We start from the raw sequence: 71267 nt of genomic DNA, 5'->3' as shown, positions 1-71267 counted from the left end.
TATTTCATCATTACATGGGTACTTCCTTCTTTGTCAAATTTATTAAATAGGAAAATGACCTGTTCCATTTTCTCAAGCAAAATGCTCTGACACTTTTGATCAGCGATCGTTATTTGGTAATACCATTGGGTTGTACAGCTTTTGGAAACTCCTTGCCTACACTTGCCATAGTTGATCTTTCTGGCTTTGTTGTTCACACAAGCAAATGCTCGTGGAGTAGTAGCATAAGTTGGATCCGTTATGAGATTTTGTCTCCATTACAAGCACGTGTGTCATATATCTAAACTGAATCAAAACATGGATGAGTAGTAGCAGCACTGAGTACTGATTTCATGTATGCTTTTATGAGAAATAAAATTTTTAGTTTATTATTTTTGACCAGTTAGTTTTTAACCAATCTAATGAGCTTTTTGTTGGCTCTACCATGCAAATTTCAGAAGATGGACTCTAGTCTGGGCTGAGTCTAGCTGTCTACCCGTGCATATGCACTATTTTTCAAACAAGGCCACTTTGCTTTTCAAGCTTTTGGTAACTGTTCAACTTTAATTCTTGCAGGTTATAATCCTTGCAGTTTGCACTTGGCTTGCCTGGTTTTTAGCTGGAAAATTTAATGGCTATCCAAAGTCTTGGATACCTTCCTCAATGGATAGCTTTCAGCTTGCTCTTCAATTTGGCATCTCTGTCATGGTCATAGCCTGCCCTTGCGCTCTAGGTCTGGCAACTCCCACAGCAGTAATGGTTGGTACTGGTGTTGGTGCTTCTCAAGGTGTATTGATCAAAGGAGGCCAAGCATTGGAGAGTGCACATAAGGTCAGTGTGAAATATTTGACATCAATTTCTTTCTATTTTTCTCCATCTTAGAGATTTTTGAATAGGTAGAGAGTTCATATTTTCAAGCTTTCCTTCAGCATCCCTCTTCCAATGGATTTGAAGATCAACTTATATGTATACAAAGCAACAACTATTTATCAATTGCAATTTCAAACACTAATTGAAGCTATAAAAATCACTGAAATTGTTTTCTTCTTTTGGAAGCATTTCTCCATTAGGTGCCGGACATTCAGCAATTTGACCCCACCCCATTGCCCTTCCTGTGCTCTTTTGTGTACTCAGATTTTTCTTTTTCCCCCCTTTTTGAGTTTAGTCTTTTCAACTATTTAATAGCATAACTTCAAGTGTTATCTTTCTAGGTGAACTGCATTGTGTTTGACAAGACGGGAACCCTCACCATTGGAAAGCCAGTGGTGGTAAGGACAAGGCTCTTGAAGAACATGGTCCTTCGTGAATTCTATGATATAATTGCTGCAACTGAAGTAAGCCTTTCTTCCTCCACTGTCATATGTTATTAATACTTTCTTTCACAAGCATTCAGCTATATCTCTAGTGTTTCAAGTGACAAGAATCAAACTTCAGACTCTTCTTGGGTCTTGCTTGCTTTGATTTCAGCATTTTGCCTCTCTTCCAAGCTAACCAACTAGATGTCTTTTGATGTTATGGCATGTTGTAAATATCCTTTTAGGTTAACAGTGAACATCCACTAGCCAAGGCTGTAGTTGAGTACGCCAAGAAGTTCAGAGAAGACGGAGAGAACCATGTCTGGCCAGAAGCACGGGATTTTGTCTCCATTGCGGGCCATGGGGTTAAAGCGAATGTTCAAAACAAGGAAATAGTTGTCGGAAACAAAAGCCTGATGTTGGAATGTGGGATATCTGTTCCAGCTGATGCCGAAGAACTCCTAGTAGAAACTGAAGAGATGGCACAAACTGGGATTCTTGTATCTATTGATGGGGAGGTGGTAGGGTTGATAGCCATATCGGACCCATTGAAGCCTGCAGCGCGGGATGTCATATCCATTCTCAAGTCTATGAATGTTAGAAGTATTATGGTGACAGGTGACAATTGGGGAACTGCAAATGCCATTGCAAAGGAGGTTGGAATTGAAACTGTTATCGCGGAAGCCAAACCTGAACAGAAAGCAGAGAAAGTGAAGGAGTTACAGGTAAAACACTTGTTGGGTTATACAAAATTTTCCACCTCTTTTCTTTGTTTCTAGTCACAACTTCTATATGTATGCTTTAAAATTTTTTCTTCATTATCCAGGCAACGGGACTGACGGTGGCAATGGTTGGGGATGGTATCAATGACTCGCCAGCACTAGTGGCTGCTGATGTGGGAATGGCAATTGGTGCTGGAACAGACATCGCCATTGAAGCAGCTGACATTGTTCTGATGAAGAGCAACTTGGAAGATGTGATAACTGCCATTGACCTCTCCAGGAAAACCTTCTCTCGAATCCGAATGAACTACTTCTGGGCACTGGGTTACAACCTTCTTGGCATCCCAATCGCTGCTGGGGTCCTTTTCCCATCCACTAAATTCCGTCTACCACCATGGGTTGCTGGAGCTGCAATGGCAGCTTCATCAGTTAGTGTTGTTTGCTGGTCTCTCTTGTTGAAGTATTACAAAAGACCCAAGAAGTTGGAAACCCTTCAGATTAGTGGAATCATGGTTGAGTAATCAGTCTTTATAAAGCAGATTCTAGCTTTGTACATATGTCCATACAAGCGTGAACTTTGGTAAAATGTTATGTAGCTATTTTCGCTCAATGGACCTTTTGAATAATAAGGATGGTTTTCCCTGTATAAACTGACATGCAATGTTGAAATCTATTGTTCATAAAGTGTGGATTAGAATATATGTTGTTGGCTGAAACATGTGGTTTATTTTCCTGAAAATGGCAATGAGAAATTCTAATCAGCAGAGCCTAATCCTGATTTCTGCCGATTCCTGCAACCCTCTTTTGAATCATTTGTTGTTCATAATTGATCTTTATTTATTTTTTTGGCTTTTGTTTCCTCTGATTCGGGGTTGATTTCAACGAATTCCGGTCCAGTTTGATGGAGGCCAATCACAATGTCTAATTCTGAGTTCTTAAACCATGCTTGATTAACCAAAGGATAGTCCAATTTAGGTTAAATTTTAGAAGGATTATTCATGGGTAGATTGCTTTGTTTCATTCTTTGAGTGGATAAGGTGTAATCGACTTGGTTTCATTTTTTAATCGATAAACCGTTTGTTCCGAACCAGTTAGAACCGTTAAATTAGATATGAATTCATATGAAATTGACTAAAATGAATACAACAATCAAATAATGAAACTGTTAAACCGGAAAAAAAACCAATTGCAAACCAAATAAATTCTGTATAACCAAATAAAATAAATAACTAAAACGATTAAACCGATTACAAACCATAGAATAAAAAAAAAATCAACAATAATAAACTGAAATTAAGTCGGTTTATCGATTAATAATCAGTTTTGACTTTCACGTTGAAAACTTGAAATCGAATCCTAATCGGTTCGATTTTGGTTTCTATCAAATACAACATGAACTTTCTCACCAAATAAAAAGTACAACGTGAATTGATATGTTTAAGTCGAATTGACCGATTAACACCCTTAGTTGAGGAAAAGACTAAGGTTGAAAATTGGGGCAATTAATCACTACCCTACACTTAGCCTATATTTATTAAAACTATCCAATCTTAAACTTCTTTTCTATACTACCCTGCTTTTAAACTTTTACATCTCCTTCCACCCTCATGTTTTTAAATACCCAAATTGCCATTCTTTTTCACCTAGTAACCTACTAATCTATTTATCTTACCATTCATCTTCTACTTTTTATAATTTTTTGTCATTAAAATAGTAAAAAATGAAAGCACACACCCGCTTCTTTTCTCTCCTGTTTTTAACTCTATCCATTTTTTTTTTCCTTTCAGTTTTTCTATTTAATCAATTTTTTATTCAACATTACATCCTCATCGTTCTTCTTCAAATAGATCATGGTTCTAAGTATCGGGATTGTATCACCCGATGTCGTTTTTGCTAGTCACCGATACCATATCGGTAGCACGGTACAGACAATGGGTAAAATAGTCAGATACGATATCGATATAGTAAAAAGTAAATTGAATAAAAGAGGAAGAGAGAGAATAAGTGGGGTGCTTTGAAGAGGGTCGATCTGTTCCATGGTTTTAGTGCACAGTCTTGGAACGGGTATCGGTAACCTGTAAAACCGATACGATACAGCTATGGTATCGGTCTGGATCGATTGTATTGGGAAAAGTACCCCTGAATCTTCTTAAAAATGAGTTTTTATGATCATTTTACCCCTTGTCCGTACCGTGCTTTCGATATGGTATCGACACGGTATCGGTATCGGTGACTTGCAAAACTAGTAGGTATCGCCCGATACTTAGAACCATGATCTGTTCGAAGAAGAATGATGATGATGAAATGTTGAATAAAAGATTAATTAAATAAAAAAAATTGAAGAAAAAAAAAAACTGAATAGAGTAAAACCGGGAGAGAGAAGAAACGGGTGTGTGCTTTTCATTTTTTATGATTTTAATGACAAAAATGGTAAAAAATAGAAGATGAATGGTAGGTTAAATAGATTAGCAGGTTACTAGGTGAAAAGGAAGGGCAGTCTGGGTATTTAAAAATATGAGGGTAGAAGGAGATGTAAAAGTTTAAAAGCAGGGTAGTATTAGAAAAAAAGTTTAAGGTAGGGTAGTTTTAATAAATGTAGGCTAAGTGTAGGATAGTGATGGTAATTGCCCCTTGAAAATTTAGAGGGCCCAAAAGTAGAAAGTGAATTAAGACTATGTTTAGTTGCCAAGAAAAAAGAAAAAAAAATTTATTATTTTTATTATTATTTACTTTAGAAGAGAGAGAAAAATAAACAAATCAATCATTGTGTCATAATAATTTTCGTTTTATTATGTTTTTTTTTCCTTATTTATTTCTTGACAACCAAACGCTTTCGTTAATACCCACCCCAAAAAAAAAAACCGGTAAATAAGTGGTCAGGTTCAGGATTGATAAGCCATGCTCTCTGTCTCCAGTTCAGCTTGTGACTTCAAGTAAGTAAAGTCCAAAAATCCCCAAAACTTCACCAGCAGAAATTGAAAAGTTTGAAACAAAAATTGTGGAAAAATGAAGCTGAAGGTCTATGGCGATCGCATGTCCCAACCAACCCGTGCTGTTATCCTCTTCTGCAAGTAATTCGCCTATCCTCCATTTCTTATCCTCTTTCCTTCCCGACCCCCACCCCCTTTTTTCGTTTGGGAGGGAAGATTGTTGGTTTTTGGTCTTCTAGTTTCTGTTATATCTACGATAAACATTCTAGTTAGTTTTGATTCTTTCTCTTTCCTTTTTTTTTTTCTTTCATTTGGAGATATTAAAGAGAGAATCCACGGTTTAATTTTGTTTGTATTCCGAATCCTTAATTTTTTGATTCTTTCTTTTGATATTAATTGGCGATATGTCTACTGATACTGTGTTTACTTGGAATCTCAAATTATTTTAATTATTAATTGGTGTAATAGGATGAATGGGATCGACTTTGAGGAGATTAGAATCGACATATCAAAACGTCAACATCTATCTCCAGAATTTACAGGTCCGCTCCTGCAAATTCTGTGTCTCTGTCTGTATCTGTTTCTTCGAATTTAGCTTCTATCTATTTTTTCTATGTTTGATTCATTACAATTTTGTTTCGAAATGATATTCGTGTTACAACCTTTATCTTTAGACCTTTACCTATCCCGGCTCAGAAACTCAGATTGCAATTGAACTCCAGTTTTCTTGTTGGAGCTCCCAGTGGTATCTGTGGAGTTAGAGAACCCAGTCAAGCTGACCCACATGAGTTCCTAAATGCTGTTGATGTTTTCATAACCCTTTGGCTTGGTTATGTTGGTTTAAAGCGCACCATCTCAATATGAAGCTTTGTTAATTGCGGTTTATACTTAGAATGTTTATTGATCTTAAACTTCATAACTGATCCGGAAGACAATGAAATCGAATCAGACTTCCCTGACCATATTTAAAAAAAATAAAAAATAGTGGCCAGAAAGAGCCATAATATAATTTGTTAAACATCAATGCATAATATCACATGCTGCATCAAACTCCATCAAGTAAAAGGTCAAGAAGCATAATTTCTCAAAAATGAATTCATGTCAAGCACAGTTGAGACTTGGTGTACCAAATTTGGAATCTGAAGGTCAGACAAAACAAAGAGCTGACTTTAATCCTAGCACTTGCTTGCAAGTGAAGCATTGTAGATGACTAAGCCAAGCTTGTTTATTATGAAACACTTGTTAAAGAATTAAAACAGGATTGAATATTAATCTGAATAGGATCTTCATTGTTTCAGCTAGGGGTCTCAAGCCCAAAATCAACTCAAAGTTTGCTAATTCTAATTACTACGTTCCGTACAGCACATATGGCCCAGCATTCTGCTCCTGCACTGGTTTTAGTCACAGCTCCATATGTAATGACATCATGCAAGCTCTGTTGTGCTTCTTCTAGAACAACGTTACACCAAATATTGATTTTCTCAAATGGAATTAAAAAACAGTTCTCTGTGCATGAATGTGAAGCATTTCAGGAATTCTGCCATTTTGCATAACCATGGTTTTGAATTTCACAAATTGTAAGTCCGAGCTTTCTTCTCATCCAAATACACTTGCTCAAGTACTTCTCATGCAAATACACTTGCTCATGCTGCACTGTGTGCGCTGGGTGCGTGGGTTTAGTCCCACATTTGGTGTGTGAGTGTGGTGTGTGTTGTGTATATCCGTCATTCCACAATCCTAAAAGTCGGTTAACCTTTTGGGATTGGTGTGTGATTTGTGTGGTATCACTATCAAAAAAAAAAGTACTTCATCAATAGAATTTGTTTAGGATATGTGTTCTTTCATCAGTGCACATGTTACAGAATCCCTTTTTCATTGTAAACAAACTTATGTGAGAATGTTGGAGTTGAACTAGTGAAAGAGTGTATTCATACTATGTCCACAAACCGCATTTGATGTAACACTCCCAATGTATCTATATCATATGAGGAGGTCCTTCTGGTTTCATGTCTAGCTTTCCACACACATGCACACTTTTAACTGTGTTAATGGTATCCATGATACATTTTCAGAAATCAATCCGATGAAACAAGTTCCAGCAATTGTTGATGGAAGATTTAAGCTGTTTGAGAGGTATTTCTGATTTCTCTTTGATCGTTTCTCATCCTTGAATCCTGGTTGACTGTTGGATGAAACAGGCGTATGTCGTATGATTTGAGTAGAGATTTTTATTTCCTTAGTGCTTAATTGGTAATTTTATGTGTAACTTCTTAATGCAATCTGAAAATCCAGATTATTAATCTTAGATGCAAGCAGGTCCAATAATCAAATCTGTGATTAGGTCTGAATTAAAAGAAACAACTGCGTTGTTAAGGGAAGAAATCAGATTGTTAGAAGGGGAGGAAAAAGAGATGAGATCGATCTTCTTAGGAGGAAGAAGAGGGAAAACGTGTGGAAGAAGAGAAAAGAAAAGAAGAAATCAGGTTTGGGATACCAATCCCGTATGCACTGTTCATTAGCACCAAACTCTTAAAATAAACTCATATTCTTTACTCAAATCATCTCTAAACGTTGACTCATCAAAGGACTCATAATCACACTCACACACTCAATAAAGTAAATAAACTCAAAACAAAACTCTATCTAACTATTAAGTATCCTAATCTAACTCATACTCAACTTAACTACTAATCCCGTGTATTACTTTATCCCCACTTTATGGGCTTATGAATTAGACCCTTTACAATGAAAAAATATATATATTTAAAGGCCCAACCTATATTATAAATATTCAAGGTCAATTTCAGCCCATTGGACTGCCACTAGCACCTTATAGGCCTGCCAAGCTTGCGCATAGGCCTCCATACGGGATTGATGCCTAATATAACTACATCTATTCCCTCGATGTTGAGAAAAACTTACCCCCGAGTTTTGTAGAAGGCCAGAAATGAAAGCACTCTAAGGGGGGCTTGTTGTTCCTTGTCTGCAACTTGAAGAAAATCCAAAATATGAAGTTTCGATGTTGCATCTATGTCTTGAAATATGTGGGAAATAACAAACTCAATATGAACATCCGTTGTTATAGTAGAGTCTGTTGTTGCCTCACCCACAATAACCGTCTTGTCTCCCTTGACCGTTACTTGTTGTCCCCCCATCAGAGCGGTCTTCCTCTTGCATGGACCCTTTCAGCTCTTCCTGTGGTTGCATTGTTGGTGCCACTTCGACCAGCTTTAAAGAATTACCACGTTGCAACCCTTTCTAAACATAACATACATACATTTGTTTTAGGATCAAGAACACCTTGTCGAGCTTTCAACCAATGTCGAGCAACTTTGATGATGTGTTTTGAAGAATCAAACACCTCGCAATAAGCACCATCAAAATACGGAGAAATGAAAATTCAACAAATATATCATCTTCAAATTCATTGATGGTCTCGTTGGTCTTTAATAACATCTCCAGTTCTTCATCACAGACTGCGAGACGAAATTGACATGTTACCCTCGGTAGACCTGTATGAAAATGATTGTACCCTTGATAGGCCTGTTTGTATTAAACAATTTTATTTTTAAATCTCTTCATTGAAAGAAAACCTTTATTTGCAAAAAATCCAGCTTTATTAACAATTGAACATCATGTGACAGTCCTCAGTGTCATATAGCTTCCATCAGCACCGAAAAAAAGATCTTCATAAAAATATAAGTGGATTTAATACCCTGGCCCAAAGTGAGGAAACGAAAATTATATACCCACCACAAACTTTTTGGGTTGTCACTTTATTTTGCAGTGCATTACCTTCTCACTACTCACTCAATGCATATGGCCATATGCGCTTCTTTCCTTATGTACACTTTTGCCGTGAAAAAATCCATTACCTTTCATTAGAATTCTCCACAAAAGCATTGGAATAAGTTATCATATTCATTTTTAGCTCAAGTGCTACTTCTTTGTTTGTAACATGAGCCTTTTGCTTGGGTAGACGCTAATCCTTTCTAGTGTGGTTATTTGTTTATACCAGTGAGAGAGCAATGCCAACCTTGGACGGTTAAAATTAATTCATTATGAAATAGCTGACCCATGTAGCCAAAAGAGGGATTGATTAATAGCTCTTCACATTTGAAGATTTTTTTCTTAACTTCATTTTAGTTAACTATATATATTTCATCATTGGTATAATTTTCAGTTCTAATGATTTTTATGTTTTTTCATGCTTTTATTGCATTTGTTTTCTAATTAATTTATAGATTTTCAAGGTTCATACTCTGAAGTTTTCATCTGGCAACATTTCTTCATATCTCCTAGTCACTGTTGAATAACCTGCAGTCTTCGATGAAGCTTTGAATAGAGGGTTAATAGGCCTGTAGGTTTGTTTTAGTAGCTTCCTCAAATATCAACCAACATATATTTATTGGTTTCTGTCAAACCCATTTTGGTTTCTGTCTGTACCCATTTTGCTTTCTTTTAAGTTCTATGATGACCAACTTCAAAATTTGATCTTTACAGTCATGCAATTCTGTGTTACCTTGCTTCTGCATTCCCAGGAGTTGCACATTATTGGTAAGTGGAACTGACCTTTTTATGCAAACCTATATCCTGTTGCAATGTTTTTCAGTTATTTTGTTTGTATTAATCACAAACATGTGGTCTTTTATATTTCTATATATCAACAGTATTTATCAAGATGATCTCCATTTATACATTTTTATATACACATTTTTTAAGGTACCCAGCTGACCTTTTCACAAGAGCAAAAATTAACTCGGTCTTGGATTGGCATCATTCGAATTTACGCCATGGTGCAGGTTCAGTAAATTCAACACCTAAAGTATTCTCCCTATCTTAACTGATGGCTAAGAGTGTTGGTCAATGTCTCTTTACTTGTCTATCTACAAATTTATGAGAACAGTCTGAGTTTTGAAACGTTACATCTATTCACAGGAATCAACGTATAATATTCTGAAGACTTGTAACATTCCATGCCATAGATTAGCCACTCTTGTTTAGTAGATGAGCTGTGATTGAACTCATGAATCATTACGAGGCTTAAACAATTACTTCAAAGATATACCCTTCAATGAAATCTAAAGTTCCAATTTGGTATGCATTATCTTGTTAAGTTTGGTGGTTCGAATGACTAATTTCGAATGTCACTTTCCCAAGTAATAGCAGTGGGTCCTGTCCATGTATGCTATAAAATTTATATATCTTGCTACGTTTTATCCATAAATTTGCTTCGAAGTCCTCATGTGGATTGGCTTGCCTAGATATTTTTGCTCTAGACATAAACATTGACTTACTGGCAAATTTAGAGAGTTGAACCAGGGGCAGGGGGATGTATTTAATCTCCTATTTCCTCTTTGCTTTGGCATTCCCCATTTCTGTGCCTTCCTTTTTGTTTCTTTCCGCTGGGATTGCTAATGTTCTGTTTTCTTTGATTTTCTATCTTGTCCAATCTGAGGGACCTAGTTTTAATTGGTAGAATGAGTTTGACCACAGGGTAGCTCTACCCAGTCCTGGGGAAGAGTCTTCCTTTTCAATGGTTTGTCAAGAATAAGCATGAGGAATATGCTACCGACAAAACTGCACATAGTTTGTAGATATGTTTTGGTCCTGTGTGAAGCATCATCTTTGAAATCCGCAGCTACAACTTGAACTACCCCTCTACTTAGTAAGCCTTATCCATAAATGAGATAAGAATCCTGTTTCACCATTCAACTCTGTTCAGTGCCTTGTAATTTTAGGAAATACAAGGTGGCAAGAACCATGGATGGAATCATCAAGGTCAGAATTTTAAAGATTATATACTGTCAATTTGTTTTTTACTGTACTTATTATATAAAATTATCATGCCTCTTTCCTCTTACCATGCTTCATCTTTGATTTCTCTTACTATCTTTCATCTTTGATTTGTCTATTTATTTCCCATCTTTCTCTCATCTCTTTCCGGCTTTTTTTTAAAGGTTAAAACTATGTTTCCCATACTTTGTTTTGTTTGGATCCATGTAGCCGACCCCATTAAGTTGGGATAAGGCTGAGTTTGTTGTTGTTGTATTATATAAATTATCAGTGTTCATCTATTGTTTAGTCTTTCTTTTTGTATGGTCATGCACATTTTTGCTATCATCGAACTTTCATCTTTTGACATTTTTTTCCCAATGGCTGATTAAGTTTCACATAGATATAGTTTTCTTAGTCAGTGCTACTTATCTCCTTGCAGCAACTCTTGTTTTCAGTACTGCTCTAGCACCTGCATTAGGTCTTCCATTGAACCCACAAGCAGCTGCCGAAGCTGAGAAAACTTTGACCTCATCCCTATCAAAAATTGAATCGATTTGGCTTAAAAAGAATGGGAAGTTCTTACTGGGAAGCTCTCAACCATCTATTGCAGATCTCAGCCTCGTTTGTGAAATCATGCAATTGGAGGTAATGCCCTTACACACCCCCTCCTACACACTCACAAAAATAAATAAATAAATAAAAATATTTTAAAAGAAGAAATAATCCAACTTCGTATGTACTGCTTTCTGGAAAATTTTCAATTTCAATGATATAGAGGTTTTCACGGGTTGAGCATGGGATGTTCTGAGAATGGCATTTTCTCCAGCTTTTCCAATGGGTGTGCATGCTGTTTTAAGGCCAACCCAAACCAACCAATGTGTCCAACCAAACCAATCAAGTCTGATATACTTAAATTGACCAATTTTCGTTTGATTAGATTGGCTGGGTTGATCAAACTTGGTCATGATAGTCTTGAATAAAATTCCATAAGCTGAATGTACTTCAACATGCAATTTTCTTTCTATCAATGTAGACCAATAGATTTACAATGCACATGTTATAATTTATTCTACTTGTTTCAAAGATTCAGCTGGAGAAAAACAAAAACTTGTGCCGGGTAGGGACAATCAGGCCAAGCTCAGCCTCAAGTTAAAATTGGCGGGCAGACTAGTCGTTTAGGTCAGGCTTGTTCATTGCGTTCAATTTAGGCCGAGACCTAGTTGCACCTGTGATGCTGGCTGATTATGGTTTGTAAACCTTATATCATGACCTATGAGTTAACATACTGATCAGTCCTTTTGATCATATGATCAGAGCCATCCAAATAGTTGTTCTCTTCTAACAGATTAAAAAAAAAAAAGGTTTTTGTCCAAAGGTTCAGGCACTAGTCAATTTTTATCAATTGCAGGATTAGCATGGTTCTTTCGGTATGTTGTCATTAACTCCAGCTGAAGGGTACCAACCGATTGTCCAGATTAGAGTGCTAGAGTTAAAAGGAGATCATAGTGACAAATTAACTGTGTCACACTGTCCATTGTAGATTGATGTTTTTCTATCCATGCAATGAAGCATAGTACGAAATCACAGTCATTTGGATTTCAACGTTGCTAAAGTATAGAGAGCACCTCTACAATGTAGATGGACAATGAGCCTGGGACAGATCTTCATGTCTTGATAATCTTTTGTTTCAGGTATTGGAAGAGAAGGATGTCAACAGATTATTAGGCCCCCACAAGAAAATTTTGCAATGGATCGAGGATACAAGAAATGCAACAAGTCCTCATTTTGATGAAGTGCACAAAATCTTATTCAAAGCTAAAGCCAGGTTACACAAGAAGTCAAGTGGAGAAAACTATGAGACTGAATCAAGTATGAAGGCGATGTTACCATCAAAGATGTGAGAGAGAGAGAGAGAGAGAGAGCATGCTGTAATAAATTTATTTCTGAGATCTGCAGATTGAATTTGTACTCTGTTAAATAATGTTTGAATATTGGATCATGGATATTACCCAAATCACTGGAGGTAGCTGCTTAAGTAGCTGTTTATGACTCAAGACAATGTTGCGTAAATTATGAGGACAACTTGTTCCAGCTACGGTTTGTAGAGCTTTCCCAGTTTACTCTTCATGAAAATAAGGCATTGGCAGTATATTATGGTGACATGAGCGTCTAAAGCCTTAGCCATGAGAGAAGTCAAGCAGAAGGGGAACGAACTCGTGGAGGCAAGCCACCATGTTTTGTTTAAAAAATGCATTATTGACGATAAACCCAAGACTTTATAGTCCCAGCAGTCAGAGTTTGAGAGAGGAAGTGGTGTCATGAAGCAAAGACAGTATCATTTCTCTGCTCTACCAAAGAGAAGGAAAAAGCCAAAGCGGTTCAACCCGAAGGCCTCGTCGTCTGGGTGAAACACTCCCATCATATCATGAGTGTCATGAATAGCTCTATCCATGTCAAGACCATGATCGAGCAAAGTCATCAGTGAAGTAGATACAGTTGGGCTTTTATTTTTATATTGTGAGTTTAGTAAACAGATTTGGCAGCAGAACCATTAGGTCTACGTACGTACTGAGTTCTTGTTCCTTCAAGCATTTTCTTTGCTTTATTTATTCTTGAATTTTGTTAATACCATACACCCAGCTTTCAAAATCTGTTGCTATCACCTGCTATTTTATTTGGTCTACTTGTAATCCACGCCTTTTCAAACACTGGAAAGCAAAACCTGTCCAACTTCTTCAGGTATAATCTTGAAGGTCTTTGACTCTGATGTATTATACCACCCAGCTTTCAAAAACTGTTTACTTTTAATTTTATTTTTCAAGGGGAAGGTATTTGTACACGTTCCACATGTGTATGGGATCTTTATCACCTCCAGTTTGCAGACCGGCCCAGTTCCCCAGTTCCTCTAACAAAGGGGGGCTGAAATGACCTCTCTACCCATGCCCAAACACCTTACCCGGGTGGGGTCCACCATCCCCCTATTAGAGGAACTGGGGAACTGGGCCGGTCAGCAAACTGGAGGTGATAATTTTCCATGTGTATTAGCATCCTTCACGCCAACTCAAGGGCTCATGGGACAGAGCGCAACACAATAAAACAATTTGTACATAGGGGTAGAGCCGTAGAGGGAGCAGAGAGAGTGCTAGAGAATATTAGGGAAGAGAGAGAATGTGTACTGCTAGCAGTGATAGAGATGCTCCCTCTCATGGTTTTAGGTAAGGAGATCGGATTGGCCAAATTGGTCATGGTCGATACCTATACCATATAGATATTCCTAAGGGTAAAACAGTTAGATCTGGGCAGGCATGATACGGGGATCCGATATAAGTGAAGGGAACAGCTCCAGCCATCCGATGCACCCTGCAATCAGCGTTGGAGAGGATTCGGACTCGAATGATTTCTAAAAACATTACCAAACGCAGCCTAAAACCCTGCTCTCACTGTTTCACCTTAAATTTTCCCACGTGTCCGCCATAAAGGAAAGAAACTCTATCAGACGTTGTCTTTATCAATCCAAAGAACGAAGGGTACCAATCAGACGACTTTGACGTAAGGGGAACGAGGAGAAACCACCATCATCAAGGTTCCAAGTTTCGAACTGAAAAGATTCTCTCTGCTGCGAAACATCTGATATAATATTGTGCTTGGGAGTATCCAAAGGGTCTCGCTTCTTGTTTGTTTGTTTGTTTTTTGATTTTTTTTTTTTTTTTACAAGAGAAATAGTCGATTTTAGGCCGATTAAATCCCCAGACTTACATGAACCCCGTGCCACACACGAATCGAAAGTTTCTAGACCCTAATGAGCGTCAGGCAGATGACCCCAAGAAATTATGCAGAGGGTCTCTCTTTCTTTCAAACGCTCAACCAAAACACGGCTCACGAAAGCCACGTGTTTTCATGAAAAATATGTAACAGACTAACAGCACCGTCCTCATGTGGGCCCATGTGTTGGTCCTCTGTGACGATTCATCTTTGACCGAACTATCCCAATAGGAACTCGCCACGTTTGTTTTATTAGTAATTCTTAGGGTGTCAGTTTCTCTGATCACGATTCACGAGGTTCCCATGATCCCATCCCTTCTCCTTGTGCTAAGCCTAAGCTCCGCTGCCTGGATTTACGGGTCAGAGCCCTGCGTTCTGTTTTCGGGAAAGGGAAAAGACTAATTTTAAAAAGATTATAAAGTCGCGTGGCACCTCCGCCTGCACGAGCCAATGGATGCTTACCTTTATTGCGGACTCACACAAGCATCTAATACGACTGGGGTCATTGGGCAGGCCGAGGGTGGTCATTTAATCTACATCCGTATTTAGGGGATTCTTCTCTAATTCCATAAGCTCTATAGTGCGACAGTGCTCGACTTGGATCCTGTCAATCTGGGCAGCGTGCAGCACTTGTGCAGTGCCTAGGATTGATAGGGCATTTTTACCGCCTTATCCCTGTTTGGACAGGGCATTGGGCAAGAAGTAAGGCGGTCAAAACTCCCAGTCAATCCCAGGTGCTGCACACTGTTGCATGTTACCCGGATTGATAGAATCTTTTTCCGACTGCGCTAGATGAAAAGGAAACGGGGTAGAAAATCTGACCAAAAAAAAATTCGGTTCAACCATTAGGTCGAGCGGCTGAGCCAATCACTAAGAAAACCTTTTTGTTTTTTGAGGAAACTGGAAACCACCACCTCACATCACATGTGCACCATAAATTCTCATTATCATTTTAAGGGAGAAATATGGGGATAGGTTCTGCAACTCCAACGCCAGACCCCATTAAAAAGTTACTTAAGCAAACGATAGGCCCACCTGACCGGTGACCTCATTAATCCACTCCACAAGGTGAACTGAGCCCCATGGCCCCCATCTGCACATCATAGTATCACCGGCATCTTTCAACCAAAAAAAATATCACCGGCATCTAGTCCTGTGCATGCTTTTATTTAAAGCATATTAAACCTAAAGAAGGGAAACCCCATGATTATTCCTTTTTACTTATTGAAGGTTTATAATTCTCTTCTTATTTATGACACAACTCCATTAATATCTATGGTGAAGGAATGCTTCTATCGTCGTGGATGAAGGAAAAGAGTTGGGATCAGCAATCCACATGGGGAGTAGTGGGGACAGATCCCAACCCTCCATGGGCTGTGGGACTCACTTCTCAGGTGTGGGACCCATGCCCCATGGAGGGTTCAGATTCCCATCGTCCCCAAGTGGGGAGCAGATCTGAACTCGAAGGAAAACGAGTTTGGATCAGCTACTCCTTTAAATTTGCATTCCTTGAATTTGTTATATATAGTGGTTGTGTTGTGTTATGTGTGTGTGATAATATCTCCATCATCGCGGATGAAGGAAAACTAACTCCTACGATTCCTGGGATTTGATATCGTATGGGTGTGTATGTGTTGTTTGTAGGGTTGTAAACGGATCGGATTCGGCTTGGATAGTGCTATATCCGCATCTGATTAGCTTTCGGATAGTGTTAAACGGATACGGACACGGATACGGATCGAATATTTTATCCGTTTACATGTAAATATAGCTTTTCGGATAACTATAGCCTATCCGTATCCGCATCCATTTAGCTTTCGGACGGATTCAGATAATGCTAAACGGATACGGACATGGATACGAAAACAGATTTCGACTATTCATTTACACCCCTCACTTGTTTGTCTATGCATACGTGTGCGTGTGATGCAAAGAAAAGAGAGATATCACATTTCACATCCTTTGACAAGAAGAATAAGATGAACGGTACTTGTCCATTATATAACGGAAAAAGATGAACGTACATGCATTGTCTTCCCCGGTTGGACCATATCCTGGAAGATATCATTTTCTTTGAAACCTTCAACTAACCCATAAAACCTATGGGAAGGAACACTCCCATCTGTCTCTTTCAATTATCCAAGCTTTGTTTGGTGTGAGTTACTCAATCTCATCCATCTCTTTCAATTATCCTATCTTTATTTGGTGTGAGTGACTCCCATCTATTGTTTTCAATTATGGAAAAAAGAACTCTGTGGATAGTGTGGCCTATATGAGCACTCCCATGAATTTATCTCTCTCCTCTTTCATATGAAAAGACACTTATGCCCCCTTGTTTTAATGAGGAGAGAGATAGACACATGGGAGTACTGGTGTAAGCCACACTCCCAGACAAAAATACTACTTCCCTTCAATTATATATCCTATCTTTACTCGGTGTGAGTAGTAGCGTTTTAGAAATTGGTATCGATACCACCGAAGGTAAAATGGTTAAATTTCATATTGGTATTGGTATCTTTGAGGGCAAAATGTAAAATACAACTGAAACAAACCAATATGTATCACTATTGGTTTTTGGAACTGGACAATACATGATCGAAATGGTGTTTCAATTCACAAAGAGTTTGAATATGATTGATGAAGTAAAAGTTGTATCTGGAATGTTGTGTGATCGATGTATTCTTTTAAAACTTAAAACAAAATTTGATAGGGCAATCATATAACCAGCTTTAATGTATAGTGCAAAATGTTAGGCAGTTAAGAAGCATCATATAGATAAACTTAATGTAACAGATATAAGGATGTGGAGATGGATGACTGGTGATAAAGTAATGAATGATCTTTTTTTTTTTTTTTTTTTTTGTAAAAATGAATGATCATATTAGAAATGGTTTGGGAGTAGCTCTGATACATGATAAGCTAAGAGAAATTCATTTGAGATGGCATAAACATATTTAACGGAGGCCTTTGGATGCTCCAGTACGAAAGAATGATTTGATTTAAATTGAAGGAATTAAAAGAGTCAGGGGTAGACTTAAAATGACCTTAGAAGAAGTGTGGAGGAAAAACATGCATAGCTTAAGTCTTGTATCAAGTATGGTTTCGAATAAAACTAATTGAAAGACAAAGATTCATGTAGTCGACCCCATTTAGTTGGGATAATGTTGAATTGTTGTATTTAAGGCAAAAGATTTTATGCGTGGTTATGTACATATATGGTCATGCCTTCAACCGTTGGATGGAGGAGAGAGGGGGATGTATCATTACACTTCTGCCCCACCCCATCCAATATTTATAAGACACAACTACGTACATACACGACCGTGCATAAAAAATGGATCCATCATTTATTCAAATTGTAGGCTTTCTTCTTGTAGGATGATTTATTAATTATTATACAATTTATACTTTTCAACATTATTAGTTTTGAGAGGACAGTTGCTAGTGCAGCTGGCTTGAGGCTTGTGGCGTCCTGGCCTCTTGTTCCTCATCTAGTTTAAGACCCTCCACCCAACCCCCAAAAAAAAAAAAAAAAAAAAACATTATTATTTTTGAGATTAATAGAGGGATGATAATATCAAAGTGATGCTAAATATGATTCTCTCTTAATTAATTCCAAGAAAACCCAATTTCCACCACTTACCAACCTTTGGTATTAACTAATTTGAAATCACTCAAAACTGAATAACTTTAACAAAATTGGAAAAAAGAAAACTGTGGAGGAGCGTGGTCCCTGTACCATACACATAGGGGGCAAAATGATCGCCCTACCCCATGAAATGCAATATCAAAGCCGCAGTTGATGCTTCCAAATGCATTCTCATTGGCCTCCGCATACGCTCAAAGACCACACTCCCCCACAAGAAACACTTCTCCAACAAAATTATTCAATTTTGTCATGCATAAGTCTCCAACAAGTCCTCAAGTGATATGTGAGAAACAATCACAAACGAATAATGCTACATAATCATATTGTAACAAAACAAATCCAATCATAAGCAACATAAGAAAGACCCTTAAGTGGAATAGAGATGGGTCATTAGTCATTGTTTGTATTTTTAGTCATACGTTTATTACAAAGAAGTGATATCTAATATGTCAAAAACATGAAATTTTATAATATAATTCCGCTTTCTAAAGGTCAAAAAGTATCTTAATCTACCTAATTAGAGGGGCATCTCTATTCTCTGGATTGTGTACGAAGTTGTGCCGAAAAGATGATGTGACTGTTAGAATTTTAGTTATAATAAAATTTCATATGAACATAATTAAATCCCTAAATCAGGTTGATTAGGGTTTTGGTCTAATAAAGTGAGGTCATTAAGTTATATTAGAAGTCTAATGTGGACTGGCTTAGTATGAGCCAAATAGATTCCTATTGGGACTGTGATGAGTCAGATCCTATAAGGATTACTATATAAGAAGAGCTAGGTCCCCCCTCTACCCATCACAACTAATTATTCTCAATCACTATTGAGGAGTGCATTCTGGAAAGAGAGGGAGATATTCGGTGTTCATCGTCCCTGCGTATACGGTATTCTCATCAAGCCAGTTACTTTGGGAATAGAGGGGAAGCACCCAAATCTTGGTTCTTTATTTTCCGCTGCAATCATCATCACTATGGATGCGAAACAAGGTTGGTGATTCTATCCCTGTTTTCTATTATTTATTTGATTATGTTCTTGAACGCCCTATGGAGATCCTGACTTTATGGGATTTTGTCCCTATTCGGATCGATTTATTATAACAGTGACAATTATAAGATATGGATAAAATGATACATATTGATCATGTTTTAAATAATAAAAAAAAAAAAGGCCTCCAATGCAGTACCAATTTAATCCTTCATTAAATAAAATGAATGTTATATTAAAAGGTAAAAACTAAAATTATAAATTATTTGACATTTTAAGGGTTATTAATAAGAAAATCTCTTATCTAATTCTAATTATCATAGACTTCTCAATGTCTCAAGAGGATCCCCCACCCCCATAAAAAAAGTTGATTAGGGTTTTTAAAAACAGAATCAAGCATCAAAACAAACCAGTTCAAAGCCATTTGAGTTAGAATCGAAATGGAAACAACCCTCGAATTGGCCAAAATAATAATAAAAATAAATTGAAATCAATCCAATCCTCAATTTTTATAAAGGATACAAATAGGAATCCAATGATCCGACTATGCTCCAATGACTACTTGTTCCAATTACTAGGAATCAGGATTCGTGTTCGCCGATTCTAATCCGATTTTTTATTTTTAAAACCATGGATTGAATGGAATTTGCTATAATCATTTTGATATCCGAATCCTCTCCAATGGGTGATTGGGGGTGCGTCAAAATGTGTGTCAAGCAGCCTAGTCGTTGGATGTCTCATTGAACACTCACTGGGCGATCTCCTTAGTGGAGAGGATTCCGATCCTCATATTTGAGCACTCGGCCATAAGGGGCCCTAGTTTTTCTGAGCCCAAATTGGTGCCAGGTTTTCTTTTAGGCTACCTCTGGGCTTGACCCATGCGAATCGTTATCCTCTCCTATTACAATACAGTGCTGTAACACATTGTGCGGCGCTGCAGAGGTCATGTGGCACAACAGACCCCACATGGTGCACATGGCCTCTGTAGCTGCCGCACGATGCGTTATAACACCGTGCTATAACAGGAGAGGATAAAAATTCGACCCATGCGAGGTGCCAAATGCCAATAAATTAAAACATTCAAAAGCGATAGAGTCTTTTTCCGAATAACTCACGGTCAAACCGGTTTGTCCATGAACCGGCCACTTCAACAGGTCTATCGCGGAATATTCAAAGGACGAAAAGAGGTATACGGTGGCATTTCTGTTATTTCAGGAAAAAACAAGGCGAAATTTAAAACGAAATTAAGAACTCTATTTAATTTTGTCCGGGACGTTACAATCGTTTTTTTCTTTTCAGGTAAACGACGTTACCTTCGTTTGGAGAAGTACGCGTTTGCCGCGTTTCCCAGTTTCTCACTTCAAAAAACAAAAAAAAAAAAAACGATTTCTCAGTCTCTAGACTCTCCACACGACTCTCTCTCTGTGTCAGTGCTGCGAACCATCCAAGAAGCATTTATAGGGTTCATTTTTTGTTTTCTTTATCTGTCTTCTTTCTCTATTATGGATCCATCTTCCCAGGCTCTGGGGCCATAAATCGATAACTCCTTTACTTTCCAATCCCATGAGCACCATTACAGTTTGCATGCATCGTTTCTTGAGCCTGAAATCACTACTTCAAGCTGAGATCTGAAGTGAGAGTCCAAAAAAATGGAGATCTACTCGGGAAAAAAGATGTTCTTTCTTGTAAATATTTACCTGCTATCTCTTCTGTTGCTGCTTAGCTCCTAAGCTCATGGAAGCAGAGGTTGAGAGAGGTATTGCTGAATGCCCAAATCTCCTTTGCAATTGTGTTGTTTTACGCATTTATTGAGTTTTGATGGTGTATGTAGTGCTTTTATTTTTCTTCGGTTCTTCTTCGGATGTCAAAATGAAGGATGGGATTTATTTTGTCCGTTTTGGCTTCAAGTCAAACCAGGTATGCAATGTCGTCTTATCTGGAGCTTTCCACGGGCGGAAGAAAATCACATCGTTGGTTTCCTGTGTGTCTTCGCGGAATAGGCTGAGAAACTCTTCCCCCCTCTATCCCTCTTGCAACTATTTAGTTTTTCCTCTGTTGTAAAACATCTGTATCTCGAAAAGCTGCGTTTGATGTGCTTGCTTTGGTTCAATACCTTCCATATAATCCGTGAATAATTTGATACTGGATAAGTTCCTGCTGTTCGTTCCTCTCGATTTCTGTTTCTGTCATCTTGGAGATATTTTCAGACGCTGCAGAAAGGTTGTAGATTTTACCGGTGATTAAAGGAAGCTTTTTTTTTTTTTAATGAAAAATATTCTTCAGCTGTTATCCTTTCGATCTTCTGTTAAGAATGTCACTAATTTGGATTCTAGTTCTTCTTTTAATAATTTTTAAAAATTGGAGGTAGGGGATGATGTTATAAGCGGTGAAGTGTGTTTTGTCTGCATTCTTTTGGTTCAATTAGAATAAGTTTGTTTTGGTGGATTTCACTTTACGGAATATCTTGTTATTTTGCTATGTTTAAATTATAATACCCCTTAAAAGTTGGGATCTATTTGCTGTCTGGATCTCGGCTGTAAAAGTCGTTAACTTTAATTCATTACCTGGTTTTCTAGTCTTGAAGTTGAAGATGTGGATTAACTTTTAAACTCTGCATGATTTCCACTCCCAAGCGACGAGAAATGAGAGTTGGAAAATGAAAACTCATTCTGAACTATTTCTGACATTTTCTCTGTTTTTAACTTAGAAACGAAGAGTTCTTAACGTTCATCTACCAACATCTGTTGCCATCTCTTTCTTGATCTGAGTTATGTATGATCATGTTTCTCTTTGAAACATTTTTTAGATTCTAATCGTTCGTAGCTTAAATTCCTCTGGAAAGTCCAAGGATGTGACCCTTTGTTCTGGATGTCTGCGTGGGAGTTACACCTATTTATTTGCTAAGGATTCACCTTGCCACTGTCTGTTAATGATTTTGATCACTCCCTATATCCTCTGAATCTACTGCTACTGGTTACATTAGGTCACAGACTTTTTCCCTTTCAGCTATGCATGTAAATATCGCTGCTGGTTGTCTTGTGTTCTCTTAAGGGTATTATGTTCATCTTGAAGGCTTATTAAAAATAGAAGTCCTTTCTTTTTCTTTTTTCTCTTTTAAATTCTTTCACCTGGGACCCAGATGAAACCTTTCCCTTCTTTGGTCATGTTTGAACAGTTCTTCATCAAAGATGAAAGTCTTTCTCTCTATTATTGTGTAACTACTCTGGCATATGAATTGTGATGAGACAAAATTTAATTTAATCAACTTTATGAATACCTGGGGTTGCCTTATCATACAGACACAAGCATATAAGCTTTTATTGGTCTATTATTTCTCCCTTTCAGCTATGCATGTGAATATCGCTGCTGGTTGTTTTGTGTTCTCTTAAAAGTAACATGTTCATCTTGAAGGCTTATATAAAAAATAGAAGTCCTTTCTTTTTCTTTTTTCTCTTTTAAATTCTTTCACTTGGTCCAAGATGAAACCTTTCCCTTCTTTGATCAAGTTTGAACAGTTCTTCATCAAAGATGAGTCTTACTCTCTATTATTGTGTAACTACTCTGGCATATGAATTATGATGAGATGAAATTCTTAGAATTTGTTGACTTTATCAATACCTGGGGTTACCTTATCACAGACTCACAAGCATATAAGATTTTGTCAGTCCATTATTTTCCTAGATGTTGTCAAGTAGGAAATCCTTGGGAAAAGGGTTCTGGTAACAATGGAAATCATAGAATTATATGTTTCAATTAGAAAACTGAAATGTTCACTAGAATATGTCTTCGTAACCTCTAATTTTTTCATGATGAAGTACTTCCTCATGTGATTATTTAGATGTCTAAATTATTTCTACAGGCTCAGAATCATTGTCCTCCTGCTATTGTCAGGTAAAACTACTCTCTTTTGTGGGTGCATCGAGGAATCCTTGAGCTTAGAAGGAAACATTATTTTTTTTTCATCCTTGGAGCTTGATAAAGGAAAAGCAGGTAATTAAGTATTCAACATCCTGTAAGTTTTTAGTAAAAATGTAGAGATGAATTATTTTTTCTTTTAATTTAATCTATTTTATGCTACTCTCAAGAGTTGCTGTAGATTTCTAAATTTACTACAAGTAACAGTGAGTTAAATCTATGGATGACCCTTTTCTCAAAAATGAGGATGCATTCTTTGGATTCTTCTTGAATTAGTGTATTTTTCCCAGTAGATCGAAAGTGGTTTATTTCTGACAGGCTTATTCACATTTTGGAAGCAGCATCATTAATTCTTTATTGAGCATTTCCCTCAATAGATAGCATTTTGAGGTTGCTCGCTGTTGGAAGAGTTATAAATAGTGTTTGGTTGTCTCAGTATAATAGTTTTGGATATTGTTTTCTGCCTCTTCTTAAACTATATTGTGAAAACTTGTTCTCATTAGGCTTTATGCATCAATGCCAAACGAGATTCTAGTGTAGATTTTGAAATAGTAAGGGTTCTACACTTGCGCCTATTATCACTGCTTATGTTGGTTACTATCATGATTCATGACATAATTTTGAGCATTTTTTAAGTTTGGAAACTTGTCATATCAGATTTATGAACATTTTGAAGGACTAGGGAAGTTTTTGGTGGTGCCTCACTACCTAATATTGAGGGATCAGAACCAAGGATCAGATCTCAGTCAGTATCAGTCTACAATGGAGCAGCCAAATTCTAAACAGATTCTGAGCAATCATTGGCAGTGCTGCTGAATAAAACTTGGATCAGCCAAACTTTAACAGCCTAAATTTGACACTTGTGATACTTTCTTTGAGCACCTCTAATTCCATGTTAAGTGGATTGTGGAAGTAGAAGTACCTGTTGTGCTGACTTTTATATTACTTTAACGCCTGAAGTATATCAAGTAATGGGGCATCAGGATTCATAAATTAGCAACAATTTTTTTTTGGGGACACCGAAGTTGATAAATTTACATATTGTAAAAGCTTCCTGTAGTTTTGCAAAATGTCAAGTATAGCGTCCAATTGTAAAAGGTGGGAAAGTTCTGCCAACTTTTTGAGCTATAAGATTATAAGTTACAGTTCGAACTTGTTAAAGCTCTGGGTATATTTACCATCTTTCTTAAATTTATTGTAATTTTATCATATTATTCATGTATGTATCCTGTCCTGAATCTTGGGTGTGAAATTGTATGAAAATGAAGACTACTCCCCATCTTCTTCCCTAGTGGAAGCACAAATGATGCAGAAACTAAGAGGAAAGAAGTCTCACAGCAATCACATCCATCACAACCATCACAGCCATGACAGTTGAATCTGATAGCCAGCATGACAGCAGATCTGACTGTCATGACAGCCTACACCTGGGGCTGGGGGTTTCCTGATTCTGCAGTCCAATTGGGGGTGGAAGTTTCCAGGTTCTGCTGTTCAAATTGCATCTGGAAGTTTTCAGATTATCCAGTCCATTTTTGCGGTTGGATTTCTAGATTTTCATTCTTTTTTATTGTAATAAAGTCTATCTAGTATGAGTTGGTTCTCCTTTACTTTTTGTTATAGGTTAGATTGGAGCTTTCCTATTGGCTGGATGATGTAAGAGCTCTAATCAGCCGATCACTGGTTTCTAGGAGAAGCTATAGATAAATGTGCTGGACATAGGCACTACCCACGATTTTGAGAATTAAGCATAACATTTTTATGAAATTTTGTGTTGTGGATTCAGTGCTGCTTTTGTGGATTATAGGGTGTTTACCTGGTGGATTCCTTACCTGTTTATCTTTTTACCTTCTTTATATCTCTCTATCAGAAATTGGAAGGTCAGATTTATTTAACTGAAGTTCCTGTGGCTATACCGATTTACTCTTTTCAGATATGTTTTGCTAACTGGTTTAAATTTCTGCTACTATTTCAACTGGCTTTAATAATCTCTGCTTTTTTGCCAAGTGCCAACTAAGTTTCTCTTGAATCCGTGAACGACCAATCGATTGCTTCAGTTCTGTTGCTCTCAAGTTTCCTATTTGCTGTAGGATTGTTCTAGATCTCAAAATCTAGTCGTCAGAATTTGGTGAAACTTTGCAGACTTGTTTTGCCAGTTAAACTAGCATATCGGATGAATTATTATGCTATTCTAATCTGACCTGCTGAAGCTGTTATCACTGTTTCTGTCTTTAGTTCCTAAATCCTAACTCTGCAATCCTATTTTTTGATCTCGTCTGTCAGAACTATGCTGCTAGGAGATTAGAAACCCTATTACTGCTTTCTATAGAATTTTTGTCTGAATCTTTTTTTTCCAAAATCAAAGTCTGCCACAATCCATCCTTATACTGTACGTCTGTACATTCACCAAACACCTAATTGTTACCCTGCTACATAACATGTCCCTGCTATTATATCTGGTAATTTTACCTTATTTTTCATAGTTTACTTGTCGAACTGAACTATGCTTCAGCTGTTTACTGATTATTTGAAGATATTCTTCAGCCAACTCAGTTGTTGGTAGTTTTTATATCTTTGATCCACTTATTAAGCACAACAAATCTATTGCGTCTCTACATGTGCTCAGTGCATGCTCAGAGTTTGACTCCTTTTATATATAACTGGTTTATTCATTAAGGGTTTCTATTAACTGTTTCTCAGTATTGTTTGTGTTCTTATACTAAATGAATGGTTCCAATATTTTTTATCTGGACCTCTTACTTTGAATCTTATTTTATTTTCTATTCTACATGCATTATGTTTGAAAAGTTATCCTTTCATAGCTCATTGTTATCTTCTTTCCAGGTACTGGTGGTCTCTTGTTAACTCTATTTGGTTCGTTAAAATTCTTTTTCTGACAGCCCTACCAACTGGGTAAAGGAAAATCCCAGCCATGATGAGCAACCTCAAGCTAGGGGTGGAGGTGGTGAGTGCTCACAACCTCATGCCTAAAGATGGTGAGGGGTCAGCCAGTTCTTTTGTGGAGCTCCAGTTTGACGGCCAGAAGTTCCGCACTACTGTGAAGGAAAAAGATCTGAACCCTGTTTGGAATGAAAGCTTTTATTTCAACATCACCGACCCAACCAATCTCCAGAGCCTTACACTTGATGTCTATGTCTACAACAACAACAAAGCCACCCACTCGAGGTCATTCCTGGGGAGGGTCCGTGTTACCGGCACATCATTTGTGCCCTACCCTGATGCTGTTGTCTTGCACTACCCTCTAGAAAAGCGTGGCATTTTCTCACATGTTAAAGGAGAGCTTGGCTTGAAAGTCTATGTCACCGATGACCCCTCCATAAAATCCTCAAATCCACTTCCTGCTGTTGAATCCTTTCCAAATGCTGACTCACGTTCGTCCCAACCTCAAGTGCAACAGCAAGCTCCAAATCCATTCTCTAATGAGAAAGCTGAGTCAAGACACACCTTCCATCATCTCCCTAAAGAGCATCACCACCACCAACATTCTTCAACGACGGAGTCCCAACAACCAATGAAATACTCTGCTGATGTGATGAAAGCAGAGCCACAACAGCCAAAAATTGTTCGCATGTACTCAGCTTCATCATCCCAACCAGTTGACTATGCACTGAAAGAGACTAGTCCAGTCCTTGGAGGGGGACAGATTGTTGGGGGCCGTGTTATACGTGCTGAAAAACCTGCCAGCACTTATGACCTAGTTGAACAGATGCAGTTCCTCTTTGTCCGAGTTGTCAAGGCCCACGACCTTCCTTCCATGGATATTTCAGGCAGTCTTGACCCATACGTGGAGGTTAGGGTTGGGAATTACAAGGGAGTCACAAAGCACTTTGAGAAAAAGCAAAACCCTGAATGGAATGAGGTGTTCGCCTTTGCAAGGGATCGAATGCAAACATCAGTACTTGAAGTTGTGGTCAAAGACAAGGATTTGGTCAAAGATGACTTTGTTGGCATCGTTAGATTTGACCTTAATGAGGTGCCGACACGGGTCCCACCAGATAGTCCACTGGCTCCACAGTGGTACCGGCTGGAGGACAAGAAAGGAGACAAGACAAAAGGTGAGTTGATGCTTGCTGTTTGGATGGGTACTCAAGCAGATGAGGCATTTCCAGACGCATGGCATTCTGATGCTGCAACAGCTGTTGATAGCTCTGCTGCTGCCTCTACAAACATACGGTCTAAGGTCTATCATGCACCAAGGTTGTGGTATGTACGCGTCAATGTCATTGAGGCACAGGATTTGGTCCCAACTGAGAAAAACCGTTTCCCTGAAGTGTATGTCAGGGTACAGATTGGTAACCAGGTCTTGAAAACAAAGCCTGTTCAGGCCCGGACAATGAGCCCGCTCTGGAATGAGGATCTATTGTTTGTTGCTGCAGAGCCCTTTGAGGACCATCTGATTCTTTCAGTTGAAGATCGTGTTGGACCCAGCAAAGATGAGATCATTGGGAGGGTTATCATACCTTTGAATTCTATTGAGAAACGCGCTGATGACCGGTTGATCCACACTCGTTGGTTCAACCTTGAAAGGCCAGTTGCGGTTGATGTGGATCAGTTAAAGAAGGAGAAGTTTTCCAGTAGACTCCACCTCCGTGTCTGTCTTGATGGTGGTTACCATGTTCTTGATGAGTCAACACACTACAGCAGTGACCTTCGGCCCACTGCAAAGCAACTGTGGAAACCTTCAATTGGTATTTTGGAACTTGGTATTTTGAATGCTGAGGGGATTCACCCAATGAAAACACGAGATGGCAAAGGTACATCAGATACATATTGTGTTGCGAAGTATGGTCACAAATGGGTGCGTTCACGAACCATCATCGACAGCCTAAGTCCGAAGTACAATGAGCAATACACTTGGGAGGTCTATGATCCAGCTACGGTTCTTACTGTAGGTGTATTTGATAATGGCCAGCTATGGGAGAAGGGAACAAATGGTAACAGGGACATGAAGATTGGGAAGGTACGGATACGTATCTCAACGCTTGAAACTGGTCGTGTTTATACACACTCTTACCCATTGCTAGTCCTACATCCTTCTGGTGTTAAGAAGATGGGAGAGCTGCATTTGGCTATACGGTTTTCATGCACATCATTGGTGAATATGCTATACATATACTCACGTCCATTGTTGCCCAAGATGCACTACGTACGGCCGTTAACAGTGATGCAGCTTGACATGTTGCGTCACCAGGCTGTGAGCATCGTGGCAGCAAGGCTAAGCAGGGCAGAGCCCCCTCTTCGGAAGGAGGTGGTTGAGTACATGTCTGATGTTGATTCACACCTCTGGAGCATGCGGCGCAGCAAGGCTAACTTCTTCCGGCTAATGTCAGTGTTTTCGGGTTTGTTTGCAGTTGGTAAATGGTTTGGGGACGTGTGCATGTGGAAGAACCCTGTAACCACGGTGCTTGTGCATGTTCTCTTTGTGATGCTTGTATGCTTCCCTGAATTGATACTTCCAACAGTGTTCCTGTACATGTTCTTGATAGGCATATGGAACTATCGGTACCGGCCACGGTATCCCCCTCACATGAATACAAGGATCTCTCATGCAGAGGCAGTGCACCCTGATGAGCTTGATGAGGAATTTGACTCTTTCCCAACATCCCGCAATCCAGAGCTTGTGCGAATGAGGTATGACAGGCTGAGAAGTGTGGCAGGGAGGATACAGACAGTGGTTGGGGATGTGGCAACCCAAGGGGAGCGGATCCAAGCACTGTTGAGCTGGCGAGATCCTCGTGCCACAGCAATCTTCGTGATGTTCTGTCTCATTGCGGCACTAGTCTTATATGTGACACCTTTCCAGGTGGTGGCTGTTATTGCAGGCTTTTACTTGATGAGGCACCCAAGGTTCCGTCATAGGTTGCCGGGAGTGCCAATCAACTTCTTCCGCCGGCTGCCTGCCAGGACGGATAGTATGTTGTAAATAGGCTATGAGTGCTTCCCTGGTGAGTGTTCCAGATTCTGGGTATGTGGATCTTTGCTTCTGCTTTCTTCTTCTTGTATGTCTTAGGTGGTAAAGATTTCACAGGTACAGTACTATGCAGGAATGAATAATAGTATCAGTACAAATTTATGTTTTTGTTCCTGAGCCATTGGGTAAAAAATTGTTGGGAGTCGACACGATTTTCATATATCAGAATGGAGTTTCTCTTCATAGTTCACCCACAGAGAAGAGATTCTCCGTCTTTATTGCAATTGGATGGGACTCAAAGGGCAGTGTCGAGCATTGTACAATAGGAGGTAGGTATATTATCAGAAGCTTTCAACACTCGTGATCTTGTGATTTGGTTGATATGCATGATGATTACCTCAAAGCCTATATTCCTTGGCGGAAGGGGGCCAATATTGGGCTAAAATATATTCCTCTCCTAATCTAAGCCGTTGCGGCAGATGATTGTGAGACATGCTCTAATCATGGTTCCCATTTTTCCTGGTCCTTGCCAAGTAGCTGACTATTATCCTTTTTTTTAGTGCTTGGGGGTTTTTTTTTTTTTTTTTTCTGATTCCCCCTGAAAAGTAAACTTTCACTCCCCTAGTAATTCAAAACCCCTAAACTACCCTTCCCAAAGCACCCCTTCTGGCTGACCCCCTCCCAGCACCCATCCGGCCGCCTCTGGAATACAGCCCCAAAGAAGTGAGACAAGGTCCAATAAGAGTGTTCATCAAACCATATTTTCTTTGTAGACTTTTGTTGTTTCCTTCATCACTTCCCCGTTTCCTCCTTTCTCTCCCTTGCCTCTTCTCTGGTTTTCTAACTTCTCTCTCCCCTAGTTCTTTATCCTATTCTAAAATAAGACCGACATACGCAATTTTAATTATTTCTCCATTAAATTTTCCTTTTTTGGCTTCTTACATCTGTTCTAAGTTTCGGATGTGCAAGTGTGCAAGCGCAATAGCTGGAATTAGCACTCCAGTTCCTGGCCTAGGTCCTCAGCTTTTTATCTTTCTCCGTTTAGACTCTCCTTCAACATCAACTTCCAAGGCCTAAGATCTGATCCCAATACCAGAATCCCAAGTTGGTTGTTTTTTTTCCCTCAGATATTCTTCTTTCTTTAATTTATTTATTTATTTTTTAATATTATCACATTTCTCTAACCACCACCACCCTCACCCACTCTTTTTCACCTATTATATTAGTTTCAGCTCTGTGATTGGATAATTGCGAAAGGGCACTTCTGTAGTTGATAGGGTAGCCGCCTCCATTTTCAGCTCCATAGTCAATGTTGCCCACATCTGCCACTTTTGGCGACAGGCAGTGGGGAGAGAGATGCATACAGCGTGCAGAAGGGGGGGAAGGGGTTCTGTTAGAAGAGTTGCTTGGGGGGCGATGCCATGGGAGGTGACCAATTGGGAGGATTGGGAGTAGTAGTTTAGGGATTTTGAATCAGGAAGAAATAGAGGTGGAAGTTTGTTTTTCTGGTTTTGGGAAGTCAGGAAAAATGGTTTCAAATAGGAAAAAATTGAGTAAATATAGACCGAGTATAAGGACGTAAAAGAAGATTTTTCGTATTCCAAGCCGCAATGAACCCCGATCAATTTGTAAGTACAACATAAAGTGAGAAAACCGAAAGCTCTAGAGATCAAGGCCAAACTGCAAAGGGGAGAGAGTTAAAACAATGTTTGGGATAATGATTTTTTTAATACGTCATGGATATGAACGCGAAATGAATACGAATTTTTGATTATCTATTGACATCTTGATCAGTTTTATTGATGATGGATAGAGTTGAGACTTGAGAGTTCAGCAACTATCCTTTTTTCGGTTCTTTTTAGTCTTTGATTTTGTTTTATGTTTTTTTACTTTTAATTTTATCTTTTATTTATTTAATTAATGCTTAAAACACTATATATATATATATATATATATATATATATATAAACCAACTATATATATAAATCAATAGAAAATCTAAAAAAAGAATCACATTATCTTAATTTATAAATTATAAAAAAAATTCATAGGATAATTTAGTCGGATAGATAAACGCATTAGACATTTTATTACTATCGAATTACTAAACAAATCAGATAATAATCAACTAAATAGAGGTATTATTATATTCTTATACGATTAGTTATTAAATATGAATTTTCAAATATCCGTTGATATCCTTGTTAACATCCTTATTCACCATGCATTTTATTGGATCAACATCCTTATTCACCATGCATTATTGGATCGGCCGATTAGATTGAAATCAAAGCTAGGGAATAGGTCAATTCTCATTGCATAGTCAAATCCGGATAACCTCCAAGGTCTGTCTACCACTCCCTTGGACAGTTTCGAGATAGATACGCGTTTGTCTTGAATTCGTAAAGGTGTCGTGTCAAGTTTCTCTCGACCTTAGCAAACAATGTAGTCCACGTTTCCATTCATCATCTGTCCACCTATACTCACTTTGACATGACACGTGGCCTCTCCTTCTTCACACACTTGTAGAGCTGTGGGAACAGATAAGAAGAGTAAGAATTAACATATAAAATAAATAAACGCTAAAAGACAAGCAACACTTGCCAAAGTTTTTTCATTTCCTTTATGCCAATTGTGAGTGATGCTCCGTCCTTGTAAGGCTCACGTTTTGATTCGTGGAGGAAGTCTAGGCGTCTCTGTAGCCTCTCCCTCCTCCTATAATTTAACAAAGCCATTATTCTCCTTCATTCCCAATCGCAAGCGATTATCCATCTTATCGTCTTTGAAGAATTCGTTTCTTCCTTTGCCTTCCGTTCAAACAGGATCTTCTTCTTGTTCTTCATTCTCTCCCGTATTTTCTCTTCCAAGACTTGTATTTCACACACTGAGATCAGCTTCTACCATGGCTAGCCAATCCACGAAGGACCACAAATCCATTCATGATTTCACCGTCAAGGTTAGTCACTTCTACCTGTATTTCGATTCTGTAGTGTTTCCAATCTGTGTCATACTCTTACACACTCAGATCTGCTTCTTCTGATTTTGTAGTGTTTATCAAAATGGGGGAAAAAGTGGGTTTATTACATACTGTTCTGTTATAGGCTTTGTGATCTTTCACTGCGTGTTTTAACCTAGTAGGAATCTTATTAGAACTGCTCAAATTGAATCCAGTGTCTTTCTCTGTAAGAATTTAGATTTTCTCCTTTTTCGGATGGCTTTGTGAAGAGTTTTCACCTTTGGCGGAAGCTGGGAAACTAGATTGATTCATATCTCTGTCTGTTGTGTTTGCTTTTGCTTGCAGGATGCTAGGGGAAACGATGTGGATCTTAGCATTTACAAGGGAAAGGTCCTATTGATTGTTAATGTTGCTTCCCAATGGTAGATTATAATTTTTAACTCCTGCTACTCAATTGTTAGTTTGTTACTGTACATCCTGTTTTTCTTATTTCTCTTTAATTGGTTGCTTCAGTGGTTTGACCAACTCGAACTATACCGAGCTGAGTCAGTTGTATGAGAATTACAAGGATAAAGGTTAGATTTTTTGTTCTTATTTCTTATTTCTTTTAATTGCTAAGAGCCAGAGTCTTTGGAGTTCTGTTGACCGTTCATTTTTCTAATTGTGATATAAACCTCAAGGGAATTACTTTATTTGCTCTGCAGGCCTAGAGATACTTGCATTCCCATGCAATCAGTTTGGAGGGCAAGAGCCAGGCAGTAATGAGCAGATCTTGGAATTTGCCTGCACTCGCTTCAAAGCTGAGTATCCAATCTTTGACAAGGTAAGAGGGAAAAAATAGTTGAAATTCAAATAGTGATGGATTGGCTATTCTGGAAAACCAAGTCAGTTTTTGTTCTATTTGTTGCTGTAGAACTTAAAAGAAATCTTAGGAGATTTCTGTTTTTTTTATCTTATTATACTCATGAGATCCCTGGTAGTTTGTGGAGGAAAAAAAAAACTCTCCTTGATCAAACGAGAGCGCACACCCATATGAAATCCTGGGGGACATCCTTAGAGCAAGGCATACCAAAAGATTTTTCCATAATTATGCGTTTGATCTATGAAACTCAGTAGGCTTATCCTGCTTGTTTACTCTGCACATAACCTCCAGAAGTAAAGCCAGATACGAATGAATCTAAGGCATGATACATCTGGTCATAGTATTCATAGAGTTGGTTGTACATTCTACTGACACCTGTAGATTAGTATGCTCTTTAGAAAATTTAAGTAAATTTTATCCAAAATATTCATTATCCAGGAGCTACAATATAATATACAAGCTTAAATAATAAAGATTTAATATTTTGATTGGAGGTTTAAGTCAGGGTTCATTAAATCATCACTTCCGGTGGATGGTTAAGTTAGAAATTGAAGGTTGACCACTAATATTTCTTTAGGTCTCTAGTCTCCAAAAGGAAACACCTCATCTCTAATTACCTTTACAAGTTACAGATCTTCCTATTTATATTACAAGCCAAAGAAGATATTGAGAAACCCATTGTTGTTTACTAATATTTATTTTGATATCAAAACAACTCCACAACACGCCAGTGTCTCCGTAAATTCATAGTTATTTAGATTTTGCCAGTGTATCCATGTTTAGTTGTGCACAAGGGGAAATTAGGGTCGGATGTTTGTTGTCTCCTTCCAGTATCGATAGGCAGTATTTACTGATGTTCCACTTTCATTTAGATCCCCTCACACTCCACTGCCTAGTCCTTGTATTCGGGCTTGGGTCGCCTGCACCCTCAGCCAGGGCCCCCACCTGGCTGATTTGCACTCCTGGCATCACTAAACTAACATACTCCTATCTTTTTACTCCTGATAATTTTTTCCCCCTTCTGAATGTAAACTTGTATTATGTTGTGTTGCTTAGATTTCTTAATCTTGTGATATGCCCCCGACTTTCATCCCTTAGAAATGGGGGAAAAACTGAAAGAACCCCTCCAATACAGGCCTTTGTTTCCTGTTTGTCAGTTTCAAAGTTAAGCAAAGAGTTCTGGATAGCTAGCTCTTTAGTGAGGGGATTTTCTGATACCTCCCAAGAGGAGAGGTATTGGGGTTGAGTTTTTATAGTGGCTTCAGTGTCTTAAAATGTAAGGCCTGAAGCTGATTATAGTAAATATATATGTCCTTACTTGTTTCACTTAAGCTTTAATTCCTTCTGATAATTAACAATAATTGTTAGAAGGGAAAATGTTCTCTGAGCCGCAAGGGAGAGGGTACTCTAGCACCTTCTCTCTCTACTTCTCTTCTCCTCACATGAAATGACCTTGCTGCCTTTTATGCCACTTGCTCAGAGAAACCTCTCCCTTATTAGAATTATAATTTTGTATACAACCAGTAACGACTCTCTTATCTATGTGAAGTTCATGCAGGGTTTAGGCACATGCATTCCATTTAAAATGTCCATAAGGACGGCCATATTATGGGAAGCATAACAATGTTGGAGGAACTAAGACACGGAATGGTTAAGGGTGTATGCTATTTTTTCCCTGCTCTCCAGTTAGTGAGACTTTCCAGCCATTTGAGTAGAGTTGTTTTTGCTGCCTTAGTCAATATTGGGTTCTCTCTGATTTGGAGTCGCACATCCCCCGTTGTTTTATTGTATAGCTAACTTCCTGGTTTTACAAGTCTGCTACTCTGCTTGATTCTTTCACTGATGTTGTTAGGGGTTATTCACATTTTAGATCCACCACTGAGACATTTGAGCATCCACTGGTTCTATGTTTTCATCATCTCTTCTCTAGCCTTTGTGTTCATTGTAGGAGAGCACCAAAAGTCTATACCTGAGCAAAAACCATTTGATGAAAAATAATCTGAATATTTATTACTTCACTTTCTTGATTTAGGTCGACGTCAATGGTGGCAATGCTGCTCCAATCTATAAGTTCTTGAAGTCGAGCAAAGGAAGTATATTTGGAGACAACATAAAATGGAACTTTTCAAAGTTCCTGGTTGACAAGGATGGCAACGTGGTTGACCGTTATGCACCTACAACTTCTCCTCTTAGCATTGAGGTAAATTACTAACCACTTGTTTCCTTGGATTTTGATTCAATGGTGTAAACAACCTGTTCTGCTGCTGTTTTATTGTATAGTTACTGTCTAGGACATCATTTAACAAATGTTGTATTAATTTTTCATTCTTGTGATTTGTTCTGCAGAAGGATGTAAAGAAGTTATTGGGTGTCTCCTAGGAGCTGAGATACTAAAGGATCTTATTCCATTTTCGTTTTGAGTAAATAAAGAACTGGGAATAACTGCGATTAATTGTAATGAATTATGCTTCTGAGACTGCAGTTATTTATAAAATTGCAAAAAAAAAAACTATGCTTTATTTCAATAAACGTACTTCATAATAGCTGGATCCAAAGATGAATGACTATGGTTGATATCTCCTGTGCTTAGGATCACATTTTGGGAAAAATAATTCCTTACTGGTATTGTGTGATTGAATGGTAACTGATACTCAGATTTAGATGGAGGCATCTTTGACCTAGTATGAATATTTGGGTCAGACATCGTTATGCTTCACCAGTTTTCTGTCCAGGAGTGTGGCATAATGAGTCCATCTCTATCCTCCTTAGAACAAGGGGCTGAGGTGTTTTTTCAAATGGAGAGGTGAGATTCATGGGAGTGTTTTGTAGGTCTGACTCCCAGACAGAGTTCTTATTTTTATATATTTTTTTTAACCTTTTTTATTTATTTTTTCTTTTGATAGAAACCATTTTGCTTCTCGTCACCTTAAAGAAAATCGGTGGAAAACTCAATAATACTACTCCTATTGTATTAAATGAATTTTCAAAAGAAAAATAAGTTTAAAAAATATTTCTTTTGTGTATCTTTATTTCCCACAAAGGTTTAAACCATTAAAAAGAATGAAAAATCTTTAGTCCCACATCGCATATGGAAGGTATAGTACATATGGTATCATGGGAACTACAACTGATACGTTTTTTGTCTCCAAAAGATTCAGGGTTCATTTTCCACACATGCCTGGAAGTATTTCCCGGTGCTGGATCGGCATCAACGATCCTTCATTGTGTACCGCCTAGAAGATTTTAGATAATGGAAACTACTAGGTTTTTTGTGTCATTTTCTCTTAAAGCCAGGTGTTTCCAAGGGACATCTCTCCTATATAAGTAGAGAATGCCCTGAATACCCTACACATTCATACTAAGTGTTCTGTGACCTCTTTCCTTCTCTTTTCTCTCTTTCACTCTCCAGTTTTGGTCTATTGCTTACTGTTTTGAGAGTTCTCTATTACTATTCCATTGTTTTGGTTGATTGAGTACGACTAAGATGCAGTTTCTTCTTGGAGGTTAATTCCCTAGACCCCGTATTGCAACATAGGAGGTGATTACAATCTTAGTGTTTCAAGCCCTCTTACTATACACAGTTGCGTCATCAAGGTTAAAATGGTTAAGATAAGTTCTATATTTTCAATTCATTTCCATCAAATCCTCATATAGAAGGCCAAACAATGGAAGATGGGATCATATGCCGGACAGATGGCTCATATGAACTTGCCAATTTGAGGGTAGTAACCGTCCACTTCGGCTACAAAAACAAAAGCCCTCGTGAGCCACATAATTATTGTTTTCTTTTTTACACATTCATAACCAATGATGATTAAATCTAAGTGAAATATCTAGACTACCAGACAGAAGAGAAGGGCAAAAATCCAAAGTAAAATCTTAAAACCGTAAAAAAGTACAAGTTGCTACTTCAAACAAAAAATCTTTTAACAAATTCACCTTTAGTAGGTAACCAAGAATACTACTACCTACAAAAAAGGAAAATCCAAAATAGTGTGTGGTCCAAAGTAATCTTTCAACAAATTGTTTCACTTTTTGAAGACTAATAAAAATATCATATACATTTACCCTTATTAATGAAAAATAAACTTGAACATAAAGACAACCAAACCAGACCAGCAACCACATTACTACCGTAGTTACCTAAACCAAAAGGGATGGGAAAAAGTTAAGTGGTTGAGAAACCAAAGAGCCTTCTAGAGGCTGTCACCCTCTAGGTAGAACACTTCATTTCCATTTTCATTTTCATTTTCATTTTCACACACACACACACACACAAAAAACTTGAGAGTACAAAAATAGAGAGAACCACAACTAAGATTTGTAAAACTCATTTGATTAGGACTTGTTGTCCATGTATGGTTCTCATATAGGCCCACAGATACATGCGAGCCAGAACCAAATCACATGGACAGAAACACTTTGTTAGTCAATGAGAAGAGTCTGAAACAAGATAGCCACCTAAGCTTACATTTCCACCTTTACATATACACATTCGCCACGTGCATGGCTAAAACTGTCATCCACGTGTCAAGTCAATATCAATGTGGGAATTCCTCATATCCATCGGGCGAGACCCCAAAACAGGCCACCCAGTCATTGAAGGAGTAGGGGTCAGAGTTTGAATGGGAGAGGCATTTGTTGGCGTGGTCGATTTATCACCTGTTGGCTTATCAGAATCTGCACCCGTTTCTGGACCAGCTTTGGTCTTGTTCTTCGACTTTGAACCACCATACACAAAACTACCCACTATCACCTACAAAGATAATCACATTATATAACTGATTCATACATTACACAAAATGAAACTATACACGTAAACAACAGAGTACTATATCGAAGAAATTCCGATTCGATCCCCAGACCAGACTACAACCAGCCATGGCCCTTACTTCCATACAATTTCAGGATCACAAGGCCAAGAAGTAAGTAATTCTTCAGAAGCAAATTTGGAATTTCAGCCTCATTTCAAACTAAATTGTGTTTCTCTTTATTATTACTGCAACTTTGATCTGTGATATTTTCAAGAACCCACAATTTAATTCCTGCCAATTGAACCCTAATTTTTTCTAATAAAGATGTACATTGGAACCACTTATTTTCTTCTTGGTGAAATCATATTCTTAATAATAATTTCACATTGCCTTGTCAAAAAGAATTGATATTTCACATTATTCACAGGCATAGGTTACCAACACAGTTGATAAAGCGAACTGTAACAGCAGAGACTAATTTGAGCCATGCAGAGGAATAATATGGCCAATCCGAACTGTTGGATTAGACAGAGTGCCCTTACTTAACATGTTATCTTTGAGGACCACCTCAATTGTATGTCAACCATGCATTGAGATTATACTTTTAAGTATCCCACTACTTGGATTTTTTACTTTCAAAATATTTCTTACTACTTTATTTTGCCATGTTTGAGAGTTTATTCAGGCAGATACTATAAAACATGATTATTGGAGGATAGAGCGAACCTGAACCCCAATTTTGGAGCCAAATAAGCTCCCACTACCAAAGAGAGCTGTCCAATCAGTTAAGCCTGACAATCAAGCTGCTTAAGTATATAAATGACCAAAACACTGAAAATATGTAATCTGTAATTTTTTTATTTTTTTTTTTTTGGGGGGGGGGGGGGGGGGGAGGGGCATTAAACTTTTCATAAATTTTGTATAAAGTATTTTCATATAATATAAGGAAAAATAAATTTAAGCCTTTCTGGAACAAATTCCCTATTCACATCATGAAAGAAACAAGATCGGACCTTGGCACAACAGTAAGGTTGCTCAATTGCGACCTAGTGGTCATGGGTTTGAGTCAGGAAACAGCCTATCCGCAGAGTGGGGGTAAGGCTGCGTACATTATGACCCTCCCCAGACTCCACAGTGGCAAGCATCATGCACTGGGAACACCCTTTTTTACATCATTAAAGAAACATTCAAGATTTTTCTAGAAGGATCATAAAATTCACAAGACACAAAGTTCACAAAATAACACATTTGAGACTTAAAAGGTCCATATTATAAAGGACCTTTCTGCCCATCTCATTGGTCAAGCTTCAACTCAAAATTGGCATGTTATACGTTATAAGTGTACTGAAAGATGTGAAAAATTACAAAGATGCCTCTGAACTTTATTCTTACATATTAGAGGTGGATGGCGCATCTTCTACACCAAGGACCTTTCCTTATCTACCATTGCTGCCACATGGCAACTTGTGAATATTACCACGTTAAAAAACTTTATTATGTTATAATTTCCCCTTTTTGGACATTTTCTTATTTTATTACTTTTTAAAATGCCTGGTTGTTTTACAGAATTAGTCCATGCTTATCAGCCAGAGACAAAATGCCCTGGTCCTCTATCAACAATATCGTATCCTTATCTGTATGGTTCACATTTCCAAAAAAATATATTTCATAAGTTTAAGCATTTAAGTTATAAAGTACATGGATAATCCATGAAAGCACACAAAATTGGACAAAAAATCTTCAAATTTTTGCTAAATGTTGGGAGTAAATTTTTATAACAGTGTGGGAGGCCCCATCCCCTTATTAGTTATTATCCAAAGTTTCAAAATTTCAGTTAATTTAAAACCAAACCTTACAAAATATTTACCCAAAAGTAGACCTGGATAATTATAGCTGGGTTACACAATAAATAAAGGTCTTTACCTGAACTGGGCTTGCTGCAACCAGCATTCCTCCAACTCCACCTCCAATGACACGACCATCAGGACTAGAAAGGGAGATGCTAAGACCACCAGTTCGGCTGCGGGAGCCACCATTGTCAGTGAGCATATAAGATCCCGATAAACATAATATCTCAAAACGACCCTGCAGAGATTAAAACAAATAAATCAGGTTTGCCTCGGTAACAAAAATAGCAGGACATAACAAAAGGAAGCTGCACCAACAAGTATTTAAAAATTATGAATTTTTTATATATATTGAAGAATAATAAAAAAACCGTCACAATTTTAGGATTTCTGCTACAGAGAGTAAGAAAATTTTAACAAAATCAACAAAGAGGGAAAGAAAAAAGAATAGTTTATTAAAAAAAATTCTTCTTCGCAGTTTAAGTTACCCCGAAATGGAAGGGTAGGAACTATTTAGTTCTGTCCTAAATTTAGGCATAGAACTACTAAAATTGTCTATTTTATTTCTTATTTCTATTTATTTTATATTAATTTAATTAATATAAATAAGAAATGAATATTCTATTCTATTTTTACTCTAAACTCTCTCAATTCTAAAGAAATATTCTATTTTTCTTCGATTTTCTAACCTATTTTACTCTAAATAAAAACAGGCATTGGAACAACAGCAACATTGCTAAAGGGAAGAAGTTTCATTGGTCAATAATCATCACTATTCATTGCAAAAGTTAAAAGCTATTTATATCATAGAATCTTCGCATCAATAATTTAGTGGGCATTCTTAATGATAAATATGATGAAAAAGCCAATATATTACAGGGTTAATTTTCTTTGAAGTAATTAGGAGGTATAATTTGATTGACATGGATGAGAAAGCCTAAGAATGGAATCACAGTCGTCAATAGTTATCCATCTTTTCACTGCGCCATCATTAATTAAAATTTATGTACACATGGGGAAGAATACAAGAAGATAGAGAGATGTTGAAGGTTCTGCTACTAGTCAAATTAAGGCAGCGTAGGATAAAAGCCTCCCTTTTGCTTATATTGAGGGAAAAATACCCTATGCAAGTACTACTGCAACCATTCCAAAGAAAAGGGAAAAAAATAACCAAAGCCAGAGTAGCATCTGCAACGACATCTGAGCCCCCCCCCCCCCCATGCGCATTCAAGATACATGAATTGCAAGTATGAAACTCTCCCCCAGCATTATACCAACAATTCAATATGCACACTCTTTCCAGCTTCAGATCAGATTTATTTTGTGATTTTGTAATTTCAATCAAATATTATGAAGTAATCCATATACATCATCAGCCACATGCACACAACGCACAGGCTGAGACATGCATGTGGGGAAGTGCACACACATTTACCATTTTCCTTGTTGCCATTGCTGCAGCAAGATTGTGCCCATATATCAACTGGGCATAAAAAAAAATGTAACTGCTAGCATACATCATAGCCAGGAAATGTATTTTCTTGATGGGCGTAGGTTCTCTGAACCTATGGCGTTTACTACGCCTCCTCAATTTGATATTTATTATTATTTTTATAAGAGAAAAAATATAATAAAAAACACTTGTGTGACGAGGCGTAGGAAACACCTTATTGTTGAGGCAAAGGATGCCACGAGTACAATCTATTTAATGGCTTTTATGTTTTGGTGATTATGTTCTACTTGTGTGTGAAAAAAAATTATTTTGCTCTTCCAAGTGCTTTAATGAGTATACAGGTTCCAAACATTGTGAAGTGTGTCCTTAAGCCCAAGCAAAAACTGGGAGATAGCAAGCTGCTCAAGAGACTTTGTCATGGAATGGTGAACCACAAACTTGAAGATCAAGTCTAGTCATCCACGAGGATTCAAGCAACTCGAGCCAAGATTGGAAGATTTATTTTGTTTGCCTTGAATGAATTCCTAAGTTTTGGATTTCATCTAGTATTTATTTAGATGATCCCATGTGCTTAGGCTCAGCTAATCACCTAAGCATATGTTTGGTTGAAGGTGTCGGACGAGTCAGATCCCGTCAAATCTGGATTCTTTTTTTTTTTTCCTGTTTGGTTTCTTGGAACACGGTTCTGTGTTCGAATCCGCAGATCCACGCGAGTCCACATTTAAAGCTATATTGAGAATCCACTAGAATTTAGCCCAAGGGGTGAATTCACCAACGAATCCACTTAAAACCACCTTGGTATTTAAAGGTGGATCTATTGAGACCGAAAAAATTCGAAAACCCGAGTTCGCAATTGAGCGAGGAAGACAAACTTCGAAGAAAATTTTTTTGGTAGGTCTCCTTCAACCTCCACTCATCTCCACTTGAGAGAGAGAGAGAGAGTGCTATCTATCTATCTATCTATCTCTCTCTCTTTCTATTTGATTGAAACCCTAGTATCTCATGTACAGAGTAGATGCTTGAAATTAGGGGAAACACATCACAGATTTGGGTTTGAAAAACAAGAAGAGCGGAGCGACTGTGAATATTTGTTTGTGTCCATTTTTACCGGCGACGAATTCTTCTCCGAATTCATTCTGGTATGCTTCTTCACTTCTTTTGTTTTCTTTCTTATTCTTGAGCTTCTCATCTATGGAAAGAGTTCATCGCATTTCTCATTCTCCCTTCTCAAGAGGCTAAAATCTGTATTTTCTAGAACTCAAGGTAACCAAACAGTTTTACATATAGATTCAAGATGATTCCAACTGACAGACTCAGGGTAACCAAACAGTTTTTTTTTTGTTTCTCAACTACGAGTCCACATGAACCAGATTCGTATGAAGCAGATCCAAAATCAGAATCTGACTCGTCCGACACCTTCAACCAAACACGCCCTAAAAGACTTATACTGGATACCTAAGTTAAGTGGTTCATAGTGTAGACTGACTAAGTCAAAATGGACCTAATGGGTGCTATTCATATTAATCTTGACTTAGCCCTCTGGTGACCTCTGTTGGACCTTATTTTTGTTCACTTGGCATGATATGAGCTTTAACTAGAAGATATGTCCAAGTGATTTGAGCTAAAAATGATATAAGGCCAAAATTGGTTCTTGTGGTCGATTGAGCGGCGACCGGATGCTAGGATGAGCGGTCAACCGTTATTGAGACCGATGATTACCGAGAACACCTTAGTACAGACGGTCGATATGGCGGCCAACCGGCTTTGTTCAAGCGATCAACCAATATTTGAAAAATTAGTCCGTTGAAAGGCATAACGGGTAATTTTTTTACAGTTGGAACTTTCTCTATAAATATGAGAACATTTGAGATTTTGGACAAATTGTGGGGAAACCCTAATGGAATAAAACTAGATAAAGATCTTTTGAGCTTCAATTGGAGATTCATACGAGCATATGAGCATGAGCATCAGAACAAAGGGATCAGATTATATGACCTTCAACCTGCTGATCTGCCTACATAAGAGGTAACTTGTATTCTGGCCTTTGAGCCATTGTTTATTACTTTTATAGTCACTAAATGGTGAAGGGTATTGAGGCCCTGATCCTTATGTGGATAGATCACGGGGTAATCATTGTTAAAGGTTGATAGATCCTGGAAAACTATCGTATGTTTGACCTCGGAGATATCATTGTGTGAAGGTGTTTATCTTACCTTGATAAGGAGATTGTGTTAATGAATTTTCAAGCCGGGGGCTTGGAGAGTGGATGTAGGACGGTATTGAGGCCGTGCAGAACCACTATAAAATTGGTATTTGTTTAACTAACTAATCATTGGAGTTTTGAGATAGCGTAAAAAGAAATTGAAATTGGGCTACAATTCTGCATTACCCAATTCACCCACCACCACCCTCCTCTTGGGTTGCCTATATGATCCTACAATTATGTTTAGATAGATTTTTTCCTTTTTTAATTTATATGAAAGGTTTTGTTGCAAAACATACTAATATCTTTCCCGTGAGTGAAGATTTTAAGTACGGAAGTCACAAGTAAATCTTGTGGGCCTTCTAACACCAAATATTTAGCAAACAATGTAATGCTCAAAACCAAAAATTTAGTTAACAATGTCATTTCCGATATCGGTCTCTGCCAATTCTGATACCACACAGATCGGCCGTATCGGGCTGGATCGAACAATTTTACCCCAAGATTGCAATACCTTTTTTTTTTACTATTGTGCCCTAAATATTTTTTGTAAACCAATCCGATACCAATTCCTAAATCCATGCCCAAAACCTGCAAAACAAATCCTAGTCAAGGTTTGAGACTTTGAGTTTGCATGTTTTAGCTGATTTTTTCGGTGGTCAAATGGCCATATTTTGGCTCGAAACTATGGAGAGACCCTAATTAAGAAATTCTAAACATATGAGAACCTTTAGATTGTAAAGAACACACCCAAAATGGAAATTTGGTTTCATACCCTAGGTTGATAGTAGCCAAATCTTGTTGTATACATATCTCAAAATCTCAACGAGATCTCGGAAAACTCGAGAAACTCGAGCTTCTCGAGACAAGTTATTATACGAAACAAAAAAATGTAAAAACTCGAAAAATTTGACCGAGATTTCAAATATTTCAAGAATCTTGGAGAAATCTCGGTGAAATCTCGAATATTTCGAGAATCTCGACCTCCTCAATACTCATAGAGTCATAGTATTGTATTGTTGGAACTTGGGAGTTAAGACGTAGAAGACTAGGGTAGTAAGGTGTCTATGACTTATGTATTATTCATTGTACTTAGGTTGGGTGTCTATGTAATATGCATTGTGAACACTTCATTGTATCCTGTGGTTTGTAGTAGAAACTTTAAGTCTTTAACTATTTCTTAAATAATTATTCAATATTATGTTCATAATTTACTTGTTTTACTTGCCAATGATGTCTCATATCATTCAAACAACGTATAGAATAGGCAATATTACATTAAGGGTTCGGCCTTTACTGCTAACCAAGGGTGCAAATCCAAAACACCAAATTGAGTGGTTTTTTTTCTTTTCAATTTGAACCTTTAAATATGTTTATAAGCCTAAAACAAGCATACCTTAAAGTTTTGGAGACAACTATGGCCATATGCCCACCAAAACATAATTCCGAAACATAAAAAAAAAAAAATACACTGTCTCACCGAGATCTCGAAAAACTCGACCTGGTCGAGACCGAGTTTTAGAACCTTGGTTGTATACTTTCACCAACATAGCCTATTCTACACATAATTTAGTATTAAGACACATAAAATTCAATGAAAATAACTACAATATGCCATAGGAATGAAGAAAAAACATTAATATTACACAATGTAAAAGTGTTACAGGTGTACAGTTACAAGTAGTCAAGTATAAGAACACAAGCAAGGTTAAAACACCCCCTAGGTAACCGTTCCTCCAACTCTATGTCAGTACCACATAGAGTTCTGGGAAGGCTCAAAACCTTTGGGGGGGGGAAATGGTTATACTTTTAAGTTTGAATTTTGGGAAGCAATTTTCTGTCCGGAGAGTGGTCTACGCCAGCACTCCCATGTCTCTCCCTCTCCTCCTTAAAACAAGGGAGCAGAGCTGTCTTTTCATATGGGGAGGAGAGAGAGACTCATGAGAGTGCTGGCGTAGGCCACACTCCCGGACAGAGTTCTTTTCCCTTGAATTTTATACAAAACTTGCACAAATATGGCAAATCGTCACTGCAGATGCATAATTTAGGAATGAAGAAAATAACTAAAATATGTCATAGGAATGAAATAAATGAAAAAAAAAAAAACATTAAATATTACACAATGTCAAAGTGTTATAAGTAGTCAAGTACAAGTACACAAGCAAGGTTAAAACACCCCCTACATAAATGTTCCACCAACTCTATGTCAATACAACAGAGTTTTGGGAAGGCTCAAAACCCTTGGGGAAAAGGATTATACCTTTAAGTTTGAATCTTACAAATCTTGCTTAAATGCGGCATATTGTCGTTGTAGATGCATGGTAGACTATAGTAGTACCCAAAACTTTGTTCCATAAAAAATGTAGGTGGTTTGGCCAAAGATGCCAACTCTAGGGTTTTTTTTATTTTCCCACCTCCAATAGGAGAATTCACTCAAAACTCACAAAAAATTTTACCCATTTTGATTGAAACAGTGCTTTTATATGCATGTTTGTACTGAAAGCAAATCAAAACCATAACTTCGGCACACATTCCAATTGAGTTGAACCCAGTTTCATTTTGATCTTTATTGAACCCAATTATTTTGCTAAATCTCGGTGGTTTCAACTGAGATTTCGAACTATGGTCCGAGTTTGGTAAATATGGTGCGACTCATAGACACACTTATTGTGTTTTCGATCTACTGTTTTCTGCATCTATGAAGTCAATAGGAGGCTGCAGACCAATATTTGCCCAACCAACCATGAAAAGTTCCCAAGACCCACCAAATCAAAAATAAGTGAAGCATCAACATCACATAGTATTCTCATGAAAAGGAAAACTGCTTGAACCTCATATGTGACAGTCCCTCCAGAAGTTGCAGGCTGACGGAGTGTCACTGTAGATACAGCACCATTGGCTGAAAGGATGCACACGGCCCTCGGCCCTTGTTGTGAAAATGACATTATTTTTGTAGCAATGTCCTGCATAAGATGGCACATTTATTCATCATAAGATTATTGAAGGCGTTCAACATAAACAATTCTGATAAATTATTGCAGTGACCATAGGAGTTGGGAAAGGTAAAATGAATCCAATCTTCATAAAAACATTATAACACAACAAATTTGTGGGAAAATGAAAGAACACACCAGAACCAAGTCAAGCAAAGCATAACGCATATTCTTTATCCTTCTGCTCTCTAACACATTATGTAGGTCAGTCTTATAAGTTTGACGTATCAGAACATTATGGACTAACTATCACTTATGGAGAGGACCCAAGGTCTTCTAAATAACTATGCCAAGCTTCCCCTCCTTGAGGAAAGCTAGTTGTTAATTATTTCATTATACACCTCAAGCATGAGGGAAACTATAAGAAAGAAAATAGAAGAATGAAATACCTCCCCTACTGCAACGGTGATGATATGTGGAGTAAAACCCATTCCAGCAGAACCAGAGAGCCATTCACCTAATAAGACAATTAACTATAAGTAAATGTCACTACAACACCCAAAATTACGTGTGAAGGAAAAAGTGAAAATTTGTGTCAAGATAAGACAGAAACAGAATAAAGATGTAGACTATAGCACATGATAGGCCTATTTTTCAGTAATAATCGGAAGTGCTTCTGATTATGTAAGTTAAGCAGCAAATAGGTTAGCAAAACACAAGATACACTGTATAATACAGCTTAAAATGTAAGATACCCAGTGATAGAAGGAAGAACATTGCCTGAGATAACTAACCAAGAGAAGCTAATTGTTGCTTCCTGCCAGTCCCGGGTGGCCGTCCTCTACCCCGCTTCTGGGTTGGTGAGATCGAAGAGGATGGAGGAGCAGAGGTGGACACGGGAGACAATGCCAGCGACACGGTGCCATCAGGGCCGTACTTCCGAGGCCTACCCCTTTTCCTTCGAACGGGCTCTCCTTGCGGCGCCCCAGTTGTACCTGGAACACTGACGTTACTGCTATGAGGTGAAATGGCCGACGAGGGCTCTACTTGTAGCGCGGATCCAGCGGAACTGCCACCAATATGTGATTGCATCGGCATGGTTGGGTTAGACAATGGACGAATACCAAGCGATCCATGCAACCCAGTCTGAGTTCCATGCCCCGATCCAGCTACCCCTCTCTGTTGCTGCTGCTGCTGCTGTATATAATACGATGCAGACCCAGGTAACGCCATCGCTTCTCTCCCATCCATGCATTTACTTATGAACTGATTACACACGCAATGGCGCTACTTGTTAATTGATATACCTCCTGAGCTTTAGATAATCCAACTAGTCTCTTCACAAGAGCTGATTGAGAAGAAATCCACAGGCTATGATCTGAACGAAACGCAATTCCATAACTGGGATTTCGGTAGAGATATTTTTATTGGGTAAGGTATGTGACCTTTCAATGTCACTCAGCAGGAATGAACCATCAAAATGGAAAGAACTAGAGAAAACAATCGCGTGCGGTGATAGTTGAAACTAGAAGAGCATTTGAAAACAGGACTAGATCGTGCCTTGATTCTGAACCAAAGCACAATCCCTTCATGTAAAGATACTAAAATTCCATGGAAAATGCTTCCACTAATCCAAACAAAAAATGCAGTTAAACGTTTTGAGTCAGAAGCCGCGAAATTCAAAGCTTTGCAACTGAAGATTCTGAAATCCTACGAGGTATGTCTTCTTCACTCAGAGGAAAAACACGACAGCTAATCTTTCCAGATTCAAGGTTCCAAGAGGAGACTTAGCTTCAAGAATGAAAGGTAGAAGATCGTAGATTCGAACTTCAACAGTAGTGGCGAAAATAAAATTAAAGATCAAATGCTTTTTTTTCTTTTTCTTCTTTGGACCGAAGGACAAAGGCAAAATTCTGAACTGAAACGTCCAAAGAGAAATGAGAAGCACAACGAGGCATCAAAAATTCAAAACACAGAAAAGTGTACGAATCTATAGATAACTTATGGGGGAAAAAAGCATAGAGGCACAAGCTCTCCCAATCAAACAAGGACGTTCCCCTAGATATTTAAGAGTTAAACTAGCACTAAGTAAACGAGCAAAAAGGATTTCAAATTTCAAGACTTCAGGCTCAAATTAAAGCAACAACTTTGAATTCTTTACAGCTTAGGAAGCCCTAGTTTTCAAAGCTCCATTGGGAAGAGAAGAACAGAGAAAGAGAGGGAGCGCGGAAGTAAAAGGCCAAAAGCTGAGAACAGGAAAAATCAAGGACAGAAAAGCAAAAGTTAAAGGCGGAACAGTTGCAATCTCACCAACCGATCACGAACCCTAAACCCAAAGCCTTTACTGAAGAAATGCATAACTTCATAAGCATGAAGCAGCACAAGTACGACTAAAACTAAATTAAAGAGTCTTCATCAATGTTAAAAGACGGTAGAAAGAAACCTCATTACTTCAGTCCACCGATGGCAGTTCAACCAGACCCGGATAACATAAAAAGCAATTCTACAAAAACAAAAGCAGAAAACCAACTAAAGGTTCAAATTTAGAAGCTCTTGCAGAGAAAATGCAATAAGCCGAGTTGGAAGGAAGAACAGAAGAAGCAACCAGAGAGAGCGGAACTGAAATGAAAATTTTGGGATATTTTTTTTGGGATTCCTTAAAGTTATAAGTTTTGAATTAAATGACAAACACTCTTTACCAGTCAAGGCCGTAGATTTCTGACTCTGAGAGGGAGAGAAGAAATTACAGAAGACGCCATTGGAGAAAAGGATCTGGCAATTTGGTCTTCGAGGAATCTGGGATGGGACAGTGTGACTGTGCCCTCTTAATCCATAAAAGGGCAGAAGACAGAGAGAGATCAACCAGAGGACCAAAGAGGTCACCCCTCTCGATTACAAGTCCTTATCGATCCGTCCCATGCAAACATTTTTAGGGCAGAGAGCGCTCTGACGACACTTTCTGCTTTGCTCTCAGAACAGAGGAGAGAAGCAATAACAGAGTAAAAACAGAAGAAGAGGAAATTTTTTCCTTTTTTGAATTTTATTAATTTAATCCTAATTTAATTATCAGATTTTTCTTTTATTCGGTTGTTTGTTTCATTGAAAAAGAAAGGAAATCGGGTAGCTTTATGTGGCATCGGTATTCGAGCAGAAATTATGAGGTTGAATTGTAAGGGTTTCTGCAGAAATACTTTTCTCCGTATCCAATCATCACGATATTTTCCTTCCATCTTCATCGTCATCTCACGACTCAGGAGCCATGATCTCATCTCATCTTTATCACGACCTTCGCAAAAATATCTCGTGATAAGATACAGCAACGCTCCTTCGTTTCTGTACATCCCTTGTTTCCATGCAGTCGGATTAGAATCTTTATAGATAATGGATCTAACATCATAGCAAGGGAACAAACCTATCCAAACGTATAGATACGGATCTCAAGTGTTCAAAATTAAAAATATATCAATCCAAGGGCCAAAATGTCGTCCACAGCATTAGTCCATTCTCTATTGAATCATATTCTCTAAAGTTTCTTAATAATGAATGTTCAAAATCCCTTCGTTAACAGAGAGTAACAGGTACAATGGGGATCTGGGCCAATTTGGGTCCGGAGACAGTCGTGGATTTAGGCCCACCAGTGTAACGGTATGGCTGTTTTCCCCAAGCACCCGTACCAGACCAGGATATTAGAGTTGCCATTGGATGTTTTATTAGTTAATTAATAGATTAGCGCTCTCTTCTCTTGCCCTAATTAATATAAGCTATGGCTTCCCATGATAGATTCAGGACTTGAGTTTGGGATGTGATTTCTTTACATAAAATAATCTAAAAGCTATGGACTAAAATAGAAACTATGCTACCGGGCCAAGGTTAAGGAAAGAGAAAAAAAATATATCTTACACAGGAAACTATGTGAGAAGATAATCAATTCCCATAATAATTATATATATTAACATGCTAATCCAGAAAGGAAAGGGGTACCCACACTTTTGTCTCCTTTAATATATAATTACCAAAAACAGAGAGTATATAATTAACACATATGGTGAAACCTTGAATGATGACTTCGACTCCATTTTCCTCAAAAATGGTAATTAATAAATGGGTGAAGGTTTCCCACAACATTAGTGTGGGGAAGTATCTACACACCACACTAATGATTGTCCTGAAAATTGTATAATTTACGTATATTCAGATATTCATAGTAGAGGAGAAGAAATAAAAGGAAAGTAGTTTTCTGTACGGGAGTGTGGCATACGTCAGCACTCTCATATGTCTATCTCTCTCCTCCTCAAAACATTGGGGCAAAGATGTCTTTTTATATGGGGAGGAGAGAGATAGACTCATCGGAGTGCTGGTGTAAACCACACTCCCTGACGAAGTTCTTTTTCCCAAAATAAACTTAAAAACCTATGTGAGGAGGAATTTGCATTCTAAATTTCTAATATCGTGGAGAAGTTTTTCCCTTGATAAATTCACATATTCTTCGCAGATGACTTGTGATTCTATTATGTTTTTTTTTAAGGGAAAATGATCCCCACATTGTCTGCTTAAGTAGTAACATCCCACAGGATTTTATTATTTATTTGCTCTCCCCTTTTTTATCATTATGGCCATATGGATGATAGCATTCCATGTTGCCATTAGTGTGACGTTGGAGATTCTTCGGGAACTTTCTCCTTTTTCTAAAATATAAAACTGTAAGTTGTGTTTTTTTTTTTTTTAAGGGAAAAAGAATGTTGGCGATTGCGCCCAGACATATGAAGTGAGGAATGATCGTACCACTCCTGTGAAATGAAAATCCCACTTCTATTGGATGCCCAAGCACTAATGTTGGGGCTACACAACTTTGCAACGTTTCCTCTCCCTTTTTTAAATTACAAAAAATTTTGATTATGTTATCTCTCATTATCTATAATTTAATTTCATATTAAGGAGTAATTCTGCCATATCAGTAAATAACAATGGCTCAAAAGTTTTCGATTCTATGAAAGAATTGAGGACCATTACTCTCTCAAACTGGATCTTAAATACAATAGTATATTTGCACCCCAAAAAATACAATAGTATTTCATACAAGGAGATAAGTTCTTTGTGGGGGAGTGTACTACGGTTATCGCCCATGCCCAGACACAATGGAGTGAAATGACAACCCCACCCTTGTGAAAGGCGAAAATCCCCCCAAGATGCCTCTATGCCCCTCTCATTGGACCCATGCGCACACAGGGGCCACGCTCCCTCCGCACAAAGAATGATCTTCCTTCATAAAATTTGTTGATTCTTTTGAGATATTCTATAATTCTAACTTGGGGCGTTGTTCTTTGTGCCGCAGCGTAGGCTATGCCCAGACACATGGGAGTGGGCGCAATGACCACCCTACCCCCCTGAATGGCAGACATATGTGCCTGGACGCAGCCTATGCTGCGGCACAAAGAACATTCTCCCTTCTAACTTATAGGTACCAAATTATTATGCTCAAAACATGTCCCAACAATTATTTCCTCCCTTCTCTAATTTTACCAATTCATGATTCAATAAAATCCATGCCTACCTTCCTGGCACACAAAAAAAATAAAAACAAACAAAGCCATTCATACCACAGTACAAATCCTATTTGAGTGGGGTGAACCTCTTTTTGAAGCCATTGTCTTGTATTATCTTCAAATGCAAGAGTCAAAACATTCAAACTGGCCTCATAAGTGTTTCACCATAGGTGAAGAGTATCCAACCATTAGGGTGTCATTATTCTTTTTACCCTTTATTGTACAAACTCCAAAATGCCACTTAACACTATTCTAAGATTTTCTTTCCCAACCATCCAAAACCCATGAATTAATATATTATCTCCTCGCCTTAATGAATATATTTAAATGTTTTAGAATACCCTTTCTATGCACAGGACAAAGTTTTCCTTCACCGCAAAGGTTCAACCACCATCTTATTTAAGATTTTAGTATGTTTCCAAATTTATCCGCAACTCGCAAACGAATGGATTCACATTCATCATTGCTGAAGGAAAACTCAATCCCTCTACATATCTTCTTCTTTGGGTACCCAAAATTCCATCCTCCCCTTTATTTTGGGTTGTTTTATTTTATTTTATTATATTTAACAATCAGAAATTTGAATTGATTCAACCTTCATCACATTGGAAAAGGGAAGACAAAAGAACTGCTTACAATCCATGTCAGGAAGGTTTGTGGAATAAAGAGTAGACAAATTCATTTTAAGGCAATGATGAATTGATATCACTAGATTTCTAGAGGGGGGTGGGTACAAGAAGACAAGGCATGGAAGGCAAAACATCTCAAGCTTATGAAGCCCAATACAAAGAAACATGAAAATAGGTTTGGTTGTTGAAGGCTTTAGAAAACTTTCATTATGAAGCTGAAAGGTGATCATCCTTGCAGAAAATGAGGCAGAAACCTACCACTACCTTCTCCTTTCATGACTTTTCCATTTTGGGGTTGTTTATTAGTTAAAGACCTTTTTCTAATTTGGAATTGTGATTGGTGAAAGACAAAATTTATTCATGGAGTGGGTCAACCAACTCGGGATCTGAATTGGGTCCAGTTGATTCTGATTCTGATTCTGATTATAATTCAATTTTGTTTTGAATCAATCGGAATCAACCAACTTCCATCTGAGCCCTAGACCCCCATTAAATCGTCCGTTTCAAAAAGGACCAAATCAAGAGATCGAAAATTGGTCATACGATTTATTCAAAACCATAAATTTGACATTTGACAATACACAAATTTCTCTTTCATTTCAACAATTTACATTTTTTAATTATCATGCCAAATAACAAATTTGGGCTTACAACTCTGGTGGATTTATGTCCATTAATTCTTCTTAGAAATAATTATAATTGAAATTTTGTTTTTAACAACTCTGGGATTCCTACATCTTGCGGTGTTTTGCAATTCAGGCCTAAGAGCTCAACATGTGAAAGATACTTCCGATGTGGAAGGAACAAGGTGACATAGAAGAGTAGTTTCAGAGTTCGAGATGTCTGAGCTTGGAGGTTCCATTTCTCTATTGTAATTATATGTAATTTTAATTTGAGAGCAATTTGAAAACACCATTGCACTTGCAACATTAGGAGGGCCACAGGCCCATTTCACTCCACAAGACAGGCCACCTGCTCACCTCCATGGGGAAAGGTGGAACCTGGAAGCTTGGGCCAGTGACGTGGACGGCCCACTAAATTGATCTCGCCAGTTCACGTTAAGGGCTAGGATTTGTCTTTGTCTGTCATTTTTTCTTGAATTTTTTTATTACTGGCTTTGCTTTTCTATATACTTCCTTTAACCTCGTTCCCTATTCTCCTTGAATGTCCAACTGTTGCAAGTAAAATGAAGGAAATGAAAGTGAAATAATTTTAAAAGGAAAAAATTATATCTATGACTATGTAATTTAATTAAAACTCATATAATTCTTGGTAATTAATCTATTTTTCAGAGATAACTTCTTCTTTTTTTTCAAATCAAACGATTTTTGTTGCAAAATAAAGTAAAATCTAATAATAAAATTTGAAATATTTTGAGATTAATTACATAATCATGTCAGGTAATGATCACAAAAGTTTCTATTTTAATATTAGGGCAAAAGAAGCACACGACGTCAGTGCATAAATTCTAATGCATGCCCCTCTCACGTTCCACCCATGGGTCTCACACCCTCTCTCTCCTTCATAAATGTTTGCATGTGTTGGACGATTCATTACCCTTCTTACTATTGATGTAAAACTACACTCAGGTCGTATGACATACTTTCCATTAGTATTTGTTTGATTTTACTTATTTTCCCTTTATTTTCCTTGTAATTGGATGGAGTATCTATGTTGCAACTTGAACCTCTGCTGCGACTCCGTTCAATTATGATTATGACAATGGCAACACACCATTGTTGATGGCGTCCATGATAATAATGACGGTAAAACTCTTGCTTCTTTGAATGACTATTGAAACTTTGGCGGCTATTAGTAGTTGGTTTTCACGTTTAGGGTTCAACAATCCACAAGAAGAAAATTTTCCTAAATTACATCCATCTAAGTGTCATTAATGTGTGTCCCCTTATATAGTATGAAGTCAATACTACCTGTTTACTATTTCTCAATATCCTCTCAACACCATCCAACACCAAGAAAAAATTCTCCCTTGGTTTCAATGTATGCTTTTAATTTGAAGTACAACCATTCGTAAAATTTTCAGGTATTTCATTCTTTAAGATTTCAAATTTAAAGTTTTATGGTGTTCTTTGGCGATTTATCTGACAAGGAGTTCACTAGTGGAGAATGAGATGATGTTAAGCAAGTTTTGTATAATGAACGGTTCAGATGAAGAAGCCTTAAAATGAATGAATCAGATCAAACAGTTGTGGTTTGGTGACCCCAAAAACAAATCAACAAAAGTTCGTGCTTGCAACAATGGATCCGGCTTCTCTCCCGAGAGCATTACCCAGGAGCACATCCAACGGCTGGGATTGTGCGCTCAAAACCAGGGCATGCTCAGTCAGCGATCAAAATATATGTGACACAACCCAACCGCATGATGCCCTCATTGGACACTCCCTGGGTGCTGGACTCCTTGAAGAGGAGAGCAATGATGCAACGACTCACTTTTGAATGAGATGATCCAAAACATTGCAATGTGTGGAACATCTACTGAGGGCCCACTGATGTACTTTCCATTAATACAATATCACATCACATCATATCATAAATTCATTCATTCACGGGATTGACTGTAGATTTGATTTCAAAACCCATATTAGGTGGTCCTCGGCACGTGTTAAATAGTAAGCACCAGTAATTGATCTTTGAGATTGAGTTCTTATCTATAATTTAAGGGAGAAAGAACGCTCACCGGTGGCACGGCGTGTATCTGCGCTCAGATACAATGCCGTGCAAAATGATCAACATACCTCTGAAAAGGCAGAAAAGATCAGCGATGCACAGTCATTCTGTGCACAACTGTGTGTATGGGATGGGGTATTGATCACCTATAAAATTGATATGATACTGATATGTTATCGAAATAGATGGATTGCATCAAACAGATTTACCCAAAATATCTTCTAAAATAATTTTTTTTTTTTTAATCATTTTATCCTTTTTCTGTACCGTATGACTGATATGGTATCAGCACAATATCGAGGTCGGTTATTTGCAAAACTGTTCTCAGGGGAATAAACATACCGTGGTGAAATGCGACTTATTTCACTTTTTTAACTTTTTTCACGTGCTCTTTTTCAGCTTCTGCCAAGGAAAGAACTTAGAGTCGAAGATTACTGTTAGGACTTGGGAGACATTCACGAAGTGCGAACCCCTGTAACCAATCATCGTAATTAGGTCAGGATAAAAAAAACACCCATTGCTTGGTTGTCAAGAAATGAAAAAAAAAAAACAAAAAAAAACCAATAATAATATGATAAAAATCATGATAACACAATTTATGTGTATCACTCTCCTCAAAGTCAAAAAAAGAATTTCCCCCCCCCCCTTTTCTATCCAGTTTTTGTCAATCAAACATACCCTTAAAAATTAATATTTTTTTTGGGGGGGGGGGGGAAATTAGAACATTACCAGGCGCCTGTGAAATGAAAAATCTCGTTTCTATCAGATGGTGCTGGCCGACGAATCCTAGCAACAATTTTCCCTCCTCCCCATCACCTGTTTTTTGGAAGGGGGGGGGGGGGGAAGGAAGTGTTACTAAATACTAATAAAAGGAAAAAGTTCTTTGAGCTATCATGGGAGTGTCAATTGCTCTCCTATTTACAACAAAATTTCGTTGCACCTTATTTGTGTGCTCCTCTATGCCACTTGCTTGAAGAATCCCTTCCTTTATCAAATAACTGAGTTTTCCTTCACCGATGGTGAGGAGGAATACCATCAATCCCACTCAAAGTTTTAAGGGTTTTAGTAATCGAGATCAGTATTGGTCTCTATCGATATCGATCCGAATTAATCCATATTGGTCCAGATCATTCAGATTTCACCTTCTTTTCTTCAAAAAATTAGAATTTTTTTTTTTACATTTTTATCATTGATCATTATTATTCACCAATACAGGATTGGCCAGGAATCGATATCAATCTCCACCGCTCATACAATATGGGTTGGAAATTTATGATGACACATAAATTTAATCACAAGTCAAATCACCAATGGTGAAGGGAAGAGGACCAGGATCCTTTGCAATACCAACGGGCGGCTGGTACTTCAAAGAGGCACAGTAGAAGCCAGGTGGCACACATGGCACACATGGCCTCTGCTGTGCCGTCGGATGTGCACTGTCGCCCTGCTGGTACTGCAGAGGATTTTCATGCGATTCTTTCCAACTTGGCCTTAATCAAGCCATTGAACAAATAAGAAACCCTTGAATGAGGGACAATTATCACCTCAATTTGTCTGCCCGTCAATTTTTAAATGACATGTCAATTTTGTCCCCTCTCTCTCATCCTTACTTGTCCTAAAATATTTTCAAATTTTTTGTGGAGAAGGTTTTCTGAGTGAAGAGAGTGAGGAGCCAACCAATGGAGAACACTAATCAGGAATCAATATTGATACAAATCCACGGATCCAATACCGATTACTCAAACCATGGTCTCAAGAGTGTAGACAGTAGACCCGCCCAAGACAAGCTTGGTTGCATTAGCTAATAATAGCCACCCAGTGATTTGATAATTCACCATATATTTCAAAGGCACCTTCGTTAGGAGTAAGCTGTTGTGTGCAAATTATTGTGTGTGAATGTGTGGGGTTTCGGTCGGTAGGACAGCTTGATAGGGAACATTCACAACAAAGGAGGGTAGGTTTTGCGCGCTAAACAATGCTTTGTTGACCAGTAAAGCCCACTTGGAATTTATTTGATTGAAATTTGAAAATCCCAAACCTTCTCCTTGGACAATTCACTGTCTATTCCATCTTAAGTCTTAAATGTGTTCAACACATTAAGGCAGCATTTGGTATGCATTCTTGATGTATTCTAAATTGATTTTACATTCTCAGATGATAAAAATAACTATTTTTATCGTTTGAAAATACGAAATCGACTTAGAATGCATATCAAACACAACCTAAGATTCTTTAAAGCAAAACCTATGCCAATTACCCATGCTTTTTAGGGTTTTAAGAATCCGATAGATCGGAAGATCCCGATTCTCTTTGATCCTGCTCGGACCGCTCCAAATACCGAATCCGAGAAGCATCTGCAATGGATTTGATTTCTGAATTAGTAGAATGGGAGACTTCAGTTATTATTAAAGACAGACCAATTCGACGTGTCATGATGTTGGAGTTGGGTTGCCTCGTGGTTGGATTTTGCTGTCTTAAGATATAGATTTTACACCATCACAGCTTAGCTGATTCATGCTTTCCACCTTATTTATTTCAGCTTAATTTGTAAGCACAAGTCTTATTTCTTCATACCTAATTTACATGTGAAAGATTAGTCTCAAACCTTCTTTCTCATATGTACTCATCATGTATGCCGCTCTAAGCAAAGGGGATTTTGATCATCTTTGGCAGCTGTTCATCGGATCGGTACAGTATTGGATCGAGGCCAATACCATCCTTGGCCGATCTTGGGATGAGAATCGGCCATCGAATTCGGATTGAGTCGATCCGGCCTGATCCGGATCACAAGTATTTTGGTGGAAAAAAAGAACTGCTTTGTAACGTTATTGAGTTGCAGTGAGACCAAGCAGGAGAAACATGGGCCTACAGAACTGACCAATTAAACCTTCCTACGAGCCCAATCTCAAGTTTTTCAGCAGGGCCCAACCTTTTTGTGCAAATAAAACTGGGCCTTCAACGATACATGATGAGGCATAAAGCACCCCACCTAGTCAGAGAGGCACCACGTGGCGGCCGACCTGATCCGAGCAGTTGGACGACGAGGTGGGCCGACCCCATCTCGATAAGTCACACGACAAAGCTGGTTTGGGCGAGCTGGCAGTGGGTGAGGGGCCCGGGATCTGCAGGTCGGCCATAGACTCCTAGCCGAACTTCATGGCGAGACCTCCTCCCCGGGCCGGCCTCTATTGCCGACCCCACGGGCCGACCTCGTAGGCCGAGCCCTCCTCCATTGAGGCTCTCATAGCACCCCAAGGAGATCTCGAGCACGTCGGCACATCCAGGGTCGTGGGATGGGGGCCAGGAGCCACGATCCCAGCGCAACAGGAGATCCACACTCTACATGACTGTACACTTAATAAGAGTCGGCCAGAAAAATAACTCTCCACTCCGCTCCAGAGACCTTCGAAAGAAGGACTCCTACCATACTAGGACTCTTCCAGCCGTCTCATCTCCTCCTTACTCTATAAATACCAGGTATGGAGCACTATTCCTCGGTTGGCTTTTTACTACACGATTCTGGCCCCTGTCGCGTTGAAGACGACTTGAGCATCGGAGAGTCCTAGGCCGAGCCACCCGGCCCTCTTGCGCTCATTGCTTGGTTTTTGCAGGTTCATCCACGGGCGAACCAAGTACCGGAGGTTTTCACACGCAACAATACACACACTTGAAGTAACATTTTGATGATGGTGGATTTTTTTTTCCCTAATTTATAGATTATAGAAGGATCATTATCCTCTCAAGGAAGTTCCCTGCCCGGTACAGTTGTCTAGTTCCTCTCATAGGGGGTGGATATGACGACCTAACCCTACCCGGACACACTGCCCGGGTGTGATTAAGTTGTCATTTCCGCCCCCTATGAAAGGCACCGGACAACTGAACGGGGCAGGAAACCTGACAGGAAAAAAATTCGATGATAGAAATACATGAAAAAATGTTTCTTTCATAACTTGGCAAACGGTAGAAATCAATTATACATGTATATGTAATTAATCTAGCTACTTTGGAGCAATGGCTGTTAAGACCACGAATTTCATGGGTGGGCCATCGGATTGTGGAGCAGGTTTGACAAATCCAGAGCTTCGGATCTCTGACATTTTTCTACGTGCGTTTGCTCCTTGTGCTTCACATAACTGGGGAAGAAATACGCCTGCATTCACATCCATTTACACAAGTAGAGAGAACCGTGAGACCAAAATTAATACTCTTAACAAATACGGTAGTAGTCTTCAAAAGGGGAAAAAAAAAAAAAAAAAAGGTAGAGAGTAGGAGTGCAATCCGGATAGGTTGGGCCGGATTTTTCAAAACCCGTATCCGACCCTAGGTCACCTGAGGTCGGACGGTGATATCATACCCCAGGCCCAACCATGTCTTAATTGACTATGGTTGGGCCCGGTTGGTTCTAATTGACCTTGGTAACACCTACTTATAATATGGTTTTGTATAGTTATTATCTTGGCCAGGTTGCATGCAGTACATGACTGCATGAAATGATGGCCCCGTTCCCTGAAATGAAAAAATCCCACCCTTGTCAATGCTTCTACACACGCACTCATTGGTCCTCGTGCTTGTGTAGGAGTCATGCAACTTGGTAGCGATCTTCTGCCCATATATTTTTATGAGGAAATTATTCATGCCCAAAAGCATAGGATGCCCTAGCACCTCTCCCTCTCTATCTCTCTCCTCATGGCAAAGAAGTCATTTCGTATCTCAAGGAGAGAGAGATAGGGAGATGTTGGCACACCCTCTGCTCCTCTTTTTTTTAATATAATAAATTAGAGAAAAATATCTCTACTTGGTGGTGTTTCCTACACCCTCTCACAGGGCACCGTGAAATGATGCCTCTGCCCCCGGGGTAGATACCCAAACATGCTCTCTCATTGGCCCAGATGCTTGTGTAGAGACCATGCGACCACGTAGAGTAGTAGAGATCTCTTGCCCAATTAATTATATATACTGGGCAAAGCCATATCGATCTCAAACTGGCTCAACCCGAGGCCTGAAAATCTTATCCCTCACCTAGCCCGCGGGTCGAAGAGCCCAACCCAGGTCTTGTTGGTCTAAGGGCGGGCTCCATGGGGCCAAACTTGCACCCCTAGTAGAGATGGTACCCATGCTGGCCCATATGGTCCACTTGGAATTCAATCAATATCTACCATGTCGTAGATTGGGATTGACTTGGATGGGAAGGTGAGGGTTACCTTGTGTAGCGGCGAGATTGAAGTAGAGGTCTGGGATGGGTGGGTTACCTTCTCCGGCGGCGAGGTTGAAATATAGGTCAACAATGTTTGGGCAGTTATCGTAGCAGAGAGGAGAGCAGAGCTTTTGGGTGAAGAGAGAGTCGAGGAGGGAATCAGAGGATATCCCGAGCGAGATCCGGTCCAAACCACAGGCCTCAATGCACTGGTCGGTTTCCATCCAATCCTTTAGTTGGTCCGTTTCTTTTTCCGATGTCCGACACGTGTACACCTCCGCTCCACTCCTCCGCACGATCTTCTCAAGCACACACCTTTTCCCTGCTGATGATATCGCAAATGCGCACTTGTCCTTCTCTAGCTGCTCACAGGTGATTAATCCTCCTGCAACCCATTCACCGTATATAACAAAGTTCGTTAGTGTTGCACAGTCTTACCATTAATAGCTAAAGCCAAAATTGGCCCAACCGGCCAGAGGAAAACCCAAAATAGGGTTATTAGGGTTATCTAAGGAATTAGGTGAAGTACATGAAGGGACTAAAGATCTGAATAAGCAAATAAAGACCTGAATAAACAAATGTAAGATTATAACCCTCAATATCTCAATACTCTCTCTCATGTGTAGTTTCGGCATACTTGACAAAACACAGTGAACAAGATAAAAGATAACAAATGAACATGGATTTCGATACCATATTATTGGAGGGAGGGTCAAACCCAAAACCTTAAAAGGCAATAGATAGAAAGACTTCAAGTATATGAAAAACCTTAGTGTGCAGATATTGCAGGACCACATGAAACATACCTTGTGCGGATTGGACACAGAGAGAAAGTGCAAGAGCCAAGCATGCCATGGCCTTGAAGCAAAAGAAAGAAGCCATCTCCTCCTACAGGACAGTTTTAGCTTCCCTTAGAGGCACTTGATGGTGGGTTTGATTGGAGGAGACACTTGTGAGGTATTTGTTGCTTGGGGTGAGTTCCATGGGATGTGGAGTGGCTATTTAATTTTTATAATGGTTTCAAAGTGAACTAAAAACCCAATTGTGATTGGTGAAGTAGTGGGGAAACTCATGCTACACTTAAACTATTCTTCCTGCTTCTTAGGTCGGTCCACCACAGAGTCAAGAACTGAATTCCCACCATTATGGAACGTCGATAGCTTTTTCAATTAGAAAAGCGTGCACAATACATGGTTTTCATGCATGATATCATATGTTCCACCCACGCACGTTTTGTAACAATTAACAACTACATTAAAGTCTTCTCCTCTCCCATATAATCGAGTGTTTTAAGTCTTAATCTGCTCTGTTTCTTGGAAATTTCATCTTTTACTTACAACTAACAGGTCTGGTGGTTCCTTAAATGAAGACAAAATTGAAGCCCATAAATGTATGAAGTTAAAAGTTTTCATATATCGTCCTGTAAACCGTGTATGTGAGAGGGTGGAGAGTATCAAAGCATTAATTAATGGGTGAGGATTTATGACTTTTCCAACTCACCCTCTGACATACACACGGCTTACATACACAATCGTGTATGAAAACTTTTCTCTTCTTTATTTTGGAACTCAATTTTTGTAAAAAATTTTTAGGTACATACTTCAGTAATAGAATTCATAGCGCCTCATAGGAGGAAATCGAGGACTTCACTTGTTCTCTTTCCTTCTTAATTCCTGGTACTTGTACCCTATTTGACGACTTTGGAACTAGAAAGTAGAAACTACTACTACGGTCTACGGGCGATGATCAAAGCCTTTTACCGGACACGTGTTGAATATAAAGCACACCAAGATCCTACGTAACTAACTGACTAACTCGTACTTCCTCTTACTACAGCCGTCAAGTACGGATGAAATCCCGAGATTTGCGGTAGCCGCCCAAATTCGCAAGGTGGGTTTGGACTTTGGACTCTCTGGATTTTGAAGTTTAAACCATTGGAGGCCCAACCCATATGAAGTCTGAACTGAACGTGGCCTGGTTGAGTGGTTGATTAACCACCACCGATGTTATTAAATGGTTTTGGGCTTCGTATTTGGTAAATTACCAAATTGGGCAAATTAATAGGCTAATGTAACTCTAACTCTCTAAGCCCCACTCTGGGCATTGGTTCGATCCAAACATAAACCAAACTTCAACCTGAACCAACCCAACCCATCCCATTGTGCCCTTTTTCCTTCTTTTCTGTTTAAGGTTTACTACGAGAGGGAGAACCGGAGAGGAGGACAACCCAACGGCCCAACACAACCAAACATTTTTGTCTCCATCCTCCCTCCGTACGTTTGGGGTTGCGTATCTGACTTTGGCTTGCCATGAGGAGGACCCTTACTTACCACGTGTCTGATGAGTCACCTTCGGGGTACTTTCACTAGAACAAGTTTGACTTCACTTTTTGACAACAATGTTTGCACGAGAATCACAATAGAAAGGACTAGAGATCCACGGTACAAGAGAGAGAGACAATGCCACATGCACAGGAAATGGGACGAAAGGGGTCCATTTCTCCTCTTTGTAACAATTTGTCAAGTGCTGGAATCATATTAAGTGATCAAGGTGATGAAGTCTTTTTTGAAAATAATTTCATTACACTTTAGTCCTTACACTTCAATATCACATAACAAATGTACGAGTATAGAATTAATTGCTGTTTCTATCAAAGGCCATCAAAATATCTTATAAAAAGAATCTTGATCATTGATTGGACGATAAAAAAAAAAATTTCAAAACCCTTTAAAATATGATTATTAATAAATACTGATATTTCAAATTCCTTTATAAATTATTTATAAAGCATACTATCGAGCTCGGAATTTATGTCCAACCATAATTAGATATCTCCCTTAATGTTCTCTCTATAAGGAAAGTGGATTTCTTATTAAGCATCTATTTCATTTACAGAGAAACATCATGAAAATCCAGTGCACTAGTACATAGTCAAGGAGACGTCAATCGTATATACACTAAAACTCATAACATTCAACTGCATTGAGAAGGACCTCTAAGGTGTGGGGGACCAATAATAAACTATTATTGAGCATTTTTTTATAGACAACTAATAGATCCATACAAGACTCTCAACCGATCCAGCTTGATATACCCCAATATGTACACTTGCATTTGTGTTTGTAATCCATACAATTCTCTAGTACAAAGAGGTGTAGGCTCTCGCCTTCAAAAAAGGCAGGGACAGGAGGAGTACACTACTGTCTTACCTAAAGGCCCGTTCCATTTGTTTTTAGATAAAAGTTATATAAGAGAGAAGTTTTCAAGTAAAATCTTATTTTTGGACTTATATTTTAGGGGAAGGGATCTACACACTAGTGCTATGGGATGGAATCTCCCACGTTAAGCCAATGAGATCATGAGAGGAAGCACCACATGTCAAGGATGAGAGAGAGAGAGAGTGTAAGAAGGCGCATGATACCAGCATACATTTTATCCGAAGATTTTTCTTTAAAACAAAGGAAGAATCAGGTTTCAAAATGCATTCATGACCTAGAATCTATCTCGAGAATGCATACGAAACATAACCCAAGGCAAATCACCAACCAACCAAGCAAGAAGTTGTTTTTTTTTTTTTTTGGTACGAAAGCAAGAAGTTGTTTACATCTAAGAAAAAGGTATGTGAGATTGTGAGGGTATTTTAATCCTTGAAAGTGGGAATTTTGCCAAAGCACCCCTGGATATTAGAAATTGTAGCTGCAATAATTAAGGAAATATTTATTGGAAAGACTTTCAAAATGCCAAATGGTTGATCGACCAATTACACACTCACATTTAGAATAATATTATATTGTACAACTCCCCATCCTCTGGTTGAGTAGAGCTGGATTCGAGTGATTCCATTCTTTTGATTTTTGTTGGTTGTTGTATCGAGGTTAAACATGGACCTTTGCATGACATGCATCACACTGTGGTATGCAACCCTAGGGCCTCAAGCCTGAGTCTTCCCTTTTATCGCAACCAAGTTATGTGTGAAATTTGTTGATGTACCATGTTGGGAGTTATATTTCTGTGTTTGTAATGCTTCTCGAAATAGAAATCTGGGTCTAGAATGCATTCTGACTTGAGAAAATAGTAAATAATCGTGTTTCAAAATGTGTCTCAGACTCGTAATCTATTCCAGGAATGCTACCAAACACAGCCTTAATGATCTTATATCTGTGGGCTCTGAATGAGTTGTACAGTTAAACGGATTGATCCTGGACCGCTCTAGTGTCAATGGGCCTATAGTGTTAGACCCAAACAGAATATTTGGGCCTCAGCTCAGCTGGCTGCATACATCAGAGATTTTTTTTCCGTACTACTTTCCCATTCCATCTTTGATTCTCCATTTCTCCCTACCTCTCAAAGGAGTAAAGGTTTTTTTTTTCTTTTCTGGTTAAAGATATATGGGACAGGGTTCCCTCCGACTCCCATGTGCAGTTTTGGGCGTTGAAGAAGAGGGGGTAAATTACGGAAACCCATAAATAGGGTTGTTTTGGGGATTTCAAAGGGTATTGCTACAGTGAAATGAGTGAGTGCATGCAAAAGGGGTTGGGACACTGGCGTCGTGGAGATCTTTTCCATAAGCCAAGGAAAAGAGTGAGGCCCTCTCAAAGCTAGTGTTGCCTTTCTAGACTTTTAGTTGGTGGAGTGTAGGGTTTTTATGCACTCCATACGGCCCATACCACATAGTCCATGATTCCTTGTCCTCTCACAATGCTCTGTTTGGTTGCAAGGGAAATAAAGGGAAGGAAAGTGAAATCAAATTAGTACTAAAGTGGAATTTTTGTAACCATTATTTCACATGATGGTGTAACGTTCTCCAAACATAACAAATTTGATTATTAAATTTCACTTTACTTTGCAATTAAATTCATTTGATTTGAAAAGTAAAAATAGAATTTGTGAAGGGGTTTGCTGTCAGGCTGTGTGGCCATTGCATCAGTTCAGGAGCCAATGGGAGCACATACACGGGCATCCAAGGGGAGGGACGGAATGGTCATTTCACTATCCCATGTGTGAGGGCTTTTTCCTGTAAATTTTTACATTGAAAAATATATTTTCCAAATGTGGTAAAGAGTTTTAGGTAGATTACACAATCATGATTACAAGATGACATTGAAAGATCCTCGGATCCCTAATCGTTGGGCCTATCCCGAATGGGCTAATAAGGTGGGCCAAGTGGATCATGAAAGAGAAACTCTTCACAGGACAGAATTTGGAGAAATGATGAGAGGGACAGATCAATCAACCATGCTATTGTTTTCCTCTTTCCAATCCTGATTTAGCTGATGCCTTCGCTCACTGGAACTGGTTCACAATTCTAAGACCAATGGGTGAAATAGATGATCATCTTGATAGGACCTAAACTGCAATATTATCTCCAAAGCTCCATTAATCTCAAGTGTTCACTTTGTGAGCTGCCAATGGTTATGGTTCTTTATGATGGACAAGGTTGAATAGAAGAACCGTATTATTGGTGGGGTGGCGGTGCACATCCGGTGGCACAGCAAAGGCCATGTGTGCCATATGTGCAGATATTATGAGGGAAGAAGATTCTCTGAAGATGCTGCTGCAGAAGTTAGCTCTATAAGTATAGTTTTTCAATTGGTTTAAAGGTCACTGTTTACAGTTAGGTCCCATTGATTCCATTAATGGAAAGCAAACAAGTATGAGCATGTGCACTTACCACATATTTGGCAACAGATTGAGAGGCTAATGAAAAAACAGCTGAAATTTGTCCTTGTTTAGCATAAATTTACACAAGTGAAATTTGACACAGGTTTGATGAAATAAAGGGCATTTATGTATTTTCAAATATTCGCAAATTAATAACGATTATTCGATATGTGATACATTATATGTTAAGGATTAAGAACGTAGCAGAACAACAATTGGAAAAAGAAAAAAATAAAAAAATAAAAAAGAAAAAGAAGAAAATCACACACAGAGCACAAAGATTTACATAGTTCACCCAAGATGGCCTACGTCGACAGCAAAGCTATTTTGATTAAGAAACTCTCACACCTCCTTACGAGATCCACCCTTAATATAACATTTTGACGTATTACAATATAGAGAAACCCTAATCCCCAAAAATACAAAACTGCCTGAATTATTATATTGGCTTGAGTTACAATGAAACAAAGATGATTTTTTATTTATTTCAAATATGCTAATCCATATCCATTATTAAAGTTTGGGGTTGGGGGGGGGGATTTCATTTCCTCTTTTGAACAGGTCAGAACTTGGTATTGATGAGTGATGAAGACAGTATATCTAATATTAATGGTATTCATCATTATATAATGTCAAAACTTACATAATAATAGCACCAACATAGGATAGATGAACAAGATTGACTAACTTCATATGTATCACACAAACCAAGCTTGTACAGAATAAGATTCAAAAAGTATTAATACCAAAACTGAATTGGACAAATCATTATGTACTGCAAACCTGTGAATGGAGGCAAATCAAATCAAATTGAGAAACTGGCAAATATGTTCCAACACCCACATGGAACAACAGTCATTAGAGAGAGATGCTTTCTGTGCACCAGCAACACAACCTGACCCATTGAAGGACCCAACCTGTCCCACTGTGTCACAATAACTAATGGTTCAGTACATATCAAACAGGTAATAAATTTCTTGCAATGTAAAAATGGACCCCTTTAAGATCCTATCTTAGTAAATAATTACAAGACAAATCCAGACAAGAGTACAAATTAAGAACTATCTACATTGGATCCCATCCCATATCAGTTATTATCCAAAAGTTTAAACTTGAAGAGTTAATTAGGGTTTGTTTCTTCAATCTCCACCATAACTGAAACAAAAACTCTTAAATGAGTTGTGAGTTAAAAGAATCCACTGGTAATGGTGTTTAACTTTTTTTTTTTTTTTCATACCAAGAAACAGAAAAGCTTTCTATAGAGGTGATGAAGGTGATCAAGGTGATGATCACCTTCATAGCTTGAAAGACAATCATGTGATATAACAAAACAAATCAATATATGCTGGATTCCATTCCCACACAAAGTTTTTTTTTTTTTTTTTTTTGGGTGCATGGGTTTTTTCATCATCCCATCATCTTAGGTACCACCACCACCCCCACAGTGTTTGGCAAAAACCCTAAAAACCTCTTTAGGTTTTTTTCCACAAATAGTAATGATCTATAAAAACAAACAAAAGAAGAAGAAAAAAAAATTCTCACAGCCAGATATGAAGGGACTAGAAAACCATGAAATGGGTTTCTCAATTTAGAGAGAGAGAGAGAATTCCATTATGATAATTTAATAATTTTAGAAAATAACCAAAATATGAATAAAATTACGGAATCTATTCAGCAACCACTACCCATCATTAAAAAATCTTCTTCTTTTTTTTTGGGCCTTTTCGTTCTTCATGAAAGGAAGAATATGAAGATAAACCAACAAATAGACATTAAATGCAAAGAAGAAGAAGAAGAAGAAAAAACGATCAAATTCTCAACCTTATAACTGAGAAAAACCACATTAAAGGTTTAAAAGACAAACCACTTGGACGGCCAAACCTCTCTCTCTCTCCTTTGGGTAAACGGAGAAGCGCTGTTACAGACGAAGATCACGCAAATCACAACAGGAATGAGTCGAAATTAAAGGCCACAGATGAAGAATTCCAAAGGGATCGCATGATCCAAACACACTCACTCGATCCAAAACTAAAACCCTCTTCGTCTTTGCATCCTTCATTCATTCATTCAGGTGAGAATCGGATCAATGCGATCCCTTTGGAATTCACCAGCTGCTACCAAATGAACAACCAAACTAGAACACAAAAAAAACCATTTGTGGTTTTGCGTATACCGCTTCTGTTGCTTAGCTTACAATCCCAAGCCCGTTCTTGGGTTCCGTTTTCTTTTATAATAGAGCTAAGAAACGTCTGGATGTTCTCCGTTACTTTCTCGCCGTTATGTTCACGCATTCGGAGTGAGCGGGAAGTCTAGAGGTAAGGAAATCCCCAAAAAGTACCCTCTTCGAAATGACTATAATATCCTTTACTCCCATTTTTACTCTTTCTTCTTTGACAAAAGGGGACAAGAGTCATGCAGGGAGATTCTCCCATGAAGCCTGTCATATAAGGGTTTTTGGTCATTTTGAATGGGCATTTATGTGCATTCAATTGTACTCAATGCAGGCTGTGTATGTGCATGTGCATGATCGTGCATGAAAACTATTGCCTTAATAAAACTTGAAGTCCAACAAAGAAAGAAAAAGAAATGTATCCATATTCTTTGTATTTAGAATAGGACACATTTTAACTGGCTCTCAGATGTAACGTTCACCTGTTGGTATGTGCAGATGATCCATTCTCGACAATCAATAAGGGTTGTTGTATCTATCCAACACTTTCATTGACCGCCCTCAACCCACATTGAGATAATCCTTTCAAGGATACTCACATAAAGAATTAATTGCAAGAATTAGAGGGCAAATAATTAAATAGGAAAGAAGTGCATGAAGCTAGTTTGGATCATTTTTTAAACTTGGGACTCCCACCCCTTCCTTTTCTTTCTACTTTGCTGTCAGATGACATCCATTTGGTACAAGTTTACACCACCCTCGTTATGTAAAAACTTCTTCCTCTAATTATGGTTTTGTTCTGATGAAAAAAAAAAACAATATATGAGGCTAGTTTTGAAATTAAGGTTATGCATGGATCGATGGCAAAGCAAAGCAAAATAAAATAAAAATTTCCAACATAATTAGTTAAAAAGGGGAGTGTCTGAATGACACATTCATTGTGTATTTAGAACTTGACACCTTCTTTTAACTGTCCTTAGTTTTATTCTCAATATTTCTTTAACGTAAGGGTATAAAAGAGTTTTCAAAAATAATTTGAAAGTGATTTACTATTATATCATTATCAAAAGGTATTGTTGTCTTGCACATTTTCAAGTATACATGTGAAATAACATTATTGCCCTTATTGGAAAAAAAAATTGCTTGTCATTCTAAAAAGGCAATAAAATAAGATTGTAAATTTTTAACACATGGGTGTCAATAAGAACAACCCTTTTAACAAAAAAGAAAGGAAACCAATTCACGTCCACAATAAATGATAACGGAGGGATACAGATCATTTGCACAATAAAACTATGTGGCTCAAGGATCAATGTGAGGGCATCCAACAAGGGTGAGATTTTTTCGTTTCACAGAAGACTAGCCAGTCATTTTACCCTTTCTGTGTCTAGGCGCAAGCCTACGTCAGCACGAGTGCCACACAGTCTTATTTTTACCAAAAGATAAATAGGTCCAAATCATTTTCTAAATATAATGTATTTGTTATTTGGGAAAAATAAATACCAGAACATTATATTTGGCAAAACCAAATAATTCCCAATGCTCAGAATTTGCCATGGCAACTAATGAAGAATAGCAGGTATTCTGGATACCTATGTGATCAATTGATTACTTCCATTAAAAAAAAACAATAAAAAGTAAACTCAATCTTCAGATATTTCTCAAAATTTCTACAACTCAGTTTTTTGGGTCTTTGTCCTTAAAAAATAGAGAGGAGACCTAATTTGATCTAACTTATAGTGAAGAGAGAATCTCTTCAACCATTGGATCTAATCTTCTGATAATATCATTTTCAGCCTCAAATAATAAGTGGTGAGAGTTAATAATCCATAAATACAAAGAGAGAAGAGGGTTGAACATGAAACCTTGTGAAAATAACCTTTTATGCTCTTTGATCTTTTTAGCCCATTTGGATTTTGGAGTGGTTAGAAATAAATCTATTTTAATGGAGTGGCAGAAGATGAAGGAAATGATGATAGTGATGATGATGGTGGTTCTCATCAAAGGCACAAGAAGTGGGGAATACACATTGAGAGGGGCAATGGAAGAAGCACTATGGTTGTTGTTGCCGGTTATCATGAATGCATCTAGGAAACCAGGTCTCCCCATTTTGGGCCGGTGGGACTAAGGACTTAATTGGGAGTTACAATCGTACAGCTAGAAGCAAATGAACCAAGTTAAGCGTGTCAATTTTCAGCTCGAATCAGTCTGGTTTGATTAAAAACTGATTGGTTCAACTTGTATCAAATCAAACTCTTATCGGTTTAGATTCGATTTTAGCTTTATGAAACTAAATTGAGTCGGACTGGCATAATTTTGGGTCTGCATGATAACACTTATGTTTCTCTATTTCTTTGTTTTTTTCCCCGCTTGATAGCCTTTCGAGAAACAGTTTCTGGTGTTTTTCCGTTCTAAAAATCGCTTGATAACGAAGTGTTTTTTGTGACTGTTTTTTGAAACATAAATCAAAATTTATGCTCCCTGGAAGACTTTTTGACAGAACATGCTGTCATTTCTTGATTGAAAAGCTCTTTTGTAAAATTGGAAAAGTGTGCCAAACATATCATTTTGTTAATTTTTTTATTTTTAAAAAAAAAAAGGGTTTTGCTTGTTTCCAAGAACAGGTTTACCAAGCGGGTCAAAAACGGTTTCTCAGCGCAGAAAATGAAAAAACTGTTTTGCTGTTTCTCAGCACATAACCAGAACAGAAACACCCGTAAGGTTATCAAGAGGTCACATGTTTGTTAATACCAGTTCATTTTTTTGTTCTTTGGAACTTCTCTATTCCAAAAATAAAACAGAGAAATAAGGGGGTGGGGGTGTTCGACCTATCTCCACAACTCTCATCTCTGCAAAACTCCATTGCAATGGCCACCACCTCCATTGTCGCCGCCGCCACCACCTCTGCCACCATCGCCACCACCACCGCACTACCACCTCCTCTACCATTGCTACCTCCACCACCGCCACTACCTCCTCCTCCACCATCGCCACTGTCACCACCTCCTCCTCCACCATTACTGAACACACCACCACTACCACTGCCATCGCCACCTCTACCACCACTATAACACCACCGCTGCCACCACCAACTCTACCAAAATTTTGGGAAAATTTATCAAAGTTTTAGAAACAAAAGTTATAGCACATAACAAACACATTTCTTTCTTTTCTGGTCTAGAAAAAAAATTTACCATGCGTGTCAAACATGTTTTTTTTTGTCAAGAAATTCGGCCCAATCATAGAAATACAAAAAGTTATTTTTGTAATAGAAACATGGCCTAGAAACAGAAGTGTTATCATGCAGGTCCAACTAACAAAATTTGGAAACCGAATCAACCCGAGATAAACTGATAAACAATCGTTTAAATGATTAAAATTATCATTATTTTTATTATTTTTTAATGTATATAAATGAAAAAACAAAACC

The 71267-nt window shown here is 38.2% G+C and overlaps 6 protein-coding genes across 8 annotated transcripts in view; 4 read left to right on the top strand and 2 right to left on the bottom strand.

The window, feature by feature from the left end:
- Positions 1 to 2701, top strand: part of LOC122663848 (probable copper-transporting ATPase HMA5) — an 8225-nt gene extending 5524 nt beyond the window's left edge. The window contains exons 3-6 of the mRNA XM_043859496.1: positions 556 to 810; positions 1191 to 1313; positions 1520 to 1999; positions 2101 to 2701. Of these exons, the coding sequence (XP_043715431.1) occupies positions 556 to 810; positions 1191 to 1313; positions 1520 to 1999; positions 2101 to 2517 (1275 nt within the window). The 3' untranslated portion in view covers positions 2518 to 2701. The remainder of the gene's footprint in view (positions 1 to 555; positions 811 to 1190; positions 1314 to 1519; positions 2000 to 2100) is intronic.
- Positions 2702 to 4934: 2233 nt separating this feature from the next.
- LOC122665261 (glutathione S-transferase T1-like) lies at positions 4935 to 12713 on the top strand. Of its 2 annotated transcripts, XM_043861363.1 has the most exons (7): positions 4935 to 5067; positions 5395 to 5468; positions 6999 to 7059; positions 9430 to 9483; positions 9649 to 9728; positions 11144 to 11349; positions 12396 to 12713. In XM_043861363.1, the coding sequence occupies exons 1-7, from the start codon at positions 5003 to 5005 to the stop codon at positions 12603 to 12605; spliced, it is 750 nt and encodes a 249-aa protein (XP_043717298.1). In that variant the 5' UTR covers positions 4935 to 5002; the 3' UTR covers positions 12606 to 12713. The 2 variants fall into 2 exon arrangements, with proteins under 2 accessions (XP_043717298.1, XP_043717299.1); XM_043861364.1 differs by lacking the exon at positions 5395 to 5468 and having other exon boundaries at positions 4936 to 5067.
- An 8469-nt stretch (positions 12714 to 21182) lies between these two features.
- LOC122664109 (FT-interacting protein 3-like) lies at positions 21183 to 29164 on the top strand. 2 transcript variants are annotated; one of them, XM_043859806.1, is made up of 3 exons: positions 21183 to 21320; positions 22992 to 23090; positions 25857 to 29164. In XM_043859806.1, exon 3 carries the CDS (start codon positions 25945 to 25947, stop codon positions 28954 to 28956), a length of 3012 nt encoding a protein of 1003 aa, XP_043715741.1. In that variant the 5' UTR covers positions 21183 to 21320; positions 22992 to 23090; positions 25857 to 25944; the 3' UTR covers positions 28957 to 29164. The 2 variants fall into 2 exon arrangements, with proteins under 2 accessions (XP_043715741.1, XP_043715743.1); XM_043859808.1 differs by having other exon boundaries at positions 25835 to 29164.
- Positions 29165 to 31731: 2567 nt separating this feature from the next.
- Positions 31732 to 35387, top strand: LOC122666233 (probable phospholipid hydroperoxide glutathione peroxidase). Its single transcript, XM_043862388.1, has 6 exons — positions 31732 to 31900; positions 32246 to 32322; positions 32414 to 32475; positions 32605 to 32723; positions 34795 to 34962; positions 35109 to 35387. The coding sequence occupies exons 1-6, from the start codon at positions 31847 to 31849 to the stop codon at positions 35139 to 35141; spliced, it is 513 nt and encodes a 170-aa protein (XP_043718323.1). The 5' UTR covers positions 31732 to 31846; the 3' UTR covers positions 35142 to 35387.
- Positions 35388 to 37067: 1680 nt separating this feature from the next.
- Positions 37068 to 47433, bottom strand: LOC122664819 (AT-hook motif nuclear-localized protein 9-like). The gene is made up of 5 exons (XM_043860819.1): positions 46747 to 47433; positions 46402 to 46469; positions 45851 to 45982; positions 39440 to 39601; positions 37068 to 37518 (listed from the first exon to the last, which is right to left on the bottom strand). The coding sequence occupies exons 1-5, from the start codon at positions 47201 to 47203 to the stop codon at positions 37282 to 37284; spliced, it is 1056 nt and encodes a 351-aa protein (XP_043716754.1). The 5' UTR covers positions 47204 to 47433; the 3' UTR covers positions 37068 to 37281.
- An 11365-nt stretch (positions 47434 to 58798) lies between these two features.
- On the bottom strand, positions 58799 to 60412 carry LOC122663976. The gene is made up of 2 exons (XM_043859647.1): positions 60014 to 60412; positions 58799 to 58962 (listed from the first exon to the last, which is right to left on the bottom strand). Exons 1-2 carry the CDS (start codon positions 60228 to 60230, stop codon positions 58811 to 58813), a joined length of 369 nt encoding a protein of 122 aa, XP_043715582.1. The 5' UTR covers positions 60231 to 60412; the 3' UTR covers positions 58799 to 58810.
- Positions 60413 to 71267: the final 10855 nt, after the last annotated feature.

Source organism: Telopea speciosissima, chromosome 6 (genome assembly GCF_018873765.1).
Source record: "Telopea speciosissima isolate NSW1024214 ecotype Mountain lineage chromosome 6, Tspe_v1, whole genome shotgun sequence".
NCBI lineage: Eukaryota > Viridiplantae > Streptophyta > Magnoliopsida > Proteales > Proteaceae > Telopea > Telopea speciosissima.
This window is presented reverse-complemented; position numbering and strand designations above follow the sequence as displayed.

What these genes read in the sequence shown, in the direction of transcription:
- LOC122666233 (XM_043862388.1), top strand. Translation starts at nt 31,847, where the DNA reads ATGGCTAGCCAATCCACGAAGGACCACAAATCCATTCATGATTTCACC. An exon ending in TTCATGATTTCACCGTCAAG is followed by an intron (nt 31,901 to 32,245) that starts GTTAGTCACTTC and finishes TTTTGCTTGCAG; the next exon opens with GATGCTAGGGGAAACGATGT. An exon ending in GTTAATGTTGCTTCCCAATG is followed by an intron (nt 32,323 to 32,413) that starts GTAGATTATAAT and finishes TGGTTGCTTCAG; the next exon opens with TGGTTTGACCAACTCGAACT.
- LOC122665261 (XM_043861363.1), top strand. Translation starts at nt 5,003, where the DNA reads ATGAAGCTGAAGGTCTATGGCGATCGCATGTCCCAACCAACCCGTGCT. An exon ending in GCTGTTATCCTCTTCTGCAA is followed by an intron (nt 5,068 to 5,394) that starts GTAATTCGCCTA and finishes TTGGTGTAATAG; the next exon opens with GATGAATGGGATCGACTTTG. An exon ending in GTGAAATCATGCAATTGGAG is followed by an intron (nt 11,350 to 12,395) that starts GTAATGCCCTTA and finishes CTTTTGTTTCAG; the next exon opens with GTATTGGAAGAGAAGGATGT.
- LOC122664109 (XM_043859806.1), top strand. Translation starts at nt 25,945, where the DNA reads ATGATGAGCAACCTCAAGCTAGGGGTGGAGGTGGTGAGTGCTCACAAC.
- LOC122663976 (XM_043859647.1), bottom strand. Translation starts at nt 60,230, where the DNA reads ATGGAAACCGACCAGTGCATTGAGGCCTGTGGTTTGGACCGGATCTCG. An exon ending in CAATCTCGCCGCTACACAAG is followed by an intron (nt 58,963 to 60,013) that starts GTAACCCTCACC and finishes ATGTGAATGCAG; the next exon opens with GCGTATTTCTTCCCCAGTTA.
- LOC122664819 (XM_043860819.1), bottom strand. Translation starts at nt 47,203, where the DNA reads ATGGATGGGAGAGAAGCGATGGCGTTACCTGGGTCTGCATCGTATTAT. An exon ending in TCACCGTTGCAGTAGGGGAG is followed by an intron (nt 45,983 to 46,401) that starts GTATTTCATTCT and finishes CATCTTATGCAG; the next exon opens with GACATTGCTACAAAAATAAT. An exon ending in GAGGGACTGTCACATATGAG is followed by an intron (nt 39,602 to 45,850) that starts GTTCAAGCAGTT and finishes TAATCTCTGCAG; the next exon opens with GGTCGTTTTGAGATATTATG.